Source organism: Hemiscyllium ocellatum, chromosome 35 (genome assembly GCF_020745735.1).
Source record: "Hemiscyllium ocellatum isolate sHemOce1 chromosome 35, sHemOce1.pat.X.cur, whole genome shotgun sequence".
In the NCBI taxonomy this organism is placed as follows: domain Eukaryota; kingdom Metazoa; phylum Chordata; class Chondrichthyes; order Orectolobiformes; family Hemiscylliidae; genus Hemiscyllium; species Hemiscyllium ocellatum.
This window is the reverse complement of record NC_083435.1, coordinates 30424134-30494131: the sequence shown is the minus strand read 5'-3', so window position 1 is coordinate 30494131 and position 69998 is coordinate 30424134. Positions and strand designations below refer to the sequence as shown.

Genomic DNA, 69998 nt, shown 5'->3' with positions numbered 1-69998 from the left:
GATAGAGAGGGGTAGGGAGGGATAGAGTGGGGGGATAGAGAGGGGTAGGGAGGGATAGAGTGGGGGGTATAGTGAGGGGAAGGGAGGGATAGAGAGGGGGGATAGAGAGGGGGAGGGAGGGATAGAGAGGGAGGATAGAGAGGGGGATAGAGAGGGGGAGGGAGGGATAGAGTGGGGGAGGGAGGGATAGAGTGGGGGGGATAGAGAGGGGGAGGGAGGGATAGAGTGGGGGTGATAGAGAGGGGTAGGGAGGGATAGAGAGGGGTAGGGAGGGATAGAGTGGGGGGATAGAGAGGGGTAGGGAGGGATAGAGTGGGGGGGATAGTGAGGGGAAGGGAGGGATAGAGAGGGGTATAGAGAGGGGGAGGGAGGGATAGAGTGGGGGGGATAGAGAGGGGGAGGGAGGGATAGAGAGGGGGATAGAGAGGGGGAGGGAGGGATAGAGTGGGGGGGATAGTGAGGGGAAGGGAGAGATAGAGAGGGGGATAGAGAGGGGGAGGGAGGGATAGAGAGGGAGGATAGAGAGGGGGAGGGAGGGATAAAGAGGGGGGATAGAGAGGGGGAGGGAGGGATAGAGAGGGGGGATAGAGAGGGGGAGGGAGGGATAGAGTGGGGGGATAGAGAGGGGTAGGGAGGGATAGAGTTGGGGGGATAGAGAGGGGTAGGGAGGGATAGAGTTGGGGGATAGAGAGGGGTAGGGAGGGATAGAGTGGGGGGGATAGAGAGGGGTAGGGAGGGATAGAGTGGGGGGGATAGAGAGGGGGAGGGAGGGATAGAGTGGGGGGGATAGTGAGGGGAAGGGAGGGATAGAGAGGGGGATAGAGAGGGGGAGGGAGGGATAGAGTGGGGGGGATAGAGAGGGGGAGGGAGGGATAGAGAGGGGGATAGAGAGGGGGAGGGAGGGATAGAGTGGGGGGGATAGAGAGGGGGAGGGAGGGATAGAGTGGGGGGGATAGTGAGGGGAAGGGAGGGATAGAGAGGGGGATAGAGAGGGGGAGGGAGGGATAGAGTGGGGGGGATAGTGAGGGGAAGGGAGGGATAGAGAGGGGGATAGAGAGGGGGAGGGAGGGATAGAGTGGGGGGGATAGAGAGGGGGAGGGAGGGATAGAGAGGGGGGATAGAGAGGGGTAGGGAGGGATAGAGTTGGGGGGATAGAGAGGGGGAGGGAGGGATAGAGTGGGGGGGATAGTGAGGGGAAGGGAGGGATAGAGAGGGGGATAGAGAGGGGGAGGGAGGGATAGAGTGGGGGGGATAGAGAGGGGGAGGGAGGGATAGAGAGGGGGGGATAGAGAGGTGGAGGGAGGGATAGAGAGGGGGAAGGAGGGATAGATGGGGATAGAGAGGGGGAGGGAGGGATAGAGTGGGGAGGGAGGGATAGATGGGGATAGAGAGGGGGAGGGAGGGATAGGGAAGATAGAGAGGGGGAGGGGGTATAGAGTGGGGGAGGGAGGGATAGAGTGGGGGGGATAGAGAGGGGTAGGGAGGGATAGAGTGGGGGGGATAGAGAGGGGGAGGGAGGGATAGAGTGGGGGGGATAGTGAGGGGAAGGGAGGGATAGAGAGGGGGATAGAGAGGGGGAGGGAGGGATAGAGTTGGGGGGATAGAGAGGGGGAGGGAGGGATAGAGAGGGGGATAGAGAGGGGGAGGGAGGGATAGAGTGGGGGGGATAGAGAGGGGGAGGGAGGGATAGAGTGGGGGGGATAGAGAGGGGAAGGGAGGGATAGAGAGGGGGATAGAGAGGGAGAGGGAGGGATAGAGTGGGGGGGATAGTGAGGGGAAGGGAGGGATAGAGAGGGGGGAGAGAGAGAGGGGGAGGGAGGGATAGAGAGGGAGGATAGAGAGGGGGAGGGAAGGATAGAGAGGGGGCATAGAGAAGGGGAGGGAGGGATAGAGAGGGGGGATAGAGAGGGGGAGGGAGGGATAGAGTGGGGGGATAGAGAGGGGTAGGGAGGGATAGAGTGGGGGGGATAGAGAGGGGTAGGGAGGGATAGAGAGGGGGATAGAGAGGGGGAGGGAGGGATAGAGTGGGGGGGATAGAGAGGGGGATAGAGAGGGGGAGGGAGGGATAGAGTGGGGGGCATAGAGAGGGGGAGGGAGGGATAGAGTGGGGGGGATAGTGAGGGGAAGGGAGGGATAGAGAGGGGGATAGAGAGGGGGAGGGAGGGATAGAGTGGGGGGGATAGTGAGGGGAAGGGAGGGATAGAGAGGGGGATAGAGAGGGGGAGGGAGGGATAGAGTGGGGGGGATAGAGAGGGGGAGGGAGGGATAGTGAGGGGGGATAGAGAGGGGTAGGGAGGGATAGAGTGGGGGGGATAGAGAGGGGGAGGGAGGGATAGAGTGGGGGGGATAGAGAGGGGGAGGGAGGGATAGAGTGGGGGGGATAGAGAGGGGGAGGGAGGGATAGAGTGGGGGGGATAGTGAGGGGAAGGGAGGGATAGAGAGGGGGATAGAGAGGGAGAGGGAGGGATAGAGTGGGGGGGATAGTGAGGGGAAGGGAGGGATAGAGAGGGGGGATAGAGAGGGGGAGGGAGGGATAGAGAGGGAGGATAGAGAGGGGGAGGGAGGGATAGAGAGGGGGGATAGAGAGGGGAGGGAGGGATAGAGAGGGGGGATAGAGAGGGGGAGGGAGGGATAGAGTGGGGGGGATAGAGAGGGGTAGGGAGGGATAGAGTTGGGAGGATAGAGAGGGGTAGGGAGGGATAGAGTGGGGGGATAGAGAGGGGTAGGGAGGGATAGAGTGGGGGGGGGATAGAGAGGGGTAGGGAGGGATAGAGTGGGGGGGATAGAGAGGGGTAGGGAGGGATAGAGTGGGGGGGATAGAGAGGGGGAGGGAGGGATAGAGTGGGGGGGATAGAGAGGGGGGGAGGGAGGGATAGAGTGGGGGGGATAGTGAGGGGAAGGGAGGGATAGAGAGGGGGATAGAGAGGGGGAGGGAGGGATAGAGTGGGGGGGATAGAGAGGGGGAGGGAGGGATAGAGAGGGGGAAGGAGGGATAGATGGGGATAGAGAGGGGGAGGGAGGGATAGAGAGGGGGGATAGAGAGGGGGAGGGAGGGATAGAGTGGGGAGGGAGGGATAGATGGGGATAGAGAGGGGGAGGGAGGGATAGGGCAGATAGAGAGGGGGAGGGGGTATAGAGTGGGGGAGGGAGGGATAGAGTGGGGGGGATTGAGTGGGGGAGGGAGGGATAGAGTGGGGGGGATAGAGAGGGGGAGGGAGGGATAGAGTGGGGGGGATAGAGAGGGGGAGGGAGGGATAGAGAGGGGGGGATAGAGAGGGGGAGGGAGGGATAGAGAGGGGGGGATAGAGAGGGGGAGGGAGGGATAGAGGGGGGAGGGAGGGATAGATGGGGATAGAGAGGGGGAGGGAGGGATAGAGAGGGGGGATAGAGAGGGGGAGGGAGGGATAGAGAGGGGGAAGGAGGGATAGATGGGGATAGAGAGGGGGGAGGGAGGGATAGAGAGGGGGGATAGAGAGGGGGAGGGAGGGATAGAGTGGGGAGGGAGGGATAGATGGGGATAGAGAGGGGGAGGGAGGGATAGAGAGGGGGGATAGAGAGGGGGCGGGAGGGATAGAGTGGGGGGGATAGAGAGGGGGAGGGGGATAGAGAGGGGGGGGAGAGAGGGATAGATGTGGGGGGATAGAGAGAGAGGGGAGATAGAGAGGGGTAGGGAGGGATAGAGAGGGGGGGATAGAGAGGGGGAGGGAGGGATAGATGGGGATAGAGAGGGGGAGGGAGGGATAGAGAGGGGGGATAGAGAGGGGGAGGGAGGGATAGAGAGGGGGGGATAGAGAGGGGGAGTGAGGGATAGAGAGGGGGGGATAGAGGGGGAGGGAGGGATAGAGGGGGGAGGGAGGGATAGATGGGGATAGAGAGGGGGAGGGAGGGATAGAGAGGGGGGGATAGAGAGGGGGAGGGAGGGATAGAGAGGGGGGGATAGAGAGGGGGAGGGAGGGATAGAGAGGGGGGGATAGAGAGGGGGAGGGAGGGATAGATGGGGATAGAGAGGGGGAGGGAGGGATAGAGAGGGGGGGATAGAGAGGGGGAGGGAGGGATAGAGAGGGGGAAGGAGGGATAGATGGGGATAGAGAGGGGAAGGGAGGGATAGAGAGGGGGGATAGAGAGGGGGAGGGAGGGATAGAGTGGGGAGGGAGGGATAGATGGGGATAGAGAGGGGGAGGGAGGGATAGAGAGGGGTGATAGAGAGGGGGCGGGAGGGATAGAGTGGGGGGGGATAGAGAGGGGGAGGGGGATAGAGAGGGGAGATAGAGTTGGGGAGGGAAGGATAGAGAGGGGGATAGAGAGGGGGAGGGAGGGTTAGAGAGGGGGAGGGGGAGGGAGGGATAGAGAGGGGGAGGGGGGATAGAGAGGGGGAGGGGGATGGGGGATAGAGAGGGGGAGGGGGGATAGAGAGGGGGAGGGGGGGATAGAGAGGGGGAGGGGTGGATAGAGAGGGGGAGGGGGATAGAGGGGGAGGGAGGGATAGAGAGGGGGAGGGGGGATAGAGTGGGGGAGGGAGGGATAGGGCAGATAGAGAGGGGGAGGGGGTATAGAGTGGGGGAGGGAGGGATAGAGAGGGGGAGGGAGGGATAGAGTGGGGGGGATAGAGAGGGGGAGGGAGGGATAGAGTGGGGGGGATATAGAGGGGGAGGGAGGGATAGAGTGGGGGGGATAGAGAGGGGGAGGGAAGGATAGAGAGGGGGGATAGAGAGGGGGAGGGAGGGATAGAGTGGGGGGGACAGTGAGGGGAAGGGAGGGATAGCGAGGGGGATAGAGAGGGGGAGGGAGGGATAGAGTGGGGGGGATAGAGAGGGGAAGGGAGGGATAGAGAGGGGGGGATAGAGAGGGGGAGGGAGGGATAGAGAGGGGGGGATAGAGAGGGGGAGGGAGGGATAGAGAGGGGGGGATAGAGAGGGGGAGGGAGGGATAGAGAGGGAGGGATAGAGAGGGGGAGGGAGGGATAGAGAGGGGGGGATAGAGAGGGGGAGGGAGGGATAGAGGGGGGAGGGAGGGATAGATGGGGATAGAGAGGGGGAGGGAGGGATAGAGAGGGGGAGGGAGGGATAGAGGGGGGGATAGAGAGGGGGAGGGAGGGATAGAGTGGGGAGGGAGGGATAGATGGGGATAGAGAGGGGGAGGGAGGGATAGGGCAGATAGAGAGGTGGAGGGGGTATAGAGTGGGGGAGGGAGGGATAGAGAGGGGGAGGGAGGGATAGAGTGGGGGGGATAGAGAGGGGGAGGGAGGGATAGAGTGGGGGGGATAGAGAGGGGGAGGGAGGGATAGAGTGGGGGGGATAGAGAGGGGGAGGGAAGGATAGAGAGGGGGGATAGAGAGGGGGAGGGAGGGATAGAGTGGGGGGGATAGTGAGGGGAAGGGAGGGATAGAGAGGGGGATAGAGAGGGGGAGGGAGGGATAGAGTGGGGGGGATAGAGAGGGGGAGGGAGGGATAGAGAGGGGGGGATAGAAAGGGGGAGGGAGGGATAGAGAGGGGGGGATAGAGAGGGGGAGGGAGGGATAGAGAGGGGGGATAGAGAGGGGGAGGGAGGGATAGAGAGGGGGGGATAGAGAGGGGGAGGGAGGGATTGAGAGGGGGGGATAGAGAGGGGGAGGGAGGGATAGAGGGGGATAGAGAGGGGGAGGGAGGGATAGAGAGGGGGAAGGAGGGATAGATGGGGATAGAGAGGGGGAGGGAGGGATAGAGAGGGGGGATAGAGAGGGGGAGGGGGATAGAGAGGGGGGATAGAGTTGGGGAGGGAAGGATAGAGAGGGGGATAGAGAGGGGGAGGGAGGGTTAGAGAGGGGGGGGGGGAGGGAGGGATAGAGAGGGGGAGGGGGGATAGAGAGGGGGAGGGGGATGGGGGATAGAGAGAAGGGGAGGGGGGATAGAGAGGGGGAGGGGGATGGGGATAGAGAGGGGGAGGGGGGATAGAGAGGGGGAGGGGGGGATAGAGAGGGGGAGGGGGATAGAGGGGGAGGGAGGGATAGAGAGGGGGAGGGGGGATAGAGTGGGGGAGGGAGGGATAGGGCAGATACAGAGGGGGAGGGGGTATAGAGTGGGGGAGGGAGGGATAGAGAGGGGGAGGGAGGGATAGAGTGGGGGGGATCGAGAGGGGGAGGGAGGGATAGAGTGGGGGGGATAGAGAGGGGGAGGGAGGGATAGAGTGGGGGGGGATAGAGAGGGGGAGGGAAGGATAGAGAGGGGGGATAGAGAGGGGGAGGGAGGGATAGAGTGGGGGGGATAGTGAGGGGAAGGGAGGGATAGAGAGGGGGATAGAGAGGGGGAGGGAGGGATAGAGTGGGGGGGATAGAGAGGGGAAGGGAGGGATAGAGAGGGGAAGGGGGAATAGAGAGGTGGAGGGAGGGATATAGAGGGGGAGGGTAGGATAGAGAGGGGGAGGGGGGATAGAGAGAGAGAGAGAGAGGGGTGGTATAGAGAGAGAGGGGGGATAGAGAGAGAGGGGGGATAGAGAGGGCGAGGGGGATAGAGAGGGGGAGGGGGAATGGAGTGGGGGGGGATAGAGAGGGGGCGATAGAGGGTGAGAGGGGTAGAGAGGGGAGAGGGGGATAGAGAGGGGGGATAGAGAGGAGAGGGGGAGAGGGAGGGATAGAGAGGGGGGATAGAGAGGGAGAGGGGGGATAGAGAGGGGGGATAGAGAGGGGGAGAGGGGGGTAGAGAGGGGTCAGGGGGTCCAGTGAGAGGAGGAAGGGAGGGGAGGTGGGGGATAGAGAGGGTGAGAGGGGGTGATAGAGGGGGGCGATAGAGGGGGAGGGGGGATGGAGAGGGGGTGAGGGGGATAGAAGCGGAGGGATAGAGAGGGGGCGATAGTGGGTGAGGGGGGATAGAGAGGGGGCAATAGTGGGGGAGAGGGGGGGATAGAGAGGGGGAGATAGAGAGGGGAAGGGGGGGGATAGTCAGGATCTGCCGAAAGTGGGCCAGGAGAAACTGCTTGGAGGGGAAATCCACATCGGAGCAGTGGGAGAAACTCGAAAAGGTAATTGTGAGAGCCACCGCGGAGGTGAAAGGTGGGATCAACAAGCCTAGGGAACCCTGGATGTCAGAGGATGCATAGCACTGAGTGAGATAAAACATAACTGGCACGGTGGCTCAGTGGTTAGCACTGCTCCCTCACAGCACCAGGATCCCGGGTTCGATTCCAGCCTCGGGTGACTGTGCACACTCCACACAGACGTTCTCCCTGTGTCTGTGTGGGTTTCCTCCGGGTGCTCCAGTTTCCTCCCACAGTCCAAAGATGTACAGGTCAGGGTGAATCGGCCGTGCTAAATTGCCCGTAGTGTTGGGTGCATTAGTCAGAGGGTGATGGGTCTGGGTGGGTTACTCTTCGGAGGGTGGGTGTGGACTTGTTGGGCCGAAAGGCCTGTTTCCACAACATTAACACAATCCAAAGGTATTTTCTCAGTCTGTTAGGGGTTTGAGGATAACCAGGGAAAGAGTAGAGCTCCTTACAGACTGAATAAATCCAAACTGAAGTCCCAGCTGCGGTTTTAAGTGGGTACTTTGCATCTGTAGTAACTGTAGAGATGTGCTGTAAATCGACAAGGTTATGGGTCAAAACTGCATGTGGGAGGAAACCTTTGTCAGTTGGTACAGCCACAGGAGATCAATTGGCCTTCGATTCTGAGCAGTTCAGTCAAAGAGCTGTCTGCTTCCTGTCATATCATCATGGGTGGGTCTTTCCTGTGCAACGTTTCTGATCAAAGGGACACTTTGCACATCCAGCGAGCGTACATCTGGTTAGTTTTACCATGTAAGCTGAAGGTGTCAGTCGAAGGTTTTGACCCTCCCACAGGCATTGTCGTTTTCTTGTGTGGCGAGGCTGTGACTTTAAGAGTTGTATTTTGGCCTGGGTTTTGATTTTGGAAGAGAGGTTTTAAGACCGAGGTGTCGAGCCGTCTGTTTGAGTCCGATAAACAGCTGGTGAAGTCTTGGGGGATTTTCCTTAAAGCTGCAACAATAGAAGCAGCCTGGATGGGTGGGGTCAAGATCCCACAGCACCGAGATTTTCAGTTGAAGTTTTTCAGCAGTTGTTGCTGGGGTTAGAAAGCTGTAGCACACCCCTCCCTGTAACCCTGTTTCTGAGTGTACCTTCTCCTGGATTGGAGGAGAATTGTCGTGAGCCAGTCTATTTGACTGAATCTTGCCTTTTGGCCAAGGGGGCGTTCACGGGAGGTTACTGGACTGGAACAGTTAATTTGCTGCTAATATATGTATCATTTTATTTAGACAGAGTTAAGTCAAATCTTATCTTTATTTTTATTTTTGTCTGCATTTTAATTGCCAGTGTAAAAATAAAGTGTGCTTTTGTTTAACGTCATGAGGTTTGACCAAACAAATTGCACCTGCCTGGTACTCACCTTAAAAAGCAGGGAAAATTCGGGTCTACCACAGCAGGTCAGGCAGCATCCGAGGGGCAGGAGAGAGTGAGCTCTTCATCAGGAATGCCCCCATATTCCTAATGAAGAGTTCACGCTGGAAACGTTGATTCTCCCGCCCCTCGGATGCTGCGCTTTTCCAGCACTGCACCTTTCGACTCTGATCTCCAGCACCTGCAGTCCTCACTTTCTCCAAAGTTAGGGTCTTCTGCTTATGGCTTGAGGGGGTTTGGTCTGGCTCAGAACAAATGTACCTCATTGGGAGCAGGGGGGAGGTGTGGTCAAATAACTCGATTATTCAGAAAAGCTCTCAGCAGCGTCCATGCGTCTGAGTGTTGGGTGGATACCGTACCATTTTAAAGTCAGGCACACATCTTATGCCATAAAGGCACCCTAACCTCTCACCCAACGCCGAAATGTAACACTTTATAATTTACCCATAAATCTCAATTTTAGATCGAACTCACAGCTGAGGAACAGACCACATGGTCCCACTGCTCCAAGTCAGTGCTCCACTTTGATCCTTACCTTGTCTAATCAGAAGATCCTCGATACCTCCCACCCCCAGTCCTGTCAAGTGTTCCCTGTGAGGGGGAGCCTTGGGTAGTGTTGTAGAGGGCAGAGACCTAGGGGTCCAGATATCTATCTCTTTGAAGTTTGTGTCACAGGGAGACAGGGTGGTTAAGGCAGCGGTCAGCACACTGCCCTGCAATACTCCGACCTTCTGAGTATAGGGGTTGGGACATCATGTACAGGACATTGGTGAGGTCGCTTCTGTGTCCCGTTCTGATCACCCTGCTCGAAGAAGGATGTTATTAAATTAGGGAGGGTTCAGGAAAGATTCACCCGGTTGTTTTAAATTGGAGAGGGTTCAGAAAACGTTTACCCCACCCCACCCCCCCAGGATGTGGCCAGGAATGGAGGGTGTGAGATACAGAAATGGAAAGACTGGGACGGTCTTCACTGGGCGGTTGAGGTGTGATCTTACTGAGGTTTATAAAATAATGAGGGGGTATAGATAGAGGTGATGGATAGCAAAGTTATTCCCCCCTTGGCTGGCGGAGTTTGGAACTAAGAGGCGCATTTTTTTTTAAGGTGAGAGGAGAAGGTTTTTAAAAAGAATCTGAGGGGCAGTATTTCACACAAAGAGTGGTTCATGGAGTCCAGAACTAGAGGGCATAGGTTTAGGGTGAGAGGGGAAAGATATAAAAGAGACCTAAGGGGCAACTTTTTCCCACAGAGGGTGGTACGTGTATGGAATGAGCTGCCAGAGGATGTGGTGGAGGCTGGTACAATTGCAACCTTTAAGAGGCATCTGGATGGGTATTTGAATAGGAAGGGTTTGGAGGGATAGGGGCTGGGTGCTGGCAGGTGGGACTAGATTGGGATGGGATATCTGGGTCAGCATGGACGGGTTGGACCGAAGGGTCTGTTTCATGCTGTATATCTCTGTGGCTCTGTGTGTGTGGAATGAACTTCCAGAGCAAGGGGTGGATATGGGCACCGTTAACAACCTTTCAACAACTACTGGATAAGTCCATGTACAGGAAAGGTCTGGGGGGCTGTGGGCCAGGAGCAGGCAGGTGGGACTGGTTGGGTTTGGGGGAACATGCCTGGCATGGTCTGGTTGGGCTGAAGGGTCTGTTTCCGTGCTGTCTGGCTCGGTGAGGACTTTGTGTTGTTTGTCCCTCACCAAGTTGCACACAGCTCCGTTGGGGAAAACGGCAGGTTTCCCTGTAAGTGTTCAGCATCCTGCTTGGCAAGGTCATGAAAGATTCCCGTCCTGCTCAAAAGGAGACAAACGTCACAATGACTTGGGCAGCTGACAAATTCGTAGACTCTCCCTGTAGTGTGGAAGCAGGCCAATCAGCCCATCGAGTCATGGTGGGGAGATGGTGGCAATGTGTAATATGACTGGACTGGTACTCCAGACATCCAGGCCAACACTCCAGGAAAGGGGTTTCAAAATTCACGATGGGCACCGGTGAGGCGGAAATGAATGGAATTGAAAGCTAGTCTCGGGCTAGTCTCAGCCATCGGGCTAATTGGCCTTTGTACGTACTCCAGCCGTTCTGCAATGAGTGTCCCTCTTTTGATAGATTGAGGAGAATTACTTCAGGATCGAGGATCTCCTGGTTACGAGGAGAGTTTGGTGAAGTTGGAGATGTTTCCCAGGGAGGAAGCAAGTCTGAGAGGCGATCTCATGGAGATATTCACAGCCACAAGGTACCTGCACACACAGAGTAGGTGGGGAGAAACAGTTCCCACTCGTAACAACAACGGTCACGCATTTCAAGTTTGGGGTAAAGGAGGTATAGTTAGTAAGTTTGCAAATGACACCAGAATTGGAGGTGTAGTGGACAGTGAAGAAGGTTACCTCAGATTACAATGGGGTCTTGATGAGAGGGCCAGTGGGCTTGAGTGGAAGATGGAGTTCAATTTAGATAAATGCGAGGTGCTGCATTTTGGAAAAGCAAATCTTAGCAGGACACACACATAGTTCCTTGAAAGTGGAGTCGCAGGTAGATAGGATAGTGAAGAAGGTGTTTGGGTATGCTTTCCTTTATTGGTCAGTGTACTGAGTACAGGAGTTGGGAGGTCATGTTACGGCTGTACAGGACATTGGTTAGGCCACTGTTGGAATATTGTGTGCAATTCTGGTCTCCTTCCTATCAGAAGGATTTTGTGAAACTTGAAAGGGTTCAGAAAAGATTTACAAGGATGTTGCCAGGGTTGGAGGATCTGAGATACAGGGAGAGGCTGAACAGGCTGGGGCTGTTTTCCCTGGAGCGTCAGAGGTATATAAAATCATGAGGGGCATGGATAGGGTAAATAGACAGGGTCTTTTCCCTGGGGTGGGGGAGTCCAGAACTAGAGGGCATAGGTTTAGGGTGAGGGGAGAAAGATATAAAAGGGACCTAAGGGGCAACTGTTTCATGCAGAGGGTGGTACGTGTATGAAATGAGCTGCCAGAGGATGTGGTGGGGGCTGGTACAATTGCAACATTTAAAAGGCATCTGGATGGGTATATGAATAGGAAGGGTTTATGGGACTAGATTAATTTAGGATATCTGGTCGGCATGGATGAGTTGGACCCCTGTGAGTGGTTGGGGGTTTGGAATGTACCGTCTGAGTGTTCAGTTGGATGGCAGGTTCAGTTGTGGCTTCCCAACGGGAGTGTTCTCCGAAAAGGGGCAGTGCTTGCTCACCGTGACAGGGGGCAAGGCAGGACGCTGGCAGTGGGTCAGCTGCTCATTTGGGAGGGGCCTGTGCAGAGACGACAGGCCAAATGGCACTGGGAATAAGCTGGCCTCCTTGCCAGCTACCCACCCCCTGCCTCCGTTGACTCGGCTATGAGGCTTTTGATGTCTGCCCTGAAGGAGCAGCTTTGCCTGGTTCCAGGGCGCCAGCTGTTCCGGAGCTTGGGCCTCCATCGCGCGGTGATGTGTGCGTTAACCTTTAACCCCCCCACACCCACCCAGCCCATGTACACACTGGCACCACCTCCGAACCTCGCTGCCCGTATACAAGAGGGCTGCAAATCGATGGCGGGCTTCGAAAGGTTTCAGAATACCCTCGGTGGAGACTGTTCGGCCTGCTGCTTTCCTGCTAGCCCTCTGAAGGGGCCATTTGGTCATCCCTAGCTCTGTTGCTTGGTTCCCCCTCTTTCCTCCCCCTCCCCAAACCAGCCCTCTAAGGTCTTGCCCTTTCTAAGAGTTGTTCAGTTCCCTGTTGAAAGCTAACAACCGAATCTGCTTCCACCTCCCTGGGAAGGGTTACACCCAAAATGTCAACGTCTCCACCTCCTGATGCTGCCTGTGAGAAAGTCTGTGGCCTTGAACACTACAACTAAACAGGAATATGCAGGGAAACGCTTGGTCGTGGTTCGGGGTGGGAGGGCTGGCATTTGTTCAGAGGAATTAAGGATATATCTTCTTAATGTCAATGGATCAGTGTAAATAAGGTGATAACGTTTGTTCACTTGGGGAACGTGTGGCAGTACTTCCTTGCCACGCTGAGGGCTAGACGCTGCGTTCTTTTCACAGTTGGATGATGGATAACTGAGTTTGTAGTTTATATTGAAGACCCTTCACAAAACTCATCCTCAATTGGAAAAGAACTTGTAGTTTAATGAACTGCGTGGAGTATGCAAGTGATTGAGCAATCCTGGTACATTTTCACATATACCACACCGAGCAGACTTGAATTTATGAAGCCCAGTTCCCTCATCTTGACTGTTCCGGAATGGGAATGTCTCATTACCCTTACAGGCTCGGGAGTTGGATGATACACACACACACACACACACACACACACACACACACACACACACACACTCGTCTAAATGTTTTTGGAAAAATCATGAGGTAACCTCTCTCGGCTAACATGCCCGGTCCCACTGTCCGACAAAATGGCTTTTACTTTTAAAATCATCTTGATTTTAATTTGCATTTTGGGGATCTAAGATGATTCTAAAAGAAGAAGCCATTTTGTAGGACAGTGCGACCGGGCATGTTAGCTGAGAGAGGTTACCTCATGATTTTTCCAAAAACATTTAGACTAGCCCCTCATTATAATGTCCTGTAAAAAGGGAGCTTGTCTAGTTTAAACAATCGGCCATTTGGGGCCTGGCTGGGTCAGGATTCCCCACTTTGTGCATGTAGCTTAATGAGCCCAGGGCACTCGGACCTGACAATGAGTTTCTCTTCCTGTGCAAACTTTTTTTTGGCCATTTTATTGCTGCTGATCTGATTAAGGACGTGTGGTGTTTTTGTGATTGTAATCCCAGGTTCTGTATAAAGGCAGCTTGTCTGCAGCAGTCAGGGAGGAGCCTGAGAGAGTAACAGCTGGCACTGCTACTCAGGGTTTGAGAACCTTAGCCCAAGCCTGACTTGTGTTATAGTGTAACACTGATGCCCTTGGTAAATAAAGGTCATCATTGAAGCTAAACTGCCTGTAAGAGTTTTATATTCCAGCCTACCACAGAGTACCTTCTCTGGGACAAACAGAGAGAGGCTGCAGGCTGAGTCCACCCGGGATTCCCTGAGCCATCTTGACTCGGGACTTGAACACCCGGCTCGCTGAGTTCTTCCAGCCTCCTGCTGGTCTACTCTGGATTCCAGCATCTGCAGTTTTCCTTCACCTCTCTGTCTCTGTCTGCCTCTCTCTCTGTCTGCCTCTCTCTCTGTCTGTCTGTCTCTCTCTGTCTGTCTGTCTGTCTGTCTCTCTCTGTCTGCCCCTCTCTCTGTCTGCCTCTCTCTCTCTGTCTCTCTCTCTCTCTGTCTCTCTCTTTCTTTCTGTGTCTCTGTCTGTCTCTCTGTCTCTCTGTGTCTCTCTCTGTGTCTCTGTCTCTCTCTCTCTTTCTGTGTCTCTGTCTCTCTGTCTGTCTGTCTCTCTCTCTCTGTGTTTCTGTCTCTCTCTCTGTCTCTCACTGTGTGTGTGTCTCTCTCTCTCTCTTTCTCTGTCTCTCTCTCTCTCTGAACTCTGTGTCTCTGTCTCTCTCTCTGTCTCTCTCTCTCTCTGTCTCTGTCTCTCTCTCTCTCTGAACTCTGAATCACATTTGCTGAGCTTGTGGTCTGGTAGGCGGAAGTGACACAGATCTTGCCAACTCTTGGAGCTCAGCTGGGGTGAGACTGTGATCTGCCCTCTTGTGCTGAGCTGCGTTTGTCAGCGTCTGGTTGTTCCTGGGTCTCTGACAGGCACGTGCCGAAGCCCTCTCCCATCCGCTGCTCGCTGTGAGGTGGTCCAGCCTTGGGGGGGGTCAGTCCCCAGAACAGTCCCTAACCATCTCTCACCGATGGAGCCACAGAGTCAGCCGGGGGTGTTTGTGGCTGTATCGCCCTGGAACTGAGAATGGGGGAGGGGGGCAGGGGATTCGAACCCTCTCCTTGGTTTTGATGTTTCTGAAACGATTCGACCAGGCCGAGCATGAGAGGTGTCTGTTTCCTGGGGCAGACAGGACCCAGTGATTGACTGTCAGACGGTCAGTGATTACATCCAAAAGGGGTGGGCTGTGTGGTGGAGGAGGGGTGGGGGTGTGTGGGGGTGAGAGGGTGTGTTCTAGAGAAGCCTTAACCCGACAGCAGTTGTGGTGTGACTCTCCAAACCACGGGTGGGGCTGGGCGGACCGACATCGAGATACCTCGGGGCAAAGGAGAGGGAACGCAGAAGGAGAACTGCTGCCCAGACGGTGGGTGTGGGGGCGATGCAGCATGGAAGGTGGGGTGGGAGCGCGCCCACCCATCGATGACCCGTCTCTGATGGAATTGGGAATGTCATTCCACAAAGAGTGGTTGGACAGGGAGTCCTGCCCTGGTCCACAGTCAGTGTGTTCTCTCTCCTCTGGGACCTTGAGTTGAGCGAGGTCCTGGGAAACGGTTGAGGCGAACGTATTGGCTGAACCGCTGGCGGTGTGGGAGGTACGCGTAGGGGGAAGGGGCTGGGCAGGCTCGGTGTGTGTCCCTCCGCAGTCAGAAGGACGGGGGAGGGTGATCTTGATGGAAGGGGCACAGTCGTGAAGCGGTTTGACAGAGTGGGTACCTCCCGGGATGTCTCCCCATTGAGGAAAGGCTGGAATGAGGTGGGAGCTGGGGAGCAGATGGAGGGTGCACACACTTAAAACAAACCTCCCGTTTAAGGCAGAGGGGAGGAGGGTTGGTTTCATTCTATTGGGCTTGGTGAAGGGCTTTTGCCCGAAACGTCGATCTCGCCGCTCCTCGGATGCTGCCTGACCTGCTGTGCTCTTCCAGCACCACTAATGGTTTCCAGTCTCGGCAGTCATCGTTTTCCCAGGGATCTCTCCTGCCCAGGGGGAGGGGTGGGCGCTGGACACCAGTTTGACCGATTCTCGAATGGCAAAGGGGGTGGGTGGTGGTGGAGGGACAGGAAAACCGGGCTTGGAGTGGAGGCTGGGGGTGGGTGGGTGGGGAGGGAAGCTGAACAGAGTCGAGATGAGAGTGGGGCTGGAAAAGCACAGGAGGTCAGGCAGCCTCCCAGGAGCGGGGAAAAACCGGGGCACAGGCCCTTCATCGGGAATGGAGGGGCTGAGTGGCCTACTCCTCGTTGTTAGCGCGTTCTTGGCTGAGCGATGGTAGAGGGGGAATTGCTGTCTCTGGCGGGTGAACGCTCAATGCTGACTGTGAAGTGTTGGGGGGGGGGCGAGGGAAGGGGAGAGGGTGGGGGGGGAAGTGCGTCGTCACCACGAACATCCGTTAGCCACACAGCTGTTAGCTCTCTTCGCTGTCCCCGGGGGGGGGCAAGGGGCTGCACAGACCACCGAAGGGACAGCCTGCTGCTGCTGCTGGTGCTGCGTCCCCAGACCCACCCTTAGTGTCGTTTGCCAAGGCCTGGGTGTCTGCACCAAGCTGGGGGGAGAGCGGGGGGAGAGATAGAGAGAGAGAGAGAGAGAGAGTGCGGCCTACCTCAGCAGAGTTCACAGCGAGGGCACTGTGGTTAGCCGCTGTCGCTGTCGGCCTGCCTCTCACCCTTGCAGATGGCGTCGTTGATTAGCGTTGCCGTGGGGCCCAGTCTGCAGTCAGAGCTCCTGCCTCCCTCCCCCACCCCCCCCCCGGGGGGGATGCCCCTCGGCCCTTGGCGACCCGGGAGGGGGGAGGTAAGGCAGCAGGTGTGCACGCGGGCAGCGGCAGGGTGACGACGGCATCGTGCCTTCCGGGAGTGGGCTTTTCCTGCTTTCCTAGAGATGGACAGCACGGAAACAGACCCTTCAGCCCAACCCCCTCCATGCTGTCCCGGAGATCCCAACCCAATCTAGTCCCACCTGCCATCAGTTGGCCTGGTGGGTTTTCCATGGGTACCCCCCACCCTCCTTTCCTCCAGCCGGTCCGGCGCTCTTGCCAGGCGGTAGAGAGTGCCGCCTGCTTCGGGAGCTGGTACTCCCGCAGCCCTGTTGCGATGGGTGCAGAGCGAACAGCCTCGGCGGGTGGGATATCACTGTCACTTCGAGTGATGCCTTACGGGCCGAGTGGCCAGCTGCGGTGATGGCTGAGGCTAGCGAATGAGAGAGAAAGAGAGGGGCCAAGCCGAGGCAAAGGTCACCTTCCTTCTGCGGCCACGGGCAGGCCGGCGCGATCTGCTTAAGCTGGGCGGGGTGGCATGGAGCGGCGGGCGAAGGGGTGAAAGGGTGGGTGGAAGGTTTACCCCCTCCATCACTTGGCGTCTGCAAGAGGGCGCGGGCGGGGATGGGAGAGGTGTTGGGAAGGCTGCAGTGGGGAAGCACGGGCTACATCGGGCTGGGGGAGGTGGGGATGGTGCCCACCTTGCGGCTGGGCACGGACAGACTCTGGCTCCCCCCCCGGCTGACACGCGGGATTGGGGTGAGCTTCCCGGCCTCTCCAAACCTCCTCCCGCTGCAGTGCACGGCTCTCCTTATCCTTATCCAGGGGGGCACCGTGGGGGGCACTGAGCAGTCCCGACCCCCCCTTCCCCCACCCTGAACTGAGTGGGTCAGGCCGGCCAGTGGGGAGCCCGGTGGACCATCTTTTACGCCGAAGAACAGCCGTCGCCGTGAGTTGTGTTGATGTTCCGGGATCCCCTGGGATGACTCGACTGGCAAGATGGCCGCCGTGCCCACCCACCCCTCCCCTCCCCCCCCGCTGGTAATGTTGGCTCAGGCTGGGGCTGTCTCGTGCGGTGTTAGAGAAGTCGCCAACCGCAGACTGGCTCAACAGTGCCCGTAGTCGGCAGCGTCTGAGTGGCGCGGCAGCCTTTTGAAGGTTAGCCGAGTGTTTGGAGGTGGGGAGAGAGGGAGGGGGCAGTGCGGTTTGAGGGCTGCATTGACCAACGCCCCCCCCACGCACGCTGACTTTCTCCTGCTCCCCTCACACTGTTCAGACGCGGTGTTGTCCCCCTCTCTCCCCGTGGTTTCTTCAAATGTACCTCACCTGGAGAGTTCAGGGTGTCTCGGTTCCTGCCTCTCACTGTTCCCGACCCGCCTTGCAGCCTATTGCAGAATGAAGCAAGGCCCACGTCGAGAGAAAAGGGCGCAATGATCGTGAGCGCAGGGAGGTGTGAGGAGGAATGGAGTCCGCCGGGACTGAATATGGGTGGCACAGTGGGTTAGCACTGCTGCCTCACAGCGCCAGAGACCCGGGTTCAGCTCCCGCCTCAGACTGTGTGGAGTTTGCACGTTCTCCCCGTGTCTGCGTGGGTTTCCTCCGGGTGCTCCGGTTTCCTCCCACAGTCCAAAGATGTGCGGGTCAGGTGAATTGGCCATGCTAAATTGCCCGTAGTGTTAGGTGAAGGGGTAAATGCAGGGGTATGGGTGGGTTGCGCTTCGGCGGGTCGGTGTGGACTTGTTGGGCCGAAGGGCCTGTTTCCACACTGTAAGTAATCTCATCTAATAACGCCTCTCTCCCTGTATGGGGTCTGACTTCAGCCACGTTAGCTTTCGTGTTAGCTGGGGCAGAGTTAGTGAGGTGCCAGCCTGCCTGGGTGGGTGGGTACAACTCCAACAGCACCCTCCAGGACAAAGCAGCTATCCTGACCTTCAATGTTGGGTCCCTCTGCCTCCCAAGGTGCACTGCAGCAACCCGCCAAGGCTCCTCCACCACCACCACCACCACTTCCTAAAGCCGTGACCACTTCCACCTCAAAGGGCATCGGATTCAGGCACGCCACCAGCTGCGAGTTCCCCCCTTCCAGCCACGTTAACCGTCCTGACCAGAGTGCGCGTGTACTGCCCGTTACTCCACTGTGGCCCGGTCAAAACCTTGGCACTCCCTCCCCACCACCCAACGGATTTGGGAAGGTAGCGCGCGGATGGTGGTGATTCCCCAAGGCAGCTGACCACCCTCCTCCTCCTCCTCAAGGGGCGGTCTGAGCGGGTAGGGCATGCTGCCCTCCCACACCCAGCCAGCCACGCTCAGTAAAGGCTGCCCTCTCTGAGCCAGGAGGTCACAGGGCGCCGTTCCTAACGCAGAGTGTCATGTTGTCAGAGGCACTGCCTCCCCGATCTCAAACGGAAGCCTTCTTAGATCGACGGGAGTGGCGTTCTTCAGAAGAGGAGGGGACACCTGTCTTGTGGCTCGATTCCTTATTCGACGGCATTGACAAACAAATAAACGTGTCTGTGTCTTACGCGTGTTTATGGCAGCTTGCTGTGCCCGTTCGGACTGCCAGCTTTCCTACTTGACAGCTGTGCCTTACATATCCAGCCCCTGGGAGAGCGCTGGCTTGTCGCACTGTCAGAGATGCTGCTCATCTCCCTGTGGGTCCCATCCCTGTCTCTGTGATATAATCCAGGCATGTCTTCCTTTCCTGCAGCAGGGACAGACCGAGGTGTGTGTGTGTGTGTGTGTGTGTGCGTGTGTGTGTGTGTGTGTGCGTGTGTGCGTGTGTGCGTGTGCGTGTGTCAGAGGACTGATGCCTGGATTATGTGTGAAGCTCCCCTGAGCACTCCCAGCACAGGGATAGATACAGAGTGAAGCACCCTAGACTTGGTTAAACAGAGAATACCACCCCACGGCACTGGGCTCACCCGAGGGCAGGGGAGAGACCGGGTAAAGTTCCTTCAGCACTGATCCGGAATGCATTAAGACACGAGATTTCGCGGGGTTTAGTGATTAAGAACGTAACTCGGCGGGAGATGGCAGTTTGTCGAGTGACTCCAGGCGCTGGTAAACAGACTGAGGAGCCTGTGCGTGGGTTCGGTTCAGGTTGGCGTGCAGACATTTCCGTGTGGGGGGGATTGGTATAATGTGGCGAGGTGGATCACTTCCTCTCTCAAACCCGACCAGCAGTTAACGGTCGCAAAAGCTGAGCGGGGAGTTTCCGCACGCCGCCGGGGCATTCTGCCAACACAACGGGGTGGCATGTCTCTCCAGTTGTCCCTCTGGTGTCGGTAACCGTTGGCTGCTGTCCTGTTTGGATAACTGCGTTCAGCAATCATCGTCTGAGAAAGTTGTGTGTGTGTGATAGTTGAGGTACCTAACCCTGTATGAGTAATACATTCCCTGCGAGCGGGGGTGAGTGGGGTGTGACAGTGACAGACTGGGTTTGGGGGGGACGGGGAGGGGTTACTGTGTCTGTGTCTGTGTGTGGGGGGGACCTCAGTGTGTGAGGAATGATGCCTGGTTTATGTACACACTGTGTGTATATGATAGAGTGCTGGCTGGTCTCTTTACTGCAGCAGGGACAGACTGAGGGGCTTTTGCATTGGTCCCCCCCACCAAACGTTTCCAAGTTGACACCTTTTTCTTGGCCGTGCAGACTGTGGGGGTCCTGACAGCTCTTCGGTGAGTTCTCCACAAAAGCGCCAAGCGATGAGCAGCTCTCCACTCTCTGTCGCTGGCTCAGGAGTCCCGTCTTCGGTCAGTTCACCCGTCAGCAGCGTTGGCTCGCACTTCCCGGTCATCACCTCGTCCCTGAGCTCACCGTCAACCCCGGCGCTGGGCTACCGGCCCGTGAACAGCTCGCAGGTGAGTGGGCACGGGTCACCCCCACCCCTACCACCCACCATCCTCCACCCCCAGCCCCACAACCCTCCACCCTGCCAACCACCACCCCCCCACCACCCCACCCTCCACCCTTCACCTCACCCCCACCCCCACCACCCTCCCCCCTGCCAACCACCACCCACCATCCTCCACCCCACCCACCCCACAACCCTCCACCCCATCCACCCCAGCCCCACCACCCTCCACCCTGCCAACCACCACCCCCCACCACCCCACCCTCCACCCTTCACCTCACCCCCACACCCCACCACCCTCCACCCTGCCAACCAACACCCACCACCCTCCACCCCACCTCCACCCTCACCCACCCCACCCCCACCCCACCACCCTCCACCCTGCCAACCAACACCCACCACCCTCCACCCCATCCACCCCACCCCACTCCACCTCACCCCACCCCCACCACCTACCATCCTTCACCCCCCACCCCACCCCACCCCCCACCACCACCCTCCACCCCATCCACCCCACCCTACCCCACCCCACCCACCTCCATCCCCCACCCACCACCATCCTCCATCCTCCACCCCACCCCACACCCACCATCCTCCACCCTCCACCCCACCCCCCACCACCCCTACCCCCATCCGTGGTGGAGAGCGCTCTGCCTCAGACACGCGTGTTCCTTCTCGTTGCCAGGTCCACTCCGCGGCCGGCCAGTCGGGGTTCCCCGCCGTCAGCAGTGCCGACGACGTCCACCCGGCGCTGGGCACCAACCAGGCTACATCCTACCCAGCCGGCTCCGCCCCTGCCACCCCCACCCTGCGGCTGAGGAACATCTGTGCCATTTGTGGGGACAGGTCTTCAGGTGACGCACGCCTGGCCTTGGTCAGATGGATCCATCAGGAGGAGGGGGTGATAGAGAGGCTGGGGGGGGGCCGCTCTGTCAGAAACACTGGGTCGTGGGGGGAGGGGGGAGCCCGCTCTGTCAGAAACACTCGGTCGTGGGGGGAGGAGCTCTGTCAGAAACACTGGACCGTGGGGGAAGGGGGGGAGCCCGCTCTGTCAGAAACACTGGATCGTGGGAGGAGGGGGGAGCCCGCTCTGTCAGAAACACTGGATGGTGGGGGGTGGTGGGAGCCCGCTCTGTCAGAAACACTGGATGGTGGGGGGAGGGGGGAGCCTGCTCTGTTGTAAACACTGGATGCTGGGGGGGAGGGGGGAGCCCGCTCTGTTGTAAACACTGGATCGTGGTGGGAGGGGGGAGCCCGCTCTGTCAGAAACACTGGATGGTGGGGGGAGGGGGGAGCCTGCTCTGTTGTAAACACTGGATGCTGGGGGGGAGGGGGGAGCCCGCTCTGTTGTAAACACTGGATCGTGGGGGGAGGGGGGAGCCCGCTCTGTCAGAAACACTGGATCGTGGGGGGAGGGGGGAGCCCTGCTCTGTCAGAAACACTGGGTCGTGGGGGGAGGGGAGGCCCCTGCTCTGTCAGAAACACTGGATCGTGGGGGGGAGGGGTGAGCCTGCTCTGTCAGAAACACTGGACCGTGGGGGGAGGGCCCCCCCCGCTCTGTCAGAAACACTGGATCGTGGGGGGAGGTGGAGTCCGCTCTGTCAGAAACACTGGATCGTGGGGGGTAGCCGGCTCTGTCAGAAACACTGGATCGTGGAGGGAGGGGTGAGCCCCGCTCTGTCAGAAACACTGGGTTGTGGGGGGAGGGGGGAGTCCGCTCTGTCAGAAACACTGGATCGTCGGGGGAGGGGTGAGCCCGCTCTGTCAGAAACACTGGGTCGTGCTGGGAGGGGGGTGCCCGCTCTGTCAGAAACACTGGCTCGTGGGAGGAGGGGGGGAGCCCGCTCTGTCAGAAACACTGGATCGTGGGGGGAGGGGGGAGCCCGCTCTGTTGTAAACACTGGATCGTGGGGGGAGGGGGAGCCCGCTCTGTCAGAAACACTGGATGGTGGGGGGAGGGGGAGTCCGCTCTGTCAGAAACACTGGATCGTGGGGGGAGGGGGGAGCTCGCTCTGTCAGAAACACTAGATCGTGGGGGGAGGGGGGAGCCCGCTCTGTTAGAAACACTGGATCGTTGGGGGAGGGGGGAGCCCACTCTGTCAGAAACACTGGATGGTGGGGGGTGGTGGGAGCCCGCTCTGTCAGAAACACTGGATGGTGGGGGGAGGGGGGAGCCCGCTCTGTTGTAAACACTGGATGCTGGGGGGGAGGGGGGAGCCCGCTCTGTTGTAAACACTGGATCGTGGGGGGAGGGGGAGTCCGCTCTGTCAGAAACACTGGATCGTGGGGGTGGGGGGGGAGCCCGCTCTGTCAGAAACACTGGATCATGGGGGGAGGGGGTCCCGCACTGTCAGAAACATTGGATCGTGGGGGGAAGGGGGAAGCCCGCTCTGTCAGAAACACTGGGTTGTGGGGGGAGCCCAATCTGTCAGAAACACTGGATCGTGGGAGGAGGGGGGGAGCCCGCTCTGTCAGAAACACTGGGTTGTGGGGGGAGGGGGGAGCCCAATCTGTCAGAAATACTGGATCGTGAGGGAGGGGGGATTCCGCTCTGTCAGAAACACTGGATCGTCGGGGCAGTGGGGGAGCCGGCTCTGTCAGAAACACTGGATCGTGGGGGAGCCCGCTCTGTCAGAAACACTGGATGGTGGGGGGAGGGGGCGAGCCCGCTCTGTCAGAAACACTGGATCGTGGGGGGAGGGGGAGTCCGCTCTGTCAGAAACACTGGATCGTGGGGGGAGGGGGGGAGCCCGCTCTGTTGTAAACACTGGATGGTGGGGGGAGGGGGCGAGCCCGCTCTGTCAGAAACACTGGATCGTGGGGGGAGGGGGAGTCCGCTCTGTCAGAAACACTGGATCGTGGGGGGAGGGGGGGAGCCCGCTCTGTCAGAAACACTGGGCCGTGGGGGGAGGGGGAGAGCCCGCTCTGTCAGCAACACAGATCGTTGGGGGAGGGGGGGAGCCCGCTCTGTCAGAAACACTGGATCGTGGGGGGAGGGGGGGAGCCCGCTCTGTCAGAAACACTGGATGGTGGGGGGAGGGGGGAGCCTGCTCTGTTGTAAACACTGGATGCTGGGGGGGAGGGGGAGCCCGCTCTGTTGTAAACACTGGATCGTTGGGGGAGGGGGGAGCCCGCTCTGTCAGAAACACTGGATCGTGGGGGGAGGGGGGAGCCCTGCTCTGTCAGAAACACTGGATCGTGGGGGGAGGGGGGGAGCCCGCTCTGTTGTAAACACTGGATCGTGGGGGGAGGGGGGAGCCCGCTCTGTCAGAAACACTGGATCGTGGGGGGAGGGGGGAGCCCGCTCTGTTGTAAACACTGGATCGTGGGGGGAGGGGGGAGCCCGCTCTGTCAGAAACACTGGATGGTGGGGGGAGGGGGAGTCCGCTCTGTCAGAAACACTGGGTCGTGGGGGGAGGGGGGGAGCCGGCTCTGTCAGAAACACTGGGTCGTGGGGGGAGGGGGGAGCCCGCTCTGTCAGAAACACTAGATCGCGGAGGGAGGGGGGAGCCCGCTCTGTCAGAAACACTGGATCGTGGGGGGACGGGGGAGCCCGCTCTGTCAGAAACACTGGATCGTGGGGGGAGGGGGGGAGCCCGCTCTGTCAGAAACACTGGATGGTGGTGGGTGGTGGGAGCCCGCTCTGTCAGAAACACTGGATCGTGGGGGGAAGGGGGGAGCCCGCTCTGTTGTAAACACTGGATCGTGGGGGGAGGAGAGAGCTCGCTCTGTCAGAAACACTGGATCGTCGGGGGAAGGGGGGAGCCCGCTTTGTCAGAAACACTGGGTCATGGGGGGAGGGGGGGGAGCCGGCTCTGTCAGAAACACTGGATGGTGGGGGGAGGGGGGAGCCCGCTCTGTTGTAAACACTGGATCGTGGGGGGAGGGGGGTGCCCGCTCTGTCAGAAACACTGGATCGTGGGGGAAGGGGGGAGCCCGCTCTGTTGTAAACACTGTAGCTGGGGAGAGCTCCACCGCTGGGAGTCCTGCCTGGCCCAATCCAAGATGGCTGTACCTGTTGAGGTTCAATCATCTCAGTCCGCGGGCATCCCTGCGGAAGTCTGTCAGGGTCCAACCGTGCCCGTATGCCAAAGACGGCACAATGTTCAGGACTCCTCGAGTACTGACACTGCCCACGTCCAAATGCACCAAGACTCAGGTCGTATCCTGGTTTGTGTCGATAAGTTTTCCGGAACATTTATGTCGTGCATGTGCCTGGCAGTGACCATCTCCAGCAGCGCAGGATCTAACCATCTCCCCAATGGTATTGTCTCTGCTGATTGTCCTTGGGCTGGATATTTATTACGAGCTGGAATGAGTCAGACTATGGGCAGCCCGGTGGCTCAGTGGTTAGCCCTGCTGCCTCACGGCGCCAGGGTCCCAGGTTCAATTCCAGCCTCGGGGTGACTGTCTGTGTGGAGTTTGCACGTTCTCCCCGTGTCTGCGTGGGTTTCCTCCGGGTGCTGTACAAGTGTGTAGGTTAGGGTGGATCGGCCGTGCTAAATTACCCCATAGTCTGCAGGAATGTGCAGGTTAAGACTATAAGACATTGGAGGAGAAAGTGAGGTCTGCAGATGCCGGAGATCAGAGCTGAAAATGTTCAGCTGGAAAAGCGCAGCAGGTCAGGCAGCATCCAAGGAGCAGGAGAATCGATGTTTCGGGCATGAGCCCTTCTTCAGGAATGGTGGCAGTGGTGGGATAAGACATTGGAGCAAAAGTTAGGCTATTCAGCCCATTGAGACCATGAGACATAGGAGTGGAAGTAAGGCCTTTCGGCCCATTGAGTCTGCTCTGCCCTTCAATCATGGCTGGTAAGTTTGTCAACCCCATTCTCCCACCTTCTCCCAGTGACCCTTGATCTCCTTGACAGTCAAGAACCTATCGAACTCAGTCTTATATATACTCAGTGACCTGGCTTGGACAGTTTTCTATGGCAGTGAATTCCACAGATTCCCCACTCCCTGCCTGATGAAGTCTCTCCTTATCTCCAGTCGAACAGGTCTTCCTTTTACTCAGGTCCTAGTCTCTCTGACCAATGGAAACATCTTCCCAACATCCACTCTGTCCAGACCATTCAGTATTCTGTATGTTTCAATGAGATTATCTTTTTAAACTCCACTGAACACACTCCGGGCCCAGTCCGCCCTTCCTGAGATATTGGGCCCAAAACTGCACACAACACATCACATGTGGTCTGACCAGGGCCCTCTCCAACCTCTGAAGTACATCTCTGTTTTATATATTGTAAGAAACAGAGCAGCTAATTCCTGAAGAAGGGCTTCTGCCCGAAACGTTGAATTTCCTGTACTTTGCATGTTGCCTGACCTGCTGCGCTTTTCCAGCAACACATTTTCAGCTCTGTTTTATACTCAAGTTCTCTCAAAATAAATGCCATCATTGATTTTGCCTTCCTAACGACTGACTCAACCTGCAAGTTTACCTTGAGAGGATCCTGGACTCAAACTCCCAAGTCCCTTTGTACCTCAGACTTCTGACTGTTCTCCCCATGCCCGTATTCTTCCTACCAAAGTGCACGAGCTCACACTTTCCCACGACCCGACCCCTTCTGCGACTTCTTTGCCCACTATCCTAACTGTCTGAGTCCCTCTGCTCGAAGAGTGCGGTGCTGGAAAAGCAGGCGGTGTGTCTGAGGGACCAGGAGAATTGACGTTGAGGACACAAGCCCTTCAATCAGGGACCCTGCCTCCTCGGATGCTGCCTGACCGGCTGCGCTTTTCCAGCCCCACACTCTTTGACTCCGATCTCCAGCGTCTGCAGTCCTCACTCACTCCGAGTCCTTCTGCAGCCTCCCCGCCCCCTCAATGCGACCTGCCCCTCTTTGTTTCATCTGCACACTTCGCCAGAATACCATCAGTTCCTTCACCTAGACTGTGAACATATAAAGTGAAAAGCTGTCTGGGTTAGCCCTGGGACGTGCACGGTTACAGGGAGTGGGGTGGAATACTCCCCACTTGCCCAGTTGGCAACCACGTTCAAGAAACCTGACCCTATCCAGGGTAACGCAGCCTTCTCACACCACATCCAGCATGTTTGATGTTCCCTCCCTTTGTCACTGCTGTGGAGTACGTCCCGCAGTAACTCTCCCAGGCTGCTTCAGCCAATACCTCACCATCGACAAGGAGAAGGGTCGCAGATGGGTGCGAACACCGTCTGAAAGTTCCCCTCCAAGCCACACATCCCCTCACTGCCACTCGATCAGAATCCTGGGACTCTCTTCCTAACGTCACCCAGGCCATCCCTGCGCCCCCAAGAGCTGGATTGGTTGGAGAGGCCAGCTGTCGTTTCATCGAGTCCCAACAGAGTGGAAGCAGGCCATTCGGCCCATCAAGTCCACCACCACCGACCAGCATCCTACCCAGACCCACCCCACCCCATCCCAGCATTCCCCATGGCTAACCCACCTGGCCCACACACTGTGGCCAATCCAACCTGACCTTGCACACCTTTGGACTGTGTGTGTGGTTGGGGGGGAGGGCGGAACGGGAGCACCCAGAGGAAACGCATACAGACACAGGGAGAATGTGCAAACTCCCCACACACAGGCAGCCCGAGGCTGGGATCGAACCTGGGACCCTGGCGCCGTGAGGCAGCAGTGCTAACCACTGCGCCGTCGTGCTGTTTTATCACAAGAGGGAGTGAGGTACTGATGCAGTGGGACGATTCTGCAGTCGCGCGGAGTTCTCCTCGGCAACTTGGGACGGGCTGTAAGTACCGAGCAAGCCCCCAGATCTCCCGCGAGCAAAATGGTGGCAGAGTGTCACCGTCGGCTACGAGGGCTTACCCATCTGGCAGGCCACCTGCGCCCGGTGTGTCACTGGTTTCCTGCTGTTGTCAGGGTGAGGCGACTGAATCCTGACCTGCTCCCCCCACTGTCGCCAGGCAGGGGGTGGGGACCAATGCACAGGAGGGAGCTCAGAGGATGCTTGCAACTCATAGAAAGGGCGAGTGATCTTCCTGGAGCAGGCAGCAGGCTGACTGGGGGAGAGGGAAGGGGGAGGTGGCAGATGGTTGAAACCCTTCATCCCGAGGGGGATGGAGCTGAGGAGAAAGCTCCTCAGTGGGCCTTGGGGCTCTGCCTTTCACTGTAATCGAGGGCTGGCACAGACAGATTGGCGATCGATGAGGCTATGGGAGACAGGCAGGGGGGGAGGAGAGGGTAGGCCACACTGTGACCAGCCCACCATCGGATTAAATAGCGGAGTGGGCCCAAAACTACTCCTATGTCCCGAGGAATTGTTATAAAACCATGAGAGCGGAGCAGGGAGTCCACGATTCCTGTGACTCGATGGGGTCAGTCAGCGCTCAGACGTGAAGGGGTTTGAACCAGCTGAAACATCTGGCGGAGCTCATTCAGTAGGTGAACACAACCCCGGGAGTTCGGTGGTCTTGCCAACATCAGGCCGTTACTGAGGGATAAGGGAGCGCGCTTCAGGGTTTAAGGGCCTTATCGATGCTCCTTCCGCCCGGCGGCCATGGGAGATGCTAACGGCGTGTTGTCCCTCAGGCAAACACTACGGCGTGCACAGCTGCGAGGGTTGTAAAGGCTTCTTCAAGCGCACGGTGAGGAAGGACCTCTCCTACACCTGCCGAGACAGCAAGGACTGCACGATCGACAAACGGCAACGCAACCGCTGCCAGTACTGCCGCTACCAGAGGTGTCTGGCCACCGGCATGAAGCGGGAAGGTAGGCACACCGCTACCCGTCCCCCACACACCTGACCCATCCCAGACTGGGAAGGCAGTGCCCACCTGTCCCACCCCAGACTGGGAAGGCAGTGCCCACCTGTCCCATCCCAGACTGGGAAGGCAGTGCCCACCTGTCCCACTCCCCCAGACTGGGAAGGCAGTGCCCACCTGTCCCACCCCCTCAGACTGGGAAGGCAGTGCCCACCTGTCCCACCCCAGACTGGGAAGGCAGTGCCCACCTGCCCCACCCCAGACTGGGAAGGCAGTGCCCACCTGTCCCACCCCACCCCAGACTGGGAAGGCAGTGCCCACCTGTCCCACCCCAGACTGGGAAGGCAGTGCCCACCTGTCCCACCCCCTACCCCCCCCCCCACCCGTTCCACTTCCCTCCCCTCACAGCCACACCGTCCCAGTACACGAGTTTAACCCTGCGTGGGCAGTGACATATAACATTCCAGTGTAGTCCAGGCCCTTCGCCCCTCGATGTCCCACTGACCTGTGGACCCAATCTGAAGCCCATCTAACCTGCCCCTTCCATTCTCATCCACGTGTTTATCCAATAACCATTTAAATGCCCTCAAAATTGGCAAGTCTATGACTGTTCCACGCCCCACCTACTCTCTGTGTAAAGAAATTATCTCTGACATCTGTCCTACATCTATCGCCTCACAATTTAAAGCTATGTCCCCTCATGCTAGCCATCACCATCCAAGGAAAAAGGCTTCCCCTGTCCACCCTATCTAACCCTCAGATTATCTTATACGTCTCTATTAAGTCATCTCTCAACCTTCTTCTCTCGAACGGAAACAGCCTCAAGTCCCTCAGCCTTTCCTCGTAAGACCTTCCCTCCATACCAGGCAACATCCTAGTGAATCTCCTCTGCACTCTTTCCAAAGCTTCCACATCCTTCCTATAACGCGGTGACCAGATCTGTACGTAACACTCCAAGTGCGGCCCTACCAGAGTTTTGTACAGCTGCAGTGTGACCTCGTGGTTCCAAAACTCAATCCCTCTCCCAGTGAAAGCTAACACACCGTATGCCTCCTTAACCCTATCAACCTGGGAGGCAACTTTCAGGGATCTATGTGCATGGACACAGAGATCTCTCTGCTCATCTGCATGACCAGGGATCTTCCCGTTGGCCCAGTAATCTTTATTCCTGCTGACCTCTATTCCCGATGGTCTCACATCGCAGCTGCCTCTCCCCCTCTCCCTCTCTCTCACCCCCCCCAACCCCGGGTAACTCAAAAGACTTGCTGCCATCTTCCTTCCCGCCCCAGTTCGCCCCTTCCCTGCTCAGCCTCACATTCTCTCGGCCCTTCCTCTCTGTCTTCCTGACCCCCCACTCACTCTGCTCTCTGTCTCTACCCACCCCTCTCCTCCCCCAAACTCTTTGTGACTTACTCCCCATCTCTCCCGACCCCCAACTGATGTCCCACTTCCTGCCAGCTGGCTGTGCCCTCCCTGTCTCGCTCTCTCTCTCTCTCTCTCTCCTGCCCGGCTGTCTCCTCCATCCCCACCCTGTTTCCACCGCCCCCCCCCCCCACTTTGCTCCAGCCTGCAGCACATCGCCCCTGACTGTCTCGCTGTGGGTCAGCCGATTTCGATTAGCTGTGCTCCTTTCCCCAGCTGTCCAGGAGGAGAGGCAGAGGAGCAGAGAGAGGGGCGAAGAGGTGGAGCCCACCAGCGGGCCCAACGACGAGATGCTGGTGGAGAAAATCCTGGAGGCCGAGGTGGCGGGGGAGCAGAAACTGGAGCTGCAGGCCGACGGGGAGGGAAGCGAAACGGTGTCGGTGAGTGCCACCTGGAAGGGGCGGGGGGGGGGGCGGTGGGATGTGGGGGCAGGGCTGCCTTTGTACCTGGGGCCTGCCCTTCAGGTCTACAATCCCATTCACTTCCACCCTCCAAACACCAGCTCTGCACGCAAGCGCACAGGCAGATCCACTCACCCCCCCCCCACCCCTCTCCACACTCCCCACCCATTCCCCCCCACACCCACCCACCCTCACCCGCCCCCACACCCACCCTGCCACCCCCCCAAACCCCCACACCAAACCCCCCCACCCGCCCCCAACACCCCCCCACACCCACCCCCACACGCCCACCCCCCCTCCACCCACCCCCAGCTCCCCCACCCCCCACCCACACCCACCCACCCTCACCCGCCCCCACACCCACCCTGCCACCCACCCAAACCCCCACACCAAACCCACCCACCCGCCCTCAACACCCCCCCCACACCCACCCACCCCCAACCCCCCCACACCCACCCCCAGCTCCCCCACCCCCCACCCACACCCACCCACCCTCACCCGCCCCCACACCCACCCTGCCACCCCCCCAAACCCCCACACCAAACCCCACCCACCCGCCCCCAACACCCCCCCACACCCACCCCCACACGCCCACTCCCCCTCCACCCACCCCCAGCCCCCCCACCCCCCACCCACACCCACCCACCCTCACCCGCCCCTACACCCACCCTGCCACCCACCCAAACCCCCACACCAAACCCCACCCAACCGCCCTCAACACCCCCCCACACCCACCCACCCCCAAACCCTCCCACACCCACCCCCACACGCCCACACCCCAGCCCCCCCCACCCCCCCACCCCCACCCACCCTCAGTAGCCCCCAACTGAGGTTTGGTTTTTAGGAGTTATGAGAGCATTTGACAGATGATGCAGAGAATCCCCCTGGATGCAGACGTCTAACAAGGAAGGAAGAATGTTTCCCCCTGCTGTAGTTTGCGTCCACCAAGCAGGTGTGAGGTGTTTGAATACGTGTGTTAGTATGAACTCACTGTTGTAATGTATGAAACCCAACAAACGGTTTTGACACAGAGAGCCCATTTCTGGTTGTTAATTGAGGGCTAACTATTGGCCAGGATTAACTGTCGTGTGTGAGTTTGTGTGTGTATCTGTGCGTGAGTGTGTATTTGTGTGTGTGTGTGTATCTGTGCATGCGTGTGTGGATGGGTGCGAGTGTGTCTGTGAAAGAGAAACAAACCAATAGAAATGGAGGCAGCTAAATGGATAGAGAGAAGCGAGGGCTGAATGCTATGATCTGTTGGAATTTGGGTGGTGACTGGTCTCCCCGGGAATGTGTGCGAGTACCCTCTCGTTTTCCAGTAATGTCAGTTTGACAACAAGCCAGAGGCATGGACAGATTACTGGAATGGGTAAGAAGATGGCAGATATGGTTTGATGTATCTTTGTGCTTGTGCTGAGACATTGTTGGGACCAGACCCTGTAATATTTTGTACAGTTTGATTGCCTCATCTATTGAATTGAATTGAGTTGAGTTGAATTTATTGTCACGTGTACCGAGGCACAGTGAAAAGCTTTGTCTTGCGAGCAATACAGGCCGATCGCAGAGTTCAGTAGCACAGACAGTAAATAAAAGGTAAACTAAGAAGTGATGTAGACTCGCCTGAGAGGGTGAGGCCTGTTTGAGCCTGAGAGGGTGAGACCTGTTTGAGCCTGAGAGGGTGAGGCCTGTTTGAGCCTGAGAGGGTGAGGCCTGTTTGGGCCTGAGAGGGTGAGACCTGTTTGGGTCTGAGAGGGTGAGGTTTGTTTGGATCTGAGAGGGTGAGGCCTGTTTGAGCCTGAGAGGGTGAGACCTGTTTGGGCCTGAGAGGGTGAGGCCTGTTTGAGCCTGAGAGGGTGAGGCCTGTTTGGACCTGAGACGGTGAGGCGTGTTTGGGCCTGATAAGGTGAGGCCTGTTTGGACCTGAGACGGTGAGGCGTGTTTGAGCCTGAGAGGGTGAGGCCTGTTTGGGCCTGAGAGGGTGAGGCCTGTTTGGACCTGAGAGGGTGAGGCCTGCTTGGGCCTGAGAGGATGAGGCCTGTTTGGGCCTGAGAGGGTGAGGCCTGTTTGGGCCTGAGAGGGTGAGGCCTGTTTGGACCTGAGATGGTGAGGCCTGTTTGGGCAGATTGCTGGGATGAGAGGGCTGTTCCCTCATGGGAGAGAATTGACACGAAGTTAGAAGAACGAGAGCAGACCCTCTCACTGAAACATGGACAATGCTGAAGGTGGATATGACAGGCTGGTGGTCCCTGGCTGGAGTATCTCCAAAAGGACATTAGAACAGGCCGCTAAATGAGACGGATGTAAGGGACATGGAGATGTGACTCCTAAAGGTGGGTCTGTAAATGAGTTCTGGATTTGGGGGAATTAAGAGTCTGATCGGAGGTGTTGGTAAATTTACTTTCAGGCAGATTGGCAGCTGTCTTCAAGGTTCTTAGCAACTTATTGTGAGTGGACGAAGGAACGTTCATCTCGTGTCCCTGTGACATTGACAGGCCTCGAGTTAATTGTCCAGGCAGACTGGTGTGAGCTAGACAGGACCATCGACACACATCAGGAACATACAAGTGACCTGGGAGTATTTTCATTCCTTCACGGGATTTGACATTGGTGTAGAGGTGGGCATTTATTGTCAATCCCGATTGCCCTGGAGCGGGAGTGATAAGTGGGTACCCTGAACCTGCTGCAGTCTGTGTGGTGTCGGTATGGAACAAGTTCCAGAATGTTGGCCCAGCGACTGTGAGGACAGTGTGTTCAGCGAGGACTCATGGCTCTGTGCACTAATGATGCAGTGGGATCTCTCACGTGCTCTCTCTCTCGTTCTCTCCTGCTCTCTCTCTCTCTCTCTCTCGCTCTGTCTCTGTCAGTCTCTCTCTTTCTCTCTCTCCCTCTAACCCCCTCTCTCTCTCTCTCTCTTTCTCTCACTCTCTTTTGCTCTCTCTCTCTCCCCCTCTCTCTCTCCCCCTCTCTCTCTCCCTCTCTGTCACTCTCTCTCTTTCTCTCTCTCCCCCTCCCCCCCTCCTTCTCTACTTCACCCCTTTCCCCCCGCGCTCCTCCCTGTTCCTCCCCCTCCCTCCTTCCCCCATACTCCCTCCCTACCCCCTGCTCCTGTTGACTTGTGTCCGATCCCGTTACCATTCTGCCCCTAACCTGCGTCTCCCTGCCATCAGATGGATGCGATTTGTCGAGTACTCGCTGACCCCGAACCTCAGGCCACAGCCGTTCGCCGGGTGACAACCTCCAAGGAAGTAACTGCCTTTCTCTCCCGGCTTGGTTCGAGGTTGTGCTAACTGTGGGCCAAGGTAGCGCTGGTGCCCGAGGGAGACGCTTTGTGCTTCCATCCTCAGTGTTACGTTGCCAGAAAGGTCGGTGCAGCCCCACTAGTCAGCCCACCTTCAGACCACCACCCATGGGCGGCTGCTCATTGTGAGGACTCCCCCCCTCTCTCCCTACAGCAAGTCACTCCATCTCCGCACACCTTTCCACTCCCTCCCTCCCAGCTTTTTTCTCCTCTTCCCTAACACCCATCTCTCCCCCTCTCAGACCAACCCGTCCATGCCGACCAGATATCCTAACATAATCCAGCCCCCTTTGCCAGTATTTGGACCATATCCCTCTAAACCCTTTCTATTCACGTCCCCATCCAGGTGCCCTGTCAATGTTGTCGTTGTACCAGCCTCCACCATGTCCTCTGGCAGCTAGTTCCACACACGCACCACCCTCTGTGTGAACCACCTTGTCTTTCTCCCTCTCTCTCTATCTATTCTTCCTCTCTTTGTATTTCTTCTTCCTCTCTATCTCTCCTTTCTTCCTCTCTCTATCTCTCCCCGTCCCTCCCACCTTCTTCCCTCTCTCTCCCCTTCCCTTTCACCCCCCTCCCTTTCACCCCCCTCCCTTTTCCCCATCCCTTTTCCCCCTCTCCCTTCCCCCCTCCCTTCCCCCCTCCCCCCTCTCCCTCCCCCCTCTCCCTAACCCCCCCACACTTCTCCCCAATCCCCCACACCCACAGTACAGTGTGTTAAATGTTTGTTCACTTATGTCAGCTGCCTGTGTCCTCTGCAGACACTCTAATGCTTCTCTGTGGTGTGACTCCTTCTAAAACTGGCGCGTGAGAGTCATCTCTCTCTGTGGACCTGTCAGCCTGGAGCTGCAATAGTCGTAGCCCCCTGCCCACCCCTTTCCCCAGCTCGCGGAGTCTGCTTTCAGTCCCTCCCTCCCTTTCACCTTTTCCACTTTCAAGTCCCTTTGAAATTTTCTGTGTCTCCTACAGTAAAGATACACACGAAATATCTGCCATTTCCTTATTTTCCGTTATCAGTTCCAAAACCCAAACGAGTCAGCACGAGTATGAGTTTGGAATATTTCCCGGAGCAAAGAGTGGAAAGATTTGCCTGTGTTTTTTGTTGACCAGCTAGCTTTCTCTCGAGCTCTACGCTATTTATTTTTGTCATTCTTTGCTGGTTCTTAAAATTTGTCCAATTTTTTGATCTGCCATAAAACCTGGCAGAATTGTGCAGTGCATCTTTCAATTTGATAATTTCCTGAACTTCCTTACTTAGCTACAGCATCCTGCTCAGTCTTTCCTACTCCCTGGGGATACATCTTTGCTCAGAATTAGTATGGATTCCCTTCGAAGCCCGTCGCTGTATCTCTGCTACCAGTGAGTTTATTTGCAATTTACCTCCACAATCTCTGCCTTCATGCCCTTACAGCTGCCCTGTGCGGTTTAATGCACCAGTCTCAGACCCACATTTCTCCCCTTCAGTCTGAACGCAAGAGTCTGTGAAGTTATGATTTTTGAAAGCTCTTTAACATCGATATTTCATTGCTCGTTACCAGATCTGGGGATACTCTCCTCCCTTGTTTGTTTCTCATTAATGTAGTGCTGAAAAAGATTGTCTCGAATACAATCCCTGAACTCGTTTTCCAGATGACCCTTGGCCTATCTGATTTGTAGAAATTGCATGCAGATTAAAGCCAGCTACTGTGATTGCGGCAAGTCCTTGCATATCGCACTTATATCTTTCCCTGCATGCCCTCCTGCGTGGTAACTGCTCTTAAAGGAGAGAGGTCTATGAACCTTTCCCACAAGTAAACTCTGACCTTTCCTATTGCTCGTTTCCAGCTAGTTCTGGTGTAAACTGCTTGTTTTGAGCCGAAGAATACCCACGATATCGTTAATGTACAGAGCAACCCGCCACCTTTACCAAACTTCCTGTCTTTTCAAAATGCCCTGCAGTATTCAGGGTTAGTCAAGTTGCAGCCAGGCCTTGGAAATGACTGTTTCGATAGTGGATGTTTATATCTGCCTGTGCTAACAATTCATCCGTTATTTCTTCTATGAATACTCTGCTACAGAGCTGCTCCTCTGTCCTTTTGCAATCATTGGCCTTATCTACTCATGCACTCATTAGCTTTGAGCTCTCTCTATCCCTTTGCCTCCTGCCACACTCTGATTATCATTCACCAGCCTACTATCCTGCCCTATTCATTCATTGCTTTATACATTGGACACTGTTCCCTGTAGTTCTGTGTTTGACTGCAGGGACACGTGACAAACAAATCTGAACCGAAATTAGATTAGCTACCCTTCAGTATGGAAACAGGCCCAACAAGTCCGCACTGACCCTCTGAAGAGTAACCCCACCCAGACCCATTCCCCTACCCTACATTTACCCCTGACTAACACACCTAACACTAACGTGGAGTTTGCACATTCTCCCCGTGTCTGCGTGGGTTTCCTCTGGGTGCTCCGGTTTCCTCCCACAGTCCAAAGATGTGCAGGTCAGGGTGGATTGGCCGTGAGAAATTGTCCATAGTGTTAGGTACATTAATCAGAGGGAAATGGGACAGAGGGTGGGTTACTCTTCGGAGGGTCGGTGTGGACTTGTTGGGCTGAAGGGCCTGTTTCCACGCTGTAGGGAATCTAATCGATGGGCAATTTAGCATGACCAGTTCACCTGACCTGCAGATCTTTGGATTGTGGGAGGAAATCCGCACAGACACAAGAAGAGTGTGCAATGTAAGATCACCTCCTCTCTCCACTCGTTAGTATGAAGCCCTCTCTGTCACCCTAGTGAGAAGGATTTGCGAGCAGTGCTTCTGGAATGGTTCAGGCCCTGACCATCTCTGAGGAGCAGCTTTGACCCCTCCCCAGTACTGCTGTCGGAGTGCCGTGAATTGAAACCAATTCCTTCCCCACCAGCCTGTGTGAGCGTGCGTTCATCTCTCATCACCTTAATGCTGCTCTTGGCTCAGGTAACCAGCCGCAGGTATTGCCTTTGAAGGTTTGGCTTTACTATTTCTCCCCTACCTACTCGGACTGTGTCACCCAAACCTCTTTGCTGGTCCTTTTTATGTCACTGGTACCACAGTCCTTACCCCTCCCCCCCCATGGCACGTTTCTCTCTCGCCTTGAGTAGATGTCCTGAACCCTGGAATTGGCCAGACTGTGCAGCCCTCTCTCCCTATCCATCGCCCTGACGAGGTTACCGCCTGTTCCCACAGCATTCCCAGTTCCTCCATCCACTTGAATGGTCCCCGCACTGTGTGCTGCGGTCGGGTTGCTCGTCTATGCTACAGCGCCTGCTGTTGTCGTATTGGAGAATTGCGAGGGCTGAGCTTCTGCAGCTCAGGTTCTTCCCGACAACCCCCCCCCCTTTACCCACATCACGTGCCCTAACCACTGTCCAAATCAGGACAGCTGACCTTAAGGGCTCTGACCACCCTCTGAAACCACATCCAGGTGACGTTCCTGACCCGTCTCCGAGTCAGCAGCTCAGCCTCCGGCTCCTGTCCCTGAGCCGGGGCTCCTGTGTTTGCTTTGGATCCCACTGGCATCCAGCAGTCCCCACCTACTACAGCCGCAGCGCATCGCCAGCCCTGTGTTAATGAATGCGTTTCTCCGAATTAGTTTAGAATGATCGATCCTGCTGCTCCTCCTCGGCTTTGCTCTCACTCATAAACCTGCAAAATTATAATGATCAAAACCCCCCAGTTCTGAATCAGTTCCCTGGGCTTCGAAGGTAACGAGGCAAACTCTTGGGAAGCGATCGTGTCTGTGTTCCCCGCGAGGTCACGGTTTGATTCTTTTCAGAATGTGCTTGGTCTAGAGACTGAGAAACTCTGTCCCTGCTCTCGCACTCCCCCCTCCCCCCTCTTTGCCGAAGAGTTTGGGTCTGTGATCTCCTTCTCACCCCTTCGTTCTCTCTATCGCCTAATTGTTCACTCCATCTTGTCCTCTCGCTTGCTTTGTTCTCTCTCGGTCACCTTTGCCCAGCACTGCGCGTTTAGCCCTCGTGTTGTCTCGTTCTCGCGCGCTGCCTCGCGAGCTCTTTCTCGTGCTAACTCTCACTTGCCAGTTCAGTATCTCCCCCTGCCCCCCCCCCCCCCCCCGCCCACACAGCCCCCTTGTAAATGTCTTTGTTCTCTCCTTCCCTTTCCTCCTCCCCTCGTAGCGGTCAGTAAAATCCTTCTGTCCGAAACATAGGAACACCATTTATTTTTCCACATTCACAATACAGTGGCATACGCCATGAACTGGCTGCTGTTTGCACAGTGGAATATCTACAGAGGGTATCTGGTTTGAATACGTCGACAGTTCACCATATGTATATTTCTTAATGTTTCTGTAATCGGAACTAAACTCTGCACATCCTTAATGTTCCTAGCCGGGCTGTGCAGTTTGACGAACAACTGCAGTGTGGCCTTGTTTTGGTGAAATGAATTCAGTGCAGATCGGGTATCCAGTTGAGACTTCAATGAGCTTTCCAATGTCAATTGAAGATCAACTAATTTATGACTGGGGCTGCACACACAATCGCACCAAGAAGACAGCGGGGTTGTCCAACACAACTCCTTCAGTTTCTGAAAGGTGTTGACAGTTGATACAGAGAGTGTTTTCAACTCCGGACAACAAAAAGCCTGAACAGAGGCCACGGACGTAAGGTAGTTTCCAAGATGTCCGACCAGGCTTTCTGAAGAGCTCTCTTCACCCAAGTAGCGCTGAGAATGTGGCACTTGCTACCAGAGGGAGTGAACAACTAACAGTGCGGCACAGGAGCAGTCCCTTCGACTGTGCTGAGACATAACGCCTTTCTCAACTAAAGAGCTTTTGCCTCCACGTCCTCCATGTGTCTTTAATGCCTGATACCTCTTGGATGGTGCAGTTGTACCTGCCCCCACCACCTCGTCTGGTGTCCCATTCCAGGCACTTACCATCCTCTATGTAAAAAAAAACCTTGCCTCTTACATTTCCTTTCAACTTTCCCCCTTTTACCTTAAACCTATATCTCCTGGTAATTGCCAGTGCTAGCCTGGGATAAAGACTCTGGCTATCCATTGTATCTACGTCTCTCATAATTGTGTAAACTTCTCTCGGGTTGCCCCCCCCAGCCTTCAACATTCCTGTCACTCATGAGTTCCAAGTGTTTTCCCCCCAAAATACCCCCAGAACCTTCTGCAATAATTTCCTTGCCAAAGACGCGTTGGCTGTTCTCCGGTAGTCCTGTGGGGCCTCCGCTGTAACTGAAGAGGAGACAACAGAAGACCCCAGCGGTTTTCCACAGCTGCCTCCTTCAGCATCATGGGATAGATTCCATTAAGTCCTGGGGCAGGTCCACCCGAACGCTTCTCAAAACACTGAACACCACCTCCCTTTTTATATCAACGTACCCCTCCCGAGACACTCCATCCACCACTCCCTTCTCCTCTGTGAATACTGATACATTAAGGACCTCACTCGCTTTTGTCTGACTCAGTGCATAATTTCACTGCTTTGTCCCTGATGGGAGCTACCTTTTTCCCAGCTACCCTCTTGCTCCTCACCTTGGCATTTTCCGTAATCCTGTCTGCCAAGGACATTTCATGCTCCCCATTAGCCCTCCTGACTCCATGTTTTGAGTTCTGCCCTGCTGCCTTTTTCTTCTTCAAGGGCTCTGTCTGGCTTCAGTTTCTGAACTCTTATTTTTTCTCTCTCTCTTTTTGACTAAGCTCTCGCTCTCTCTTGTCATCCAGAGTTCCTCACTCTTGCCATCCTTCCCTCATCATTTTCACAGGGACGTGCAGGTCCTGAACTCTAATCAGCTGGCCTTGCAACGATTCCCATATGCCAGATGTGGGTTACCTTCAAAACAGCTGTTCCCAACCTATATTCCCCAGTTCCTACCTGGTATTGCCATAGTTAGCAACCTCCAACGCCTCCCCCCCCCCCCCCTAATTTAATACGTTCACCTCTTGGCCTTATCCATAAGTAACTTGAAATGTAATAGTATTCTGGCCACTGATTCTGAAATTCCGTCTCACTGAGACATCGATCATCCCTGCAGACTCATTCCCCAGTCCCTGGTCTAGGATGGCATTACCTTGTTGGACTGTTCACTTCAAGAAACCCTCCTGAACACACCTTCCGAATAACACTCCCCCCATCCAAGTCCCGGCACTGAGCTAATCCTAGCAATACAGGGGAAGTTAGAACCACCCAGCACAACAGCCTTGATCTTTATACTTTTTTTTTCCATAATCTTGTCTGTTCCTATCTCACCTACTGGCTGGTGGGAGGCTTGGAGCACGATCCCATCAAAGTGACTGCACTCGTCCTGTTCCTGAGCTCTACCCATAAGGCCTCGCTGGATGAGCCCTCCAAGATGTCCTCCCTCAGTGCAGCTGTGATATTATCCCTTATCAGTAACACGACTCTCCCACCTCTTTTACAGCCCTCTCTACCTTGTGTGAAACATCTAAATCCCGGAGCCCTCACCTGCCAGTCTTGTCCCTCTTTCGGTCGAGTCTCTGTAATAGCTCCGACATAGTTATGTGTAATGGTGGTTGATGGAGGAGCCGGACAGTATCACGGTGAGATTTTGGAGGGTTACGATGATCAGTTCAGATGAAAGAAGCAAAGAAAGTAGGAAGCAGAGTAGGCCAGCTGTCTTTCAGTGCCTGTTCAGAAATATCATGGCTGATCCATCATTTCAATGCTGTTTCCTTGATGCCTTTTAAAAAGTATTCAGGTCTTCCTTAAACATATTCAGTGAGTTGAACCACATCGGGTTCACTAGTGTCCTTCAGGGAAGGAAGCTGCCATCCTTACCCGGTCTGGCCAACATGTGACTCCAGACTCCACAGCAATGGGGTTAACTCTTCAGCGACTGACTGTGTGGAGTTTGCACGTTCTCCCCGTGTCTGCGTGGGTTTCCTCCGGGTGCTCCGGTTTCCTCCCACAGTCCAAAGATGTGCGGGTCAGGTGAATTGGCCATGCTAAATTGCCCGTAGTGTTAGGTAAGGAGTAAATGTAGGAGTATGGGTGGGTTGCGCTTCGGCGGGTCAGTGTGGACTTGTTGGGCCGAAGGGCCTGTTTCCACACTGTAAGTAATCTCATCTAATCTAATCAGCAGCTCAAGATGAGCAATAAATGCTGGCCCAGACAGTGGCACCCTCATCCCGTGAACAAATATCTGTCTCAAAAAATCCACAGGTTAATCATCCTTTGCGCGACCAAACCTTTCCTCCCCTCCCCTCCTTAATGGCCTACCCTACACCCTGAGATTGTAAGCCCTTGGGTTCTAGACTCCATAACCAGGGGCAGAGTGGAAGAGGAACAGGTCAGGCCAAGTGGTTTGCATCTGTGCCCTATTCAAAATACTTTCTGGGAACGATTTGATCAACTATTTCATCATTCTGGCCAAGAATATGGCGCTAAACTATATATATATATATATATATATTCCAGAAAATTGTATGTTTTGTAGTAACTGATAAATTTCACCCAATTAGATTGGGTATTTAACTAATTTCATGGTAGGCCTCAGTGCCTCTCAGCGTCCTGGGTCTGCATTTGGGTCTTGACTATAAATGTGAGTAGGTGAAAGGGAGGACTGCAGATGCTGGAGATCAGAGCTGAAAATGTGTTGCTGGAAAAGCGCAGCAGGTCAGGCAGCATCCGAGGAGCAGGAGATTCGACGTTTTGGGCGAAAGGCCTTCATCAGGATTCCACACTCTCGACTATAAATCTGAGTCGAATTTAGTTAGGCTTAGCGCCTGCGCTAGGCCGGATTATGTTTTTCTTTCCCCCTCTGGGTAGGATTTGGCGAGATATTTCTCTTGGGATCTCAGCTGTTTCCAAAATGAAGAAGGAAAAGCTTGAGCTGAAATTTCATGTGCTTTATTTTGGCCGCATTTGTGTCAGAATATCATATTACCGACGTGGAACAGAAGTGAGAACGATGAGACCACTGACTGCAATTTTGGTCCTGTGTACTTGCAAACATTACAAAATATAAGAAGCTGAGGGAGGGGTGGGAGGGGATCTCTGTTTGACCCCGTCAAAAATACCAATTCGATTTTTTCAAAGAAAATGTGGAAAACTGAGCATAACCAGTCTTGTGGTCAGAAATTCCAAATAATCTAATTATAACCAGAGGCTCACCAGTATAAGGCACCGGGGGGGAAATTCAGACAAGTGATCATTCCTCAGGATAATGTATCTATTCAAAGGAGGACAGGTTTGGGAGAATTTTCAAGCCACAGCCCTCCCCCTGACTCCCAGTGTGACTGAGTGTGACACCCCCCTGACTCCCAGTGTGACTGAGTGTGAACCCCCGACTCCCAGTGTGACTGAGTGTGACCCCCCCGACTCCCAGTGTGACTGAGTATGACCCCCCTGACTCCCAGTGTGACTGAGTGTGACCCCCCCGACTCCCAGTGTGACTGAGTGTGAACCCCCGACTCCCAGTGTGACTGAGTGTGATCCCCCCCGACTCCCAGTGTGACTGAGTGTGAACCCCCGACTCCCAGTGTGACTGAGTGTGACCCCCCCGACTCCCAGTGTGACTGAGTGTGACCCCCCCGACTCCCAGTGTGACTGAGTATGACCCCCCCGACTCCCAGTGTGACTGAGTATGACCCCCCTGACTCCCAGTGTGACTGAGTGTGACACCCCCCCGACTCCCAGTGTGACTGAGTGTGATCCCCCCCGACTCCCAGTGTGACTGAGTGTGATCCCCCCCGACTCCCAGTGTGACTGAGTGTGAACCCCCGACTCCCAGTGTGACTGAGTGTGACCCCCCCGACTCCCAGTGTGACTGAGTATGACCCCCCTGACTCCCAGTGTGACTGAGTGTGACCCCCCCGACTCCCAGTGTGACTGAGTGTGAACCCCCGACTCCCAGTGTGACTGAGTGTGATCCCCCCCGACTCCCAGTGTGACTGAGTGTGAACCCCCGACTCCCAGTGTGACTGAGTGTGACCCCCCCGACTCCCAGTGTGACTGAGTGTGACCCCCCCGACTCCCAGTGTGACTGAGTATGACCCCCCCGACTCCCAGTGTGACTGAGTATGACCCCCCTGACTCCCAGTGTGACTGAGTGTGACACCCCCCCGACTCCCAGTGTGACTGAGTGTGACCCCCCCGACTCCCAGTGTGACTGAGTGTGATCCCCCCTCCCTCCTTAACCCTCTGATCCTAATTTGCAGCCTTTGCCCCTCGATCTGGGCTCCCCAGACAGTGGAAAAAATTCATATTTATTTACACTGTCGTTTCCTGTTTATATCTAAAAGATTTTGTTCTGGTCCCACATAAACTGTGTAAGTTGGGGAGAAAGCGGCCCAATTTTTATAATCTCTCCTCAAAACCAAACCGCTGAGGTCCTGGTATCATACCTGTAAACTGACCTTGTACCTACTCCAAGGCCTGTCTATCCTTAAGGTGTGGGACACAGGGCTGCTCATAGTCCTCCCCAAGTGAGGTCTAACCAGGGTTTTGGATAACTTCTGTGTCCTCCCTTTAGACATCAAAGGAAGCGTTCCTTTAGCTTTCTCGATTGTTTCCTGCACCTGACCCCGGCAAGTCTCGTTCGACATCCACGGTATCTAACTTCATCCTGTTCAGAGAGTCCCCTGGCCTACCCTTTCGGGAGGGGGTGGGATCTGCCGTAGGGAGATCACACAACGTGCCCGACAAACAGGAAGGGCAATGATCGAGTGATTCCCTGATGTCCTTGAGGGAAGGAAATCCAAGGTCGAGTTGGGGAAGGCACGACAGTGGAGTCGAGGATTGTCAGGCCGGCCTCCATCTGGTCGAAGTGAGGAGGAAGTGGGCTCAATGGGCCTACTTCTGACCCTCCCCCCCCTCCCACCGGCCCTCACCCAGTCTGGGCTGGATGTGAGTGCCTCCCCGACCCTCGATGATGACGATGTAGTTGACTCAGAGATGCTCTCTGACCAGGCCCTCCATTGAGTGCGTCAGTGCGTAAGGCCTCCTGGCCTGTTCCCCACTCCCCCCCCCGAGGGACAGCCTGCAAAAGCAGTGGGGCCTTCGCTGAGGCTTCGGAGCAGACTCTGTGAACCCCCTTTCCTCCTGCAGCCCACCTGGCCATCTTTCACTCAGAGCCCACGACCTGGTAACGGAGGGCCCTGGTCACGGAGGCCCCTGGTCACGGAGGCCCCTGGTCATGGAGGGCCCTGGTAACGGAGGGCCCTGGTCACGGAGGGCCCTGGTAACGGAGGGCCCTGGTAACGGAGGGCCCTGGTCACGGAGGGCCCTGGTAACAGAGGGCCCTGGTCACGGAGGGCCCTGGTAACAGAGGGCCCTGGAAACAGAGGCCCCTGGTAATGGAGTGCCCTGGTGACGGAGGGCCCTGGTGACGGAGGGCCCTGGTAATGGAGGGCCATGGTAACGGAAGCCCCTGGTAACAGAGGCCCCTGGTAATGGAGTGCCCTGGTCACGGAGGGCCCTGGTAATGGAGGGCCATGGTAACGGAGGCCCCTGGTAACAGAGGCCCCTGGTGACGTAGGCCCCTGGTAATGGAGTACCCTGGTAATGGAGGCCCCTGGTAACTGAGGGCCCTGGTAATGGAGGCAGTGCATTAAATCGGGTGAGGAACCACGTTAAAACACCCTGAGGAGAAGGTGAATTTGGGGAGGGGAGGCTGGGCGATGGGGTTCCCTTCGGTGTCGAGCGACTGAGATTCGCTACAGCGGGAACCGATGTGAGTTCTCACCGGGCCCCGGCTGAACGTTTGACCAGCAAGCATTTACAGAGCTGTGGCAACGGCGTGGGGCCAACCGCGTCACCTCTCCGAAGCAGCGTCCCGGGCCGAACGGCCGTTCAAACGTGCCCAGCTGGTCGGTTTTACAACATCGAGGCCCTCTGTGCCTATTTGTGGCGAGGGCTTTGGTCCCAGGGCGTGTCAGTGCTGGTGAGCGGGTTAACCCTGGTCTGTGGCCCAGCGGTTAAGGCGCACACCCTCTGAGCCAGACGGTCCAACTCCCACAGGCCCTGAGCCTGAAAGCTGAAGGAGGTGTGAGAGTGGAATGGGCTGGATGGCATTGCAATGGGGGGTTGGGGGTGGGGGTAGGGTAGGGTGGGTAACTCCCGATGCAGTGCTGTTGGAGTGCGGCACTGTTGGAGAAGTACCCCCCCTTTCAGATCGAGGCGTTGAACTGAGAGGGTTTCGGGGGCTGGCGTGGTGGGTGTCGCAAGTTCTGACTCACTCTGGTCACCGCTTCCCTCCCTGGCTGAAGGAGAGGGGCCGGGCAGTCTGCTGGCTGTTAGTGGGATCTTGCTGTGCGCACCCCACCCGGCTGTGACCAGGCCTGCTCAGGAAAAGCTCTCTGGTCGCAACAGGCGAAGCGCTTTCAGTTGATGGCTAACCGTGGAGTGTGTATCTCTCTCTCTTCCTCCCCCTCCCCCCCCCGGCTAACTCCTGCGACTGACCCTGTCTGCACCCCACCCCTGTTGCCGTAGCCGAACGACCCCGTGACCAATATCTGCCAGGCGGCTGACAAACAGCTCTTCACGTTGGTGGAGTGGGCAAAACGCATCCCACACTTCTCCCAGCTCCCACTGGATGACCAGGTCATCCTGCTGAGAGCAGGTAAGGGACTGGGTGGGAGAAGGACGGTGGGGGGAAGGGGAGAGTGCAGACGGGATGTGGAGTGGGACGGGGTGGGACTCTGTGTATGTGAGTGCATATTTGGGTGGCTGGGTATGGGTGCACGTATATGTATGGGTGGGCATGTGCGTCTATGTGTGGGTAGGTGTGTGTGTGTATAGGTGTGTGTGTGTGTGTGTATGGGTGGGTGTGTGTGTATGGGGCATGTGTATGGGTGGGTGTGTGTGTGTATGGGTGGGTGTGTGTGTATGGGGCATGTGTATGGGTGTGTGTGTGTGTATGGGTGGGTGTATGAATGGGGTGTTTGTGTGTGTGTATGTATGAGGTGTGTGTGTATGGGTGGGGGGGTGTATGGGTGTGTGTGTATATAGGTTGGGGGGGTGTATGTATGGGTGTGTGTGTGTATGGATGGGGGTGTATGTATGGGGGTGTGTGTATGGATGGGGTGTATATGTATGGGTGTGTGTGTATATAGGTGGGGGGTGTATGTATGGGTGTGTGTGTGTATGGATGGGGGTGCATGTATGGGGGGTGTGTGTATGGATGGGGGGTGTGTGTATATGGATGGGGGGTGTATGTATGGAGATGTGTATGTATGTATGTATGGGGGGTGTGTGTATGGATGGGGGGTGTGTGTGTATGGATGGGGGGTGTATGTATGGGGGTGTGTGTGTATGGGTGGGGGGGTGTATGTATGGGGTGTGTGTGTGTATGGGTGGGGGGTTATGTATGGGTGTGTGTATATATAGGTGGGGGGTGTGTGTATGGGTGAGGATGTATGGATGGGGGGTGTATGTATAGGGGGTGTGTGTCTATGGATGGGGGTGTATGTATGGGGGTGTGTGTGTGTGTGTCTGTGTGTGTGTCTGTGTGTGTGGGGGGGTGTCTCTCTGTGTATGGGTGTGTGTGTGTGTGGGGGGGTGTCTCTGTGTATGGGTGTGTGTGTGTGTGTGTGTATGGGTGTGTGTGTGTGTGTGGGGGTGTGTGTATGTGTGTGTGTGTATGTGTGTGTGTGTGTGTATGGGTGTGTGTGTGTGTGGGGGGGTGTGTGTATGTGTGTGTGTGTATGTGTGTGTGTGTGTGTGTGGGGGTGTGTGTATGTGTGTGTGTGTATGTGTGTGTGTGTGTGTATGGGTGTGTGTGTGCGTGTGTGTGTGTGTGTGTATGGGTGTGTGTGTGTGTGGGGGTGTGTGTATGTGTGTATGGGGTGTGTGTGTGTGCGTGTATGTGTGTGTGTGTGTGTGGGGGTGTGTGTATGTGTGTATGGGGTGTGTGTGTGTGTGTGTGTGTGTGTGTGTGTGTACGGGGGTGTGTGTGTGTGTGTGTGGGGGTGTGTGTATGTGTGTATGGGGTGTGTGTGTGTGTGTGTGTGTGTGTGTGTGTGTGTGTGTGTGTGTGTATGTGTGTGTGTGTGTGTGTGTGTGTGTGTGTGTGTGTGTGTATGGGGGTGTGTGTGTCCCCTCCCACTGACTGTTGACCCTGTGCCCGGTCTTGTCAGGTTGGAATGAGCTCCTGATCGCCTCCTTCTCGCACCGGTCAATAACGGTGAGGGATGGCATCCTGCTGGCCACTGGGCTCCATGTTCACCGGAACAGTGCACACAGCGCCGGCGTTGGAGCCATCTTCGACAGGTAGGAGTGTCTGTGGCACCGGTGCCCACGGTCTGACCGTGTGGAGTGGTGGGAGGGTATGGGGATGGAGCGTGGGAGTGTGTAGGTAAGGGACTGCACAGTGCCGATGGGTGAGTGACACCGGAGCCGGGTGGAGATAGGGGCCGCAGCGATTGCACTCCCGCTCGGCTGGACCCCACTACCACCAGCTCACCGCGAGGTGTCACCCCCACACCCGGCAAGTACGGGGACCTGGACATTTGGATGGTGAAGGTGGCTGGTCTCAGGCTGGAGTTAAAGCGTTTCTTGTTATTGTGGGGAGGGGGGGAGCTTTGCTGACCCCCAGTTCCCAGAACAAATGCAGTCGGTGTCCCCCATCTGTCCCTGACGCTGTCCCTGCCCTGGGAGTGTTTGATGGGGGACAGTGTAGAGGAAGCTTTACTCTGTATCTAACTCCATGCTGTCCCTGCCCTGGGAGTGTTTGATGGGGACAGTGTAGAGGGAGCTTTACTCTGTATCTAACCCCGTGCTGTCCCTGCCCTGGGACTGTTTGATAGGGAACAGTGTAGAGAGAGCTTTACTCTGTATCTAACCCCGTGTTGTCCCGGTCCTGGGAGTGTTTGATGGGGACAGTGTAGAGGGAGCTTTACTCTGTATCTAACCCCGTGCTGTCCCTGTCCTGGGAGTGTTTGATGGGGGACAGTGTAGAGGGAGCTTTACTCTGTATCTAACCCCGTGCAGTCCCTGTCCTGGGAGTGTTTGATGGGGACAGTGTAGAGGGAGTTTTACCCTGTGCCTAACCCCGTGCTGTCCCTACAAGCTAATTATTGGAACTGTGGGGACAGACGATAACTGGAAGTTGCTGCACCTCACGCTGAACATGAAACACTGACACCTCCTGGAGTTGGCCTGGGGTTCACACTCAGTTTGGGTTATATGTTGGTTTGTGTACTCATTGTCACTGTGTGTTTTGTACGATGTGTGTCATTTACCACCCTCTTCTCTACATTGTTCCCCACCCTCCCCCCTTCTCCCCCACCCCCCACCCACCCCCTCTCCCGGCTTCCCCTCAGAGTGCTGACTGAGCTGGTCTCTAAGATGAGAGACATGGAGATGGACAAGACAGAGCTCGGTTGCCTGCGAGCGATTATCCTCTTTAACCCAGGTAGGTGGTGTCCCAGCGACCCAGGGTGGGAAGCAGGAAGGAATACAGCAGTGTCCAGATGTCAGCCCCTGCCGCTGGGAGGTTAGATCAGGAGGCCAGGGTCAGGAAAAGCTGCACTCACAGACTGGAGGCCGATCCACACACTGACCCCTGACCTCCGACCCTGATATTGACCCCCCGACCCAGAAACTGACCCCTGCCCCTATACTGACCCTTGCCCCAGATCCTGCCCAGATCCAGCCCAGATACTGACCCCTGCACCTGCCCCTGCCGCTAACCCCTGCCCCTAGCCCTTGCCCCTAGCCCCTGTCACTAGCCCTTGCCCCTAGCCCCTGTCACTAGCCCCTGCCCCTGCCCCTAGCCCTAGCCCTAAACCTGCCCCTAGCCCCTAACGCTGCCCCTAGCACTAACCCTAACCCTAACCCTAACCCTAACACTAGCCCCTAACACTGCCCCTAGCCCTAACCCTGCCCCTAAACCTGCCCCTATCCCTAGCCCTAGCCCAAACCCTAACCCTAACCCTAACCCTAACCCTAACCCTGACCCTAACCCTATCGCCCCTAACCCTAACTCTGCCCCTATCCCAAACCCTAACCCTGCCCCTACCCCTAACCATGCCCCTAACCCTAACTCTGCCCCTAACCCTAACCCTGCCCCTAAACCCGCCCTTAGCCCTAGCCCTAGCCCTAGCCCCAGCCCCAAGCCCCTGCCCCTAGCCTTGCCCCTAGCCCTGCCCCTGCCCCTAGCCCTGCCCCTAGCCCTAACCCTGCCCCTAGCCCTAACCCTGCCATAGCACTAGCCCTAACGCTGCCCCTAGCCCTAACTCTAACCCTAGCCCTGCCCCCAGCCCCAGCCCCAGCCCCAGCCCCAGCCCCAGTCCCAGTCCCAGTCCCAAGCCCCTGCCCCTAGCCCTGCCCCAAGACCAGCCCAGCCCCTGCTCCAGCCCCAGCCCCAGCCCCAGACCCAGACCCAGACCCAGCCCCAGCCCCTAGCACTGCCCCAGACCCAGACCCAGACCCAGCCCCTGCCCCAGCCCCAAGACCTGTCCCTGCCCTTGCCCCTGCCCCAACACTGACACCGACAGCGACACCTAACCCTGCCCAGACAGACACTGACCCCAACCCCAACCCCAACCCTCACCCTAACCCTGCCCAGACTCTGACACGGACCCCAACCCTAACCCTAACCTTACCCAGGCACTGACACTGATACTGACCACTGACCCTAACCCTAATCCTAACCCTACCCACACACTGACACTGACCCCAACCCCAACCCTAACCCGAACCCTACCCCTAACCCTACTCTGACACTGACCCCAACCCTCACCCTAACCTTACCCAGGCACTGACACTGATACTGACCACTGACTCCTAACCCTAACTCTAACCCTACCCAGACACTGACTGACACTGACCCCAACCCTCACCTAAACCCTGCCCAGACACTGACCCCTAACCTTAGCCCTACCCCTACCTAGACATTGACCCCAACCCTAACCCAGCCCCGACACTTATACTGACAATGACCCCTAACCCTGACCCTGCATCAAAACTGGCAATGACCCTAACACTATCCCTGCCCCGACACTGAACTGACAGTGACCCCTGACCCTGACCCTGCATCGACACTGACAACGACCCCTAACCCTAACCCTGCCCAGACTCTGACACGGACCCAACCCTAACCCTGCCCAGACGCTGACCCCTAACCCTAGCCCTAACCCTACCCAGACTTTGACACCAACCCTAACCAGCCCCGACACTGACAATGACCCCTAACCCTGACACTGCCCAGGCACTGACACTGACCCCTAACTCTATCCCTGCCAGATACTGACACTGACCCCAATCCTAACCCTGACCCTGCCCAGACACTGACCCCAACCCTGACCCTGCCCAGACACTGACACTGACCCCAACCCTGACCCTGCCCAGACAATGACACTGACCCCAATCCTAACCCTGACCCTGCCCAGACACTGACCCCAACCCTGACCCTGCCCAGACACTGACACTGACCCCTAACCCTGACCCTGCCCAGACACTGACCCCAACCCTAACCATGCCCAGACAATGACACTGACCCCTAACCCTGACCCTGCCCAGACACTGACACTGACCCCAAACCTAACCCTGCCCAGACACTGACCCCAACCCTGACCCTGCATCGACACTGACAATGACCCCTAATCCTGACCCTAACCCTGCCCAGACACTGACACTGACCCCTAACCCTGACCCTGCCCAGACACTGACACTGACCCCAACCCTAACCCTGCCCAGACAATGACACTGACCCCTAACCCTAACCCTGCCCAGACACTGACACTGACCCCAAACTTAACCCTGACCCTGCCCAGACACTGACCCCAACCCTGACCCTGCATCGACACTGACAATGACCCCTAATCCTGACCCTAACCCTGCCCAGACACTGACACTAACCCCAACCCTGACCCTGCCCAGACACTGACACTGACCCCAACACTAACCCTGCCCAGACAATGACCCCTAACCTTAGCCCTAATCCTACCCAGACTTTGACCCCAACCCTATCCTGCCCCGACACTGACAATGACCCCTAACCCTGACCCCGCATCGACACTGATACGGACCCCCAACCTTAACCCTACCCAGACTTTGACCCCAACCCTATCCTGCCCCGACACTGACAATGACCCCTAACCCTGACCCCGCATCGACACTGATACTGACCCCCAACCTTGATCCTACCCAGACTTTGACCCCAACCCTAACCAGCCCCGACACTGACAATGACCCCAATCCTGACACTGCCCAGACACTGACACGGACCTCTATCTCTATCCCTGCCAGATACTGACACTGACCCCAATCTTAACCCTGCCCAGACACTGACAATGACCCCTAACCCTAACCCTGCCCCAACACTGACACTGACCCCTAACCTTACCCTACCCAGACATTGACACTGACCCCAACCCTAACCCTGCCCTGACACTGACATTGACCCCAACCCTATCCCTGCACAGACACTGATTCTGACCCCTCACCCAAACCCTGCACAGACACTGACACTGACCCCTAACCCTAACGCAGCCCCGACACTGACAATGACCCCTAACCCTGACCCTGCATCGACACTGACAATGACCCCAAACCCTATCCCTGCCCCGACACTGACACTGACAGTGACCCCTAACCCTGACCCTGCATCGACACTGACAATGACCCCTGACCCTGCATCGACACTGACCCCTAACCCTAACCCTGCCCAGACACTGACCCCTAACCCTAACCCTGCCCAGACACTGACTTAGTCGGCCTAATGGCCTATATGGATTCTGTTCCTTGACTCCATGAGTTGATGCTCACCTCTGAGGGTGGCACGGTGGCTCAGTGGTTAGCACTGTTGCCTCTCAGCACCAGGGTCCCAGGTTCGATTCCAGCCTCGGGCGACTGTCCATGTGGAGTTTGCACGTTCTACCTGTGCCCGCGTCGGCTTCCTCCCAAAGTCCGTTTCGAGAGGAAGGCTGCCGAGGTTGCGATCTAAGTTCAGGTTTACCCCAGTGTTATCCCCCAACGAGCCAGCCCCCTCCCCCTCTCCGCTGGGAGATGGATACGGACCGTCGCAAGATCACGCATCCACCGCAGCGGTTTCCTAACCGCAGTGTGTCCCCGCTCCCTGCAGATGCCAAGGGGCTGTCGAACCCGGTGGGGGTGGAAATGCTGCGGGAGAAGGTTTACGCTTCCCTCGAGTCTTACTGTAAACAGAAATACCCAGAGCAGCTCGGCAGGTGAGGTCCCAGCGAGGGAAGGGGGGTTCAGCTTAAAGGGGCATTGAGGTCGGTGTCAAGAGCAGGAGTGGGTGTGGAGAAGGGGGTAAATGGGGGCATTAGTGGGGTTATGGGGTAAAGGAGGCATTAATGGGGTTAAAGGGGGCATTAATGGGGTTATGGAGGGGGTAAATGAGGCATTTATGGGGGGTAAAGGAGGCATTAATGGGGTTATGGAGGGGGGTAAAGGGGGCATTAATGGGGTTACGGAGGGGGTAGAGGAGGCATTAATGGGGTTATGGAGGGGGGTAAACGAGACATTAATGGGGATATGGGGGTAAACAAGGCATTAATGGGGTTATAAAGGGGGTAAAGGGGGCATTAATGGGGTTATGGAGGGGGATGACTGGGGCATTAATGGGGTTATGGGGTAAAGGGGGCATTAATAGGGTTATGGGGGGTAAAGGGGGCATTAATGGGGTTATGGAGGGGGATAAAGGGGGCATTAATGGGGTTATGGTCTTGCATCTGTATTGTCCGTGACAGTGTTCCCTCCTGTTTGTGTCCCACCCTCACCACCCCCTCTCCCCTCCCCCACCCCTCTCCTCACCCCTCTCCCTCCTTACCCCCATCCCCTCTCTCCCACCCACTCTCTCCCCCCTCTCTCCCTCCCCCTGCCCAGGTTTGCCAAGCTCCTGCTCCGCCTGCCTGCCCTGCGCTCCATCGGACTCAAGTGCCTGGAGCACCTGTTCTTCTTCAAGCTGATCGGGGACACCCCCATCGACACCTTCCTCATGGAAATGCTGGAGGCACCTCACCGGCTCTCCTGAGCAACCCTGTCCCCACACTGGGTGGGGGTGTGGCTGCCTCCCCTTCCCTGTCCGCATCCCCCCAGCCAGAGCCAGGGCCAGAGTCCGCCCAGACATCTGCCGCTGGGCGGATTGCGCGGTGGCTGGGGTGCAGACGGAGTGCCCTGTCCCAGAGATGCTGGGGAGAGTGGGGTCAAAGTGCAGGGAGCATGGGCGCCGCGCCCTACCCAACGCGTCATCTCCACACCTGACCCTGCGATCTGTTCCCCCACTCCCTCCCCACTCCTGCCCGGCTCTGTCGCCCAACCCATCCCTGCCTTCCCTGAGGATTCCTCGCTGAGTGATGCCTGACTGCAGACATAAGATGGGAGGGCAGGAAAAGCCGCCGACATTTCATCCGACTAAGCCTGGCGCAGAGTGTTGTGTGTGTGTGTGCGCGCGTGTGTGTGTGCGTGCGTGTGCGTGTGCGTGCGTCTCTCTCTCCACGCTAAGGGAGAGCACGGAGGGCCATTCAGGCTGTGGACGGGTGGCCACAGAGCTGCCTGTATGTTGGAGCAGTGAGCACCCATGGAATACAGAGCCTGCCGCCCCCACCCCCCCACCCTCTCTCTCTCTCTCTCTCTCTCTCCGTCAGGCAGCAGGGACTGCAGCATGGGGCCATGGGCTGGCACATCCCATCCTCATGGTGGGACCCAGCGGAAGGCGCTCAGAGTCTTTGTGGGGGAGGGGGAAAAGGGGTTCAGTGTCCAGTCAGGACCCGGAGTAGCTCGCTGATGGGAATGGTAACTGTGGTGGAATGTTTGGATCGATAACTGACCAGAATCAGTGATGGATTAGAATCCAGCTCTTTACTCTGTATCTAACCCCATGCTGTCCCTGTCCCTGGGAGTGTTTGATAAGGGACAGTGTAGAGGGAGCTTTACCCTGTCCTGGGAGTGTTTGATGGGGGACAGTGTAGAGGGAGCTTTACCCTGTATCTAATCCCGTACTGTCCCTGTCCCTGGGAGTGTTTGATGGGGACAGTGTAGAGGGAGCTTTACCCTGTATCTAACTGCATGGGGTCCCTGTCCTGGGAGTGTTTGATGGGGACAGTGTAGAGGGAGCTTTACTCCATATCTAACCCCATGCTGTCCCTGTCCTGGGAGTGTTTGATGGGGGGACAGTGTAGAGGGAGCTTTACTCTGTATCTAACCCTGTGCTGTCCCTGTCCTGGGAGTGTTTGATGGGGACAGTGTAGAGAAAGCTTTACTCTGTATCTAACCCCGTGCTGTCCCTGTCCTGGGAGTGTTTAATGAGGGACAGTGTAAAGGGAGCTTTATTCTGTATCTAACCCCGTGCTGTCCCTGTCCTGGGAGTGTTTGATGGGGGGACAGTGTAGAGGGAGCTTTACTCTGTATCTAACCCTGTGCTGTCCCTGTCCTGGGAGTGTTTGATGGGGGACAGTGTAGAGGGAGCTTTACTCTGTATCTAACCCCATGAGGTCCCTGTCCTGGGAGTGTTTGATGGGGACAGTGTAGAGGGAGCTTTACTCTGTATCTAACCCCATGCTGTCCCTGTCCTGGGAGTGTTTGATGGGGACAGTGTAGAGGGAGCTTTACTCTGTATCTAACCCCATGAGGTCCCTGTCCTGGGAGTGTTTGATGGGGGACAGTGTAGAGGGAGCTTCACCCTGTATCTAACCCCGTGCTGTCCCTGTCTGAAGTGAATGAGATTCCTTCACTGAACACTGACATCCTTCATCCTTTGGGGTTTAATCCAAGGGGCTTTACTCCAGGGCCCCACTGGACATGACCAACAGGCCCAGATCCCAGGCCAGTGGCCTGCGGTAGTAGCTTTGTAAGTTACTCAGGAGAAATGGACTGACGGTTTGCCTGCACACGCTGCTCCATTGTACTGTTGCACCAACCTCTCTTTGCACATTTGCAGTTATTGAGGGTCAGATTATCCTTAACGGCACGTTTTACAAAATAATGTCGCTGTGATGTTTTTGGACGTGTATTTTAAAAAGCACATTAAAAAACGAATCCCATTGTAACGCGACCTTTCGCACGGCTGACTCTGTGTTGCAAATGTCCAGTGTCCGCTCAGAGCACCACGGATTCCTTGCTGCCCTTTGTGGCTCTGTTATCCCATTCTCAGGGTAAAGTCAAGGATTTATCGCCAACCCTTAGAAAGTAGGGGTGGGTGGGGGAGTGAGCTGTCTCCTTCAGCCGCTGCAGTTCGGAAGGTGTCGATACACCATTGTGCCGTTAGGGAGGGGCATACTGGAAATGTAACCCTGTGACAGTGCTTTTATTTGTTCGTGGGTCATGGGCACTTATTGCTCTTCCTGCGCTGCCTTGAAATTGAATGGCTTGCTTGTGGGTAAGGACGGCCCGGTGGTTAGCACTGCCGCCTCACAGCGCCAGGGACACAGGTTCGATTCCAGCCCCCCGGTGGGGGGGCAACTGTCTGCATGGAGTTGGCACATTCTCCCCGTGACTGCATGGGTTTCCTCCCACAGTGCAAAGGTGCGCAGGTCAGGGTGAATTGCTCGCGAGAGATTGCCCACAGTGTCCAGGGATGTGCAGGCGAGGTGGGTTGGCCATGGGGAACGCAGGAGATAGGATGGAGGGGGGAGTGGGGTGGGGTGGCATGATCTTCAATGGGCCGCGTGGTCTGCTTCTGCGATGTGGGTATCTATGAAGGGCATTAGTAAGCCATGGGGTAAAGGGTGGTGGAATAACAGCAGCACCCAGAGGAGGTGTTGGACGGGTGCTTGAAAAGGCTGGATGCAGAGACCATGAGGAGTGCCGGCTGGGTTAGATTGGGGTGGACAGCCTGCCTCACCACGGTAGCTTCCCGAGTCAGTAACCTGTTACCCTGAGGTTACCCCACTCCCAAACGAACTGAAAGGGAACGCAGTGGCCTAGCTTTCTCTCTGCCTTCCCACGGCCACTTCTGCCGAATCCCTTCAGTGCGGAAGCAGGCCGGTCGGCCCGTCAGGTGCATACTCGCCCTCCAGAGAGCATCCCAGTCTCTCGCTCGACCTCTGCATTCCCCAATCCGCCCTGACCCCGCACGTCTTCGGGCCGCGGAGGAAACCGGAGCACCCAGGGGGCAACCCACCCAGCCACGGGGAGAACGTGCAAACTCCACACAGTCGGTCGCCCCGAGGGTGGGATCGAACCCGGGTCCCTGGCTCCGTGAGGCACCGTGCCACACTCCTGCAATGTACCTCTGTCACTCACACCCGGATAATGTACGTTGCTGACCTTGCCATTTTACAGCTCACCCTTGGATTGAACATCGAGGCTCCCATGACAAGCATGAACTCCTGGGACTGGGTTCCCTTGAGCTGTGAAGGTGTGATGGCAGCAGCAAAGATTTCACCTCCTGTCACCCCGGTTGCCCTGGGGCTCCCTGTCAATACGAGAGGGGAAGAGTGTGGGGGGACTGAAAAGGTTAAACCCCCGCCCCTCCCTTCCATGGGGATTGGATTGCCGGAAGGGAGAGGATGGATGAAAGGATCTTTTGTGAAGAGGGTGGGGGTGAAGGTAGTGAGACCAGAGAGAGACAGAGAGAGTAGGCCACCATTTCTTAATGTGGCGGGCTAACCGCCTAAGTGCCCTCACCACCTTCCCTGTGCCCGCTCGGTGGTGTTTGTGGCCGTTTAGCGATCTTTGAAGGGAAGGGTTTGTGAGTGTGGGCGGCTTTTATGAATCGACCAGTGACTGGCATCTCCCGGACACCTCACTCCCGCCTGCCTGTGTCCGTGTATCGACGTGCCATTCTTTCGCCTCCTGACCAGCGCCCGGTCTCCAGCTCTGCTGACAGTACAGGCCAGCCCGCCTGGATCCCAGGGATCTGGTCTGTGCGAGGACCAAGGCTGCTATCCTCACCGGCTCCACTAGAGTGCAGCGCTGCTCCAGGGACCAGAGCCAGGGACTGACAGGGTGGTGGAGCTCTGTGGGCAAGTGGCCGGGTGCTGAACGCGGAGCACTGCACCCTCTCTGTGTCCCTGTTAGCCTTCCACACCCTTCAGGGTGGGGGAGCAAGATGTTGGGTGGCATCTGTGTCCCCAAAAAGGAAGTTCACTCTTCAATTCTCACTGGTGGCATAGTCAGTTAAAGCTGTCTGTTAGCTCAGGGAGGGGGGTGTATCTGTCTGTATGTGAGTGTGTGTGTATGTGTGTCTGTGTCTGTATGTGAGTGTGTATCTCCTTGTGTATGCGTCTCTGTGTATGTGAACATCTTCTGTGTGTATGTCTGTGTGAGCATCTCTGTGTATGTATACCTGCATACCTGTATCTAGAACCACAGAATCCCTACGGTGTAAAAACAGGCTGTTCAGCCCAACCAATCCACACTGACCCTCTGAAGAGTAACCCACCCAGACCCATTTCTCCTACTCTATTGCATACATTCCTCTGGCTAATACACCTAACCTACACATCCCTGGACACTCTGGGCAATTTAGCATGGCCAATTCACCTGATCTGCACACCTTTGGCTTATGTGTGTGTATCTGAGTGTGTCTATATCTGTGTGTATCTGAGTGTCTATATCTATCTGTGTGTGTATGTATCTGTGTGTGTCTATATATGCATTTGTATGAGTGTCTATATCTGTATGTGTATCTGTTTTATCTGTGCATGTGTGTGTCTGTATCTGTATGTGTCCATCTGTGTGTGTCTAAATCTGAATCTGTGTCTATATCTGTGTGTGTCTGTATCTAAATCTGTATGTGTGTGTGTCTGTGTCTCTAAATCTGTGACTATCTGTGTCTATGTCTGTATGTGTCTATCTCTCTCTGTGTGTCAGTGTGTCTATATGTGGGTGTGTCTGTGTCTATTGTGTGTGTGTGTCTGTCTGTCTGTGTCTATCTCTGTGTCTGTGTGGGTGTGTGTGTCTATCTCTGTGTGTGTGTGTGTGTGTGTGTGTGTCTATCTGTGTGTATGTCGATATCTGTGTGTGTCTCAATGGCTGTTGCCTCCTGTCAGAGATGTTTGCAGTTTGGTGGCTGTGCTGCTGCCCAGATGACTGAGGGGTGTCAGGTTCGATGGAGTGGAAGTCGACCAGAAGAAGGGGGAATGGGGGGAGGTGGCCGGGGACTTGAGTATGTGGAGGAGGGACTGGAGAGGGAAGTGAATGTTCTGCTCACAGTAACTTATCGGTGACAGAAAGGCAGGGCCAGTGAGGGGTGGATGAGTGGATGTGTCAGTAGGAGGAAATAGATAGGCAGTCACGTTCGGAGGAGGGAGGGAGACAATTCTGTCGTTCTTTCATTTGGAAATGCAGCGATGTGACCCAGGAAGGTGCTGTGAGAGAGGCTGTGATGGGAGCAGTCCCTTTGCAAAGGGCATTGCAGAGAGACTGGGAGTGTGGCCGGGGGTTGGGGGGGTTCGAAATCCAGACGTTTGATTGAAGAAAGTAGTTGTGGGGTGGGTGGGGGAGGTGAGAATTAGTCACGTAACGGAGGGGGGGGGGGGGGGGTGGAATTTCTCAGTTTTCACACTTGCACCCTCCAGGCCCAGCTCCCTGACCTCTATCCCCAACTCCCTGACCTCCAGCCCCAGCCCCCTGACCTCTATCCCCAGCCCCCTGACCTCTATCCCCAGCCCCCTGATCTCTATCCCCAGCTCCCTGACCTCTATCCCCAGCTCCCTGACCTCTATCCCCAGCTCCCTGACCTCCAGCCCCAGCTCCCTGACCTCTATCCCCAGCTCCCTGACCTCCACCCCCAGCTCCCTGACCTCTATCCCCAGCTCCCTGACCTCTATCCCCAGCTCCCTGACCTCCAGCCCCAGCCCCCTGACCTCTATCCCCAGCCCCCTGACCTCTATCCCCAGCCCCCTGACCTCTATCCCCAGCCCCCTGATCTCTATCCCCAGCTCCCTGACCTCTATCCCCAGCTCCCTGACCTCTATCCCCAGCCCCCTGACCTCCAGCCCCAGCTCCCTGACCTCTATCCCCAGCCCCCTGACCTCTATCCCCAGCTCCCTGACCTCTATCCCCAGCTCCCTGACCTCCAGCCCCAGCTCCCTGACCTCCAGCCCCCTGACCTCTATCCCCAGCTTCCTGACCTCTATCCCCAGCCCCCTGACCTCCAGCCCCAGCTCCCTGACCTCCAGCCCCAGCTCCCTGACCTCTATCCCCAGCCCCCTGACCTCCAGCCCCAGCTCCTTGATCTCCAGCCCCAGCTCCCTGACCTCTATCCCCAGCTCCCTGACCTCCAGCCCCAGCTCCCTGACCTCTATCCCCAGCTCCCCGACCTCTATCCCCAGCCCCCTGACCTCTATCCCCAGCTCCCTGACCTCTATCCCCAGCTCCCTGACCTCTATCCCCAGCTCCCTGACCTCTATCCCCAGCCCCCTGACCTCCAGCCCCAGCTCCCTGACCTCTATCCCCAGCTCCCTGACCTCTATCCCCAGCCCCCTGACCTCTATCCCCAGCTCCCTGACCTCCAGCCCCAGCCCCCTGACCTCTATCCCCAGCTCCCTGACCTCTATCCCCAGCTCCCTGACCTCTATCCCCAGCTCCCTGACCTCTATCCTCAGCTCCCTGACCTCCAGCCCCAGCCCCCTGACCTCTATCCCCAGCTCCCTGACCTCTATCCCCAGCTCCCTGACCTCTATCCCCAGCTCCCTGACCTCCAGCCCCAGCTCCCTGACCTCTATCCCCAGCTCCCTGACCTCTATCCCCAGCTCCCTGACCTCCAGCCTTGGTGGGTTGTGATCATGGCCTTATGCCTGCAGTGGCCCATGATGTGCCAGTCAGTAAAGGGGCCTTTATGGTAAGACACTGCTTACCTGGTAGGCGTGGGCATTGGGTGGTAGAGTTTGACCCCTGACCCCAGGATCTCTCGGAGTGCATTATAGCCAATAAAGCACAGCGGCCCCTTCCCCAACACTGCCACCACTGCCATGGGTAGGCACTGCCCCCTGGGGGTCTCTGGGGAAAAGCCCCCTTTGCCATTGACGCACAGTAACTGGAATTGAATCTCTGCGCTGTTTGTAACGCCGTGTTCGGTTCTGGTCTCCCTGCTGTAGCATGGACGTTGTGCAACTTGAAAAGGGTTCAGAAAAGATTTACAAGGATGTTGGAAGGGTTTGAGCGACAGAGTGGGGCTGATCAGGCTGGGGCTGTTTTCCCTGGAGCGTCGGAGGCTGAGGGGTGACCTTATAGAGGTTTACAAAACCATGAGAGGCATGGATTGGGTAAATAGATAAAGTCTTTTCCCTGGGGTGGGAGAGTCCAGAACTAGAGGGGCATAGGTTTAGGGTGAGAGGGGAAAGATATAAAAGTGACCTGAGGGGCAACTTTTTCACACAGAGGGTGGGACAGGTATGGAATGAGCTGCCAGAGGATGTGGTGGAGACTGGTACAATTACAGAGGAACCTCTATTATCCAAACGACACAGGCTGGGGGGCGTATCTTATGTGGCTAATCAAATTCCTGAAAACACAATCTAGCCAAGCACCGAGCCTTGCAATCTTGCCTAAATGGTCTGAAATTCGTACCAACAATGTTCCTCTCTCCAGCATTTAAAAGGCAGCTAGATAGGTTTATGAATAGGAAGGCTGTAGAGGGATATGGGTCAAATGGGACTAGATTGGGTTAGGATATCTGGTCGGCATGGACCAGTTGGACCGAAGGGTCTGATTCCACGCTCTACGTCTCTGACTCCAGGTCCCCCTTGCCCCAGAGGAGGGAGGGCTCCTGTCAATCAGTCAGTCAGTCCTCCCTCCCTCCCTTCTCCCCCAGAGCCCAAAATACCGATGTGGGGAGGGTGGTGGGCCCCCTTTGATCTCGGATCTGTGGATCGCATTAGTGGAAGCGATGCCAGTTGGGAGTCTGCGGTGTGCAGTAGCCAAGTCAGAGTCCCTGCAACCGAGAGGGGCTCTCAAATGAGTGGAGAGGAAACGACGCCAAACTGTTTTAGTAATTTACACAAGAAATCACCTCACGCTCCCCCAAGATTCCAGGCAATTGCTGCTGCAGCTGCTTTGAGTCAGACGTGAGTCAGATATGTGATAATACTTAACTCCAGCCCTGATGGATGTGTAATATTCATCGACTCCTGCAGGACAAATCAGACATTTGCCAAAAGCATTAAAACGGTATTTTTGAGCTCGATTGAAAAATGAATCATCTGTACAAATAAATTGAAAGCATAAAATGTCAGACAGCGAGAGAGAGAGAGGGAGGGGAAAGAAATAAGAGTGGTACAGATGCTGCGATACCAAGAGGGGAGCAGAAAGTATGGGAAATATTCAGCAGGTCTGTTGGAGAGAGAGCTACCATTCCACCTGGATGGAGAGGGGAGGGGAACGCACGATGGCTTTTGAGCAACCGAGTGTGGTTGGAGCGCAGCATGATTCGCGAGGAATGGCCGAGGCGGGAGAGGCTGGAAGGACAAAGGTTCCCAATGAAGGCAGCATAAAGAAACGCAACAGGACACACATGAAGGGCTGACTGCCGGGGTGCAGGAGGAAGGGATGGGAACGCAGCGATCGGCAGAGACGCAGCACGGAAGGGGCATGAGCAAAAGAGGATGTTGACAATGGAAACTGGCAGCCCAGGCTGGGGACCGCTGGGAGGAACGGAGCTGAGGGGTTGGCCACAGAGGGGAGGTCAGGCTGGGAGCCAGGAGGAGACCACCGACGGGAGGGACGGGGATTTCTGGATGACGCCTGTGGGCTGGAGGGAGGAAGTTTGCAAAGAGGTCACACCGAGAGCCGGGTCCCATGTGCAAACCTGAGAAACGCAACACGTCAGCAGGGACTTCAGCTGGGTGGGTTAGCAGTGGGAAATGCAGGGCTACAGGGAGTGGGTGGGGGGCGGGGTGTCTGGGTGGGAGATGCAGGGTTACGGGGAGTGGGTGGGGGGTGGTGGGTCTGGGTGGGAAATGCAGGGCTACAGGGAGTGGGTGGGGGGCGGGGTGTCTGGGTGGGAGATGCAGGGTTATGGGGATTGGGTGGGGGGCGGTGGGCCCGGGTGGGAGATGCAGGGTCACGGGGAGTGGGTGGGGGGCGGTGGGTCCGGGTGGGTAATGCAGGATTACGGGGAGTGGGTGGGGGGCGGTGGGTCTGGGTGGGTAATGCAGGGTTACGGGGAGTGGGTGGGGGGCGGTGGGTCTGGGTGGGAGATGCAGGGTTACAGGGAGTGGGTAGGGGGGGCGGTAGGTCTGGGTGGGAGATGCAGGGTTACGGGGAGTGGATAGGGGGCGGTGGGTCTGGGTGGGTAATGTAGGTTTAGGGGGTGTGGGTGGGGGGCAGTGGGTCTGGGTGGGAGATGCAGGGTTACGGGGAGTGGGTAGCGGGCGGTGGGTCTGGGTGGGAGATACAGGGTTACGGGGAGTGGGTGGGGGGCGGTGGGTCTGGGTGGGAGATGCAGGGTCACGGGGATTGGGTGGGGGGGCGGTGGGTCTGGGTGGGTGATGCAGGGTTACGGGGAGTGGGTGGGGGCGCGGTGGGTCTGGGTGGGAGATGCAGGGTCACGGGGAGTGGGTGAGGGGCGGTGGGTCTGGGTGGGAGATGCAGGGTTACGGGGAGTGGGTGGGGAGCGTGGGTCTGGGTGGGAGATGCAGGGTCACGGGGATTGGGTGGGGGGCGGTGTGTCTGGGTGGGCGATGCAGGGTCACAGGGAGTGGGTGGGGGGCGGTGGATCTGGGTGGGAGATGCAGGGTAACGGGGAGTGGGTGGGGGGGCGGTGGGTCCGGGTGGGAGATGCAGGGTCACGGGGATTGGGTGGGGGGTGGGGGGTGGGGGGGTCCGGGTGGGAGATGCAGGGTCACGGGGATTGGGTGGGGGGTCCGGGTGGGAGATGCAGGGTCACGGGGAGTGGGTGGGGGTGGTGGGTCCGGGTGGGAGATGCAGGGTCACGGGGATTGGGTGGGGGGCGGTGGTCTGGGTGGGAGATGCAGGGTCACGGGGATTGGGTGGGGGGCGGTGGGTCTGGGTGGGGGGTGCAGGGTCACGGGGAGTGGGTGGGGGGCTGTGGGTCTGGGTGGGGGGTGCAGGGTCACGGGGAGTAGGTGGGGGGGCGGTGGGTCTGGGTGGGAGATGCAGGGTTACGGGGAGTAGGTGGGGGGGCGGTGGGTCTGGGTGGAAGATGCAGGGTCACGGGGAGTAGGTGGGGGGCGGTGGGTCTGGGTGGGAGATGCAGGGTCACGGGGAGTAGGTGGGGGGGGCGGTGGGTCTGGGTGGGAGATGCAGGGTCACGGGGAGTAGGTGGGGGGGCGGTGGGTCTGGGTGGGAGATGCAGGGTCACGGGGAGTAGGTGGGGGGGCGGTGGGTCTGGGTGGGAGATGCAGGGTCACGGGGAGTAGGTGGGGGGGCGGTGGGTCTGGGTGGGAGATGCAGGGTCACGGGGAGTAGGTGGAGGGGCGGTGGGTCTGGGTGGGAGATGCAGGGTCACGGGGAGTAGGTGGGGGGGCGGTGGGTCTGGGTGGAAGATGCAGGGCTATGGGGAGTGGGTGGGGGGGGCGGTGGGTCTGGGTGGGAGATGCAGTGTTATGAGGAGTGGGTGGGGGGGCGGTGGGTCTGGGTGGGAGATGCAGGCTTATGGGGAGTAGGTGGGGGGACGGTGGGTCTGGGTGGGAGATGCAGGGTTATGGGGAGTGGGTGGGGGGCTGTGGGTCTGGGTGGGAGATGCAGGGTCACGGGGAGTGGGTGGGGGGGCGGTGGGTCTGGGTGGGAGATGCAGGGTCACGGGGAGTGGGTGGGGGGGTGGTGGGTCTGGGTGGAAGATGCAGGGTCACGGGGAGTGCGTGGGTCTGGGTGGGAGATGCAGGGTTATGGGGAGTGGGTGGGGAGCGGTGGGATGCTGTTGGGAGGGGCAGTATGGCCTGCTTTCACACGAGAGATTCTAACATCGAAGAGTGTGGTGCAGGAAAAGCGCTGTCGGTTGGGCCCACTTTAAGGGGCTGGAGTATCGATGTTTAGTGCATGAGGTTTTGATGAAGTGCTCCTGCCCAAATCCTTGACCCCCCCCTGCTCCTTGGATGCTGCCTGACCTGCTGTGCTTTTCCAGCGCCACTCTCTTCGACTCTGACTGCTCACCATCTGCCGTGCTCCCTGTCTCCCTGCAGGGGGTCTATGGTTGGCATCTACCTGACAGTGTGGACAATAGCCCAGGTACATCCTGTACCCAAGAAATAGCAGGACAATTCCAAGCCTGGTCAGTTACTGCCCCACTGGTCTCCTCTCGCCCATCAGGAAAGTGATGGAAGGGGTCACCAACAGCGCTAGCGGGCAGCACCCGCTCAGCCATAACCTGCTCAGTGATGCCCAGTTTGGGTTCTGCCAGGGCCACTCAGCTCCTGACCCCATTACAGCCTTGGTTCAAACCTGGATAAAAGGGCTGAATCCCAGCGGGGAAGGGGAGAGGGACAGCCCCTGACATCAAGGATGCATTTGACCGAGTGTGGCATCAAGGAGCCCTGGCGAAACGGGAATCGATGGGTATCAGAGGGCAAACTCTCCACTGGTTATAATCATACCTGGCACAAAGGTTTGAAGACCAGACATGCCCACTCCAGGATTTCCTGGGGGCAGGTACCAGGCTGGTCTAAGAAGTTATTAAACCCCGTTGGAGCCGGTGGGACTCAGTCCTGGTTCTCTGAGGTCAGAGCTCCGTCCCGAGGAGTATTGTCTGAGCCCCAACCGTCTTTGGCTGCTTCACCAATGCCTTCACCGGCTCAGTCATTCCTACGCTTCGAATCCGACTACCCTTCCTCAGAACCGACGGCAGCTTGGGACAAGGTGGGGATTTGTGCGGAAGGTGGGATGGGGGGGAGGAGTGAGCGATAGGTGGAGGTAGAGGACCAACGAGAGAGGAAACCCATTGGGACAGGCAAAGGAAGGTGGGGGGGTGGGGGGCGCGGAGAGGGGTGGTCAGCCAGCACTTTGGGCAGAGTCTGGGGGTAGCAAGGGGCTGTCGGTGTTTCAGGCCAATGACCTTTCTCGTTATTGCAGGCTCCTGGCTTCCACCTTCCGGAGTGGGACAGAGTCGGACAGTCAGAGGGCACAACAGAGGCCATTCGGCCCATTGAGCCTGCACGAGCATGTTGACACTAGTCCCACTTTCCTCCACTTGGCTCATAGCCCCATATTTAAAGTGGGCATCCAAGTCCTTTTTAGAGGTTATGAAGTTTCCTGCTCTCACTACACTCCCAGGTAGTGTACACCCGACCACCCTCTGAGGGAAGAAAGTTTCCTCAAATTCCCCTAAACCTCCTGCCCTTTGACCTGAAATCATGGCCCCTCCTTATTGACCCCTTCGACTGTCTATTCACGCTGAACATGTCCCTCATGATCTTATGTACCTCTATCAGGTCTCCCCACCCCTGCCCCCCATTCCTCCCAACTTTGTCTACTCCAAACATAACAACCGGAGCTTATCCAGCCTCTCTTCATCCCGGGAATACTCCATCCCTGTGCTGAGTCTCCACTCCACCCCATCTAGTGCAGCCATGTCCTCCCTGTAGTGTGGGGACCACAACTGCCTGGAGGGACCCAGCTATGGTTGAACCCAAGTTCCGTCCAGTCCCAATGTGTCCTCCCTGCTCTTATACTCAATACCACAAGTGTTAAGTATAAAACATTCCAGCACAGGACAGGCCCTTCGGCCCCTCAAAGTTGCACTGACCTGTGAAACCAATTTGAAGCCCATCTAACCTACACCATTCCATTATCACCCATATGGTTATCCAATGAGCTGAAAGTTGGAGAGTCTACTACTGATGCAGGCAGAGCGTTCCACAACCTCACTACTCTCTGAATAAGGGACCTACCTCTGACATCTGTCCTCTAGCCATCACCATCTGAGCAAAAAGGCTCTCACTGTCAAACCCTCCAATATTGTGTGTCTCTATTGAATCATCTTCCTCTTCACAATGAGAACAGCCTCAGCCTTTCCTCGTGAGACCTTCCCTCCATACCAGACAAGCACCCTCAATGCCTTGTCGACCACCTGTCCGGCCACCTTCAGGGATCTCTGGACAAACGCTTCAAGATCCCTCGGTTCCTCTGCCATTCGGTGAGTGCTGCCTGCTCTCGTTCCCTCTCCCAGAGTGCGTCACCTCACCATTGACCAGGGTCCGTTCCCATCCGTGGATGGGCCCAGATAGCGTTACTGCCCGTTGCCTGAGCCCACCCCCCTTGCCATTGGTCAGAGGAACCTGAATCCCCGCGGGGCTGCCAGTGGCGGCTGGGTGAGGAACAGGACTGTGGGAGCAGTGGCAGTCAGTAATCGAGAGGGCGAGGTTTGTAAAGCTTCATGGTAAACAACGCCCGGCCCAGCCAAAGCAGCAGGAAACCCTTCCTTTGAGGTGGTGCACGCAATGAAAGTCCTGCAGAGTTCCAAATTACTGGCCTCGCAACGCCTTCCATAAATATAGAAAGGTTTTATTTCTGAGTGTTGGAACACATCCCGTTCAATTTGTAGGAATGTGTAATTTGGAAATTCCTCACGAGTTGAAGTCTAATTCTGCTCACAGCGTGAACCCGTTTGGAGAATCAGGCAGTAAGGTCGTGGAGGAGGATATATCAGAATCCCTCCTGACTCCCAACACCATCTCCAAGGCACAGGTCAGGAGGGTGAGGGAATACTCCCCAGTTGCCCTGGGTGGGTACAGCCCCAACAACACTCAAGAAGCCCGACACCATCCGGGACAAAGCAGTCCCCTGCTTGACTGGCCCCACACCCATGAACATCCACTCCCTCCCCCCACCCACACTCAGTGTACTATCTACAAGACACCCTGCAGACATTCACCAAAGACCCTCAGGCAGCACCTTCCAAACCCACGGCCACTTCCATCTCAGACAAGGGCAGCAGATACACGGGAACACCACCCCCTCCAAGCCCCTCACCGTCCTGACTTGGAGATATAATCGGTGTTCCTTCACTATCGCTGGGTCAAGATTAGATTAGATTCCCCACAGTGTGGAAACAGGCCCTTTGGCCCGACCAGTCCACACTGACCCTCCAAAGAATAACCCACCCAGACCCATTTCCCTCTGACTAATGTACCTAGCACTACGGACAATTTCCAATGGCCAGTTCAGACTGTGGGAGGAAACCGGAGCACCCGGAGGAAACCCACGCAGACACGGGGAGAACGTGCAAACTCCACACAGTCAGTCGCCTGAGTCGGGAATTGAACCCGGGTCTCTGGCGCTGTGAGGCAGCAGTGCTAACCACTGAGTCACCGTGCCACCCACAAGCATCCTGCAATTCCCTGTCTATCGGAGCTGTGCCTGCTCCTTATTTGCTTCTCCTTAGCAAAAAGGCAGCTGTAGTAGGCCATTCAGCCCTTCAGGTTCTGCTCCACTGATCAACTGGATGATCTTTGACACCTCAATGCCATTTTCTCCGACATCCTCCATCTTCCTTGGTGCCTAGAAATCTGCCTGTCTCTCTGTTGAACATGCGGAATGGCTGAGATTCCCTCTGGGGTGGAGAATTCCAAGGATGCAGCGGCCTTGGTGTGAAGAGGTTCCCCCTCACCTCGGTCCTGACTGGCCTGCTTGGTATTCTGAAAAGGTAGCTTTTCCTGCCTTCGCTGTGTCAGGCTTTTTTCATCTTCCGTAGGCCTCAGGATACAGGCCTGATCCCCGCGCCCCACTCCCCCCACTCCTCGGTCTCACTGCGTAATACAGCCAACACCGACTGCAATCCCTCCAAGGCAAGCGCATCCTTCCTTAGGTGAGGAGGCCAAAACTGGGCGCAGTATTCCTGGTGTGGATCTCACCAAATAAATGTGGTGGTACAGACATTGCTACACTCCAAGCCCATTGTTACAAAGACCAACACACCATTTGTAGTCTGAAAGACTTACTAGACAGGAGCATTTAGTACCTGATGAACAAAAGGCACACATTTGGATGGGCCATTACTTGCCTGTCTCTGAGAATCCTACAGTGTGGAAATAGACCATTCGGCCCATCCAGTCCACATTGAGTGTCTGAAGGGCGCCCACCTCAGCCCCTGTTGACCCCTCACCCACCTGGCCTGCACAATCCCTGGACAAGGGGTGGGCACGGCCAGACCACCTAATCTTTTGGACTGTGGGAGGAGACCCACGCAGACACGGGGAGAACGTGCCAACCCCACTCAGCCCCCCCCCCCGAGGGGTGGAATCGAACCCAGGCCCCCTTGGCGCAGTGAGGCAGCAGCACTAACCGCTGAGGCACCCTGCTGCCCCTTCCCGTTCGCTCATCCGCACCCGAGAGAAGAGTCAACGGACTCCAAACGATCGCTCCGTTTCTCTCTCAGCGCAGACGCTGCCCGTTGTAGGGGTGGGCAAGGCTTGTGTGGAGCATAACCCCATAATGTACCTAGCACATTTTTCTTCACTGTCCTCTCTCTCTCCCTCTGTGACTCAGAGCTATTTATATATTCGGTCGACTGCTCTTTTTTAAGAGTTTTAAATATCTCCGGGTTATTTATGTTGGCTGAGTCAGGGCAGGTTGTGTGTGAAGTGCTTCTCAGTCTGCCTGCTTCAAACATACGAGCTGATTATAAAGAGATCGTCAGCAGAAGTTTTTCTGGAGACAGTGGAAAGCCGGGAGCTCAGAATGACTGGCTGCCATCTAAATTTGGTTAATTGAATAAATCTGGTATGAATGCCTAATGTTTGGCGGATGCGAGATTGTGGTTACAGCCACATCTGGTTCAACAGCGTCGCCCAGGGGACGGCAAGCTGCCTTCTTTAATCAACTGCACGTGACCTCTGACCCACAGCAAAATGTGGTCAGCTCCGAATCATTCACTAAAGTCACCCAGCAAGTCAGTTGCAGCTCATCACAACACTGTAGTGAAGGATGGAAGGAGAATTCTAACAGAGTGAGCAATTCCCAGACTCCCCGCATGATTAAAAAATGTGACTATTTAACCAAGAGAGAGAAAATGTGCCCTTAAAATTGTCAAGGAACCTTTATGACACACTAGTGCCAGGCAGTGGGCGACCCTGAAAGAGAGAATCCAGCTGTCCTCCCCCTGCCGTTCAATGGAGACACCATCTCTGAAGCCCCCCGCCATCCTGGCATTAACCATTGACCAGAAACTGAACTGGACCAGCTGTACAGAAACTGTGCCAGGAATAGGCCAGAGTGGTGCAGCGGGAGCGTTCTGGGCCCATAACCCAACGGTCGATGGATCAAAACCATCCTCTGCTTTGGGCGGCACGGTGGCTCAGTGGTTAGCATTGCTGCCTCACAGCACCAGGGTCCCAGGTTTGATTCCAGCCTCGGGTGATTGCCTGTGCGGAGTTTGCACATTCTCCCCGTGTCTGCGTGGGTTTCCTCCGGGTGCTCCGGTTTCCTCCCACAGTCCAAAGATGTGCAGGTCAGGGTGAATTGGCCATGCTAAATTGCCCATAATGTTAGGTGCATTAGTCAGAGGGAAATGGGTCTGGGTGGGTTACTCTTCGGAGGGTTGGTGTGGACTTGTTGGGCCGAAGGGCCTGTTTCCATAATGTAGGGAATCTTTTCTAAAACAGGTCAGAGTGTGGGAATCCTGCAGCGAGTAACTCACCTCCTGACTCCCCCAACCTGCCCACCATCTCCAAGGCACAGGTCAGGAGGGTGGTGGAATACTCCCCAGTTGCCCTGGGTGGGTACAGCCCCAACAACACTCAAGAAGCCCGACACCATCCAGGACAAAGCAGCCCCCCGCTTGACTGACCCCACACCCAGGAGCATCCACTCCCTCCCCCCACCCACACTCAGTAGCAGCCGTGTGTACTATCTACAAGACACCCGGCAGACATTCACCTCAGGCAGCACCTTCCAAACCCACGGCCACTTCCATCTAGAAGGACAAGGGCAGCAGATACACGGGAACACCACCCCCTGCAAGTTCCCCTCCAAGCCCCTCACCATCCTGACTTGGAAATATAATTGCCGTTCCTTCACTGTCGCCAGGTCAAAATCCCCGAACTCTCTTGACGATAGCACTGTGGCCATCATTCTGCCCCAGGGTACAGGACTGATTGAAGACGGCAGCTCCCCCTAACCTCCACTTTCAACTCAAGTGAGGCTGGGCGATGAATGTTGGCCGAGCCAGCGACACCCACCTTCTGTGACGCAGAGTCAGACAGCTTTTGGGTGACCCCTGGCCTTTCGCCTCTGAGCCTGACGATGTAGGGTCACAGTAGCTCCGGAGGTGGGAACGCAGCATCTTGTCATCCTCTCCCGCTGAGTGGGACAGTGAACGGGAAGAGCTGAAGCCGGCCCCTTGTGGAAGAGCAGGCTGACCCTGGGACTTCTGTCAAGGTCTAGCTCTCGCGAGAGTAGCCTCTCTGTGGACATCTGGCACCGCTGAGGGTTGGCGCATGTTCCCACCAGTGGTTCTCCCGTTCCGGAGTTTTCCCGATGGCACGTGTTCCAGCTGGTTCCAACCTCCGCCTGGGGGGGAGGGGGGAGAGGGGGGTGGGGGCTTGCGTCTTGAATTCTCTCGCCGATGTGCCATTGGGCGTCGGTTGCAAAAATGTCAAAGCCAACTGAGCTTTCACTCCCACCCTCAGTGAGGGCATTCAGGGTCGGAGGTCAAGAGGGTAGACGGAGTTAGGGCAGCTCAACTGTGAGCTGGTCAAATGGGGAAACGGGATTGTGGGGTCAGGATGGCTTCACCCTGCTCCTACTCACCCCCTCCCCCCCAACCTCCCCTTGTGCTGGCATCTGATTGGGTGTCCACTACGGTGTCTCTCTGTGCCCACCACACGTGACCGTTTGCACATGTATGTGGTGTGTGCGCACTTGATTTTGGATATTTCCGGTCTCTCAGTGTCCCAAGGCTGACCCTCAGACCGGAGCACGGGAGGGGGGTCTCTTGGCTCAGAGTACAGGGTGGGTCTGTCGGCCCGGAGTGGGGGTCTCTCCCTTGGCCCGGAGTGGGGTTCTCTCAATGTGGAGTGGGAGGGGGCGTCTCTCTGACTCAGACCAGAGTGGGGGAGGGGGCGTCTCTCTGACTCAGACCAGAGTGGGGGAGGGGGCGTCTCTCTGACTCAGACCAGAGTGGGGGAGGGGGGGTTCTCTCTGACTCAGACCAGGGTGGGGGAGGGAGGTCTCTCTCTCTCTCTGACCAGAGTGGGGGAGGGGGGTCTCTCTGACTCAGACCAGATTGGAAGGGGGGGGTCTCTCTGACTCAGACCAGAGTGGGGGAGGGGTGGGGTCTCTCTGACTCAGACCAGAGTGGGGGAGGGGTGGGGTCTCTCTGACTCAGACCAGAGTGGGGGGGGGTCTCTCTCTCTCTCTCTCAGACCAGAGTGGGGGAGGAGGGGTCTCTCTGACTCAGACCAGAGTGGGGGAGGGGGGTCTTTCTCGGCCTGGAGTGGGGGGAGTCTCTCGGCCTGGAGTGGGGGAGGGGGTCTCTCTCTCTCAGCCAGGAGTGGGGGAGGGGGGGGTCTCTCTCTCTCTCTCTCTCTCAGACCAGAGTGG

The 69998-nt window shown here is 56.7% G+C and overlaps 1 protein-coding gene across 4 annotated transcripts; it reads left to right on the top strand.

Annotated features, from left to right (window-relative positions):
* Window positions 1–14085: 14085 nt before the first annotated feature.
* LOC132832947 (retinoic acid receptor RXR-alpha-B-like) lies at window positions 14086–53600 on the top strand. 4 transcript variants are annotated; one of them, XM_060851191.1, is made up of 10 exons: window positions 14086–14375; window positions 19619–19827; window positions 20506–20674; window positions 27346–27525; window positions 29157–29320; window positions 44082–44211; window positions 45728–45860; window positions 46913–47004; window positions 50677–50782; window positions 51444–53600. In XM_060851191.1, the coding sequence occupies exons 2-10, from the start codon at window positions 19672–19674 to the stop codon at window positions 51589–51591; spliced, it is 1278 nt and encodes a 425-aa protein (XP_060707174.1). In that variant the 5' UTR covers window positions 14086–14375; window positions 19619–19671; the 3' UTR covers window positions 51592–53600. The 4 variants fall into 4 exon arrangements, with proteins under 4 accessions (XP_060707174.1, XP_060707177.1, XP_060707176.1 ...); XM_060851193.1 differs by lacking the exon at window positions 14086–14375 and adding an exon at window positions 14557–14582; XM_060851192.1 differs by lacking the exon at window positions 14086–14375 and adding an exon at window positions 19291–19332.
* Window positions 53601–69998: the final 16398 nt, after the last annotated feature.

Excerpts from the sequence above, each read along its gene's own strand:
- LOC132832947 (XM_060851191.1), top strand. The coding sequence starts at position 19,672 with ATGAGCAGCTCTCCACTCTCTGTCGCTGGCTCAGGAGTCCCGTCTTCG. Across the intron at positions 44,212-45,727 it reads GGTCATCCTGCTGAGAGCAG|GTTGGAATGAGCTCCTGATC; the intron begins GTAAGGGACTGG and ends CGGTCTTGTCAG. Across the intron at positions 45,861-46,912 it reads GTTGGAGCCATCTTCGACAG|AGTGCTGACTGAGCTGGTCT; the intron begins GTAGGAGTGTCT and ends GCTTCCCCTCAG.